The following is a 72,089-nucleotide window of genomic DNA, read 5'->3' on the forward strand; positions in this document are numbered from 1 at the left end:
GTTAAGAGGGTTATTTGACTCTGTAATCTAACTTCTTGAGTTCTTTGTATGTATTGGATATTAGTTCTCTACCAGATATAGGATTGGTAAAGATCTTTTCTTAATCTGTTGGTTGGCATTTTGTCCTAATGAGTGTCCTTTGCCTTATAGAAGCTTTGTAATTTTATGGGGTCACATTTGTCGATTCTTGATCTTAGATCATAAGCCATTCATGTTATGTTCAGGAAATCTTCTTTAGTGCCCAGGTGTTTGAAGATGTTCCCCACTTTTCTTCTATTAGTTTGAATGTATCTGGTTTTATTTGGAGGCCCTTGATGCACTTAGACTTGAGTTTTGTACAGGGCGATAAGAATGTATTTATTTTGCATTCTTCTACATGCTGACCTTCAGTTGAACCAGCACCATTTGCTGAAAAATGCTATCATTTTCCACTGAATGGTTTTATCTCCTTTTTCAAAGATCAAGTGATCATAGGTTGTGGGTTCATTTCTGCATCTTCAATTCTATTCCACTGATCTACCTGCCTGTCTCTGGACTGATACCATACAGCTTTTTATCACTATTGTTCTATAATATAGCTTGAGGTCAGGGATAGTGATTCCCCCAGAGGTTCCTTTATTGTTGAGGAAAGTTTTTCTATTCTAGGTTTTTTATTATTCCAGATGAATTTACAAATTGCTCTTTCTAACTCTATAAGAATTGAGTTGGAATTTTGATGGGGATTGCATTGAATCCGTAGATTGCCTTTGGCAAAATGGCCATTTTTACTATATCAATCCTGCCAATCCATGAGCATGGAAGATCTTTCCATCCTCTGAGATCTTCTTCAATTTCTTTCTTCAGGGACTCGAAGTTCCTGTCATGCAGAGCTTTCACTTGCCTGGTTACAGCCACATTGAGGTATGTTTTTATTATTTGTGACTATTGTGAAGGGTATCATTTCCCAAATTTCTTTCTCAGTCTGTTTATCCTTTCAGTAGAGGAAGGCTACTTATTTGTTTGAGTTAATTTTATATACAGTCACTTTAATGAAGTTGTTTATCAGGCTTAGTACTTCTCTGGTGGAACTTTCCTTGTTTCTCATTTTACTGCAGTATGTGGCAACCACTATTATTTTCTCTGTTCTGAGACAATGCTACAATTAATGTAGGATACAGATGTATCTTTGACATACTGACTTTTTCCCTTAATATACATCTAGTCTTATCTTGAATCATCTGGTACATAAGTTTAATTGTGGGATTTACATATTTTTCCATAATGGCTGTGCACATATGTAGTATACAGGGGTTCATTTTTGCTGGTATCATTGAGTTCTTTATGTATTTGAAAACTTACTCCTTGTTAGAAGCATAGTTAGTAAACCTTTTCATTATTCTGTATTGCTATTGAGTCTATCCTTAACTGATGGTATTTTCTTTAATTGATGTAATCTTGTTTATTTATATACATATTCTTTTCTATACTCTTGAATTCATATCCAGAGAACTTCCTCATACATCAGCAGCTTTGCAGGGAAGGGGGTCCCTTCTTTTTCTTCTTGTAATTTTTTGCTGTCATGCATTCTGTTCTATCTTAATAAACTTGGTGTTGATATTTATATATGATGAGAGGTAGTAAAATAATTTCATTCCTTGGAATTTGGATATCTGTATCTCTCAGCACCACCCATTGTAGACTGTTCTTCCTGTATAGCACTGTGGAAAACAAGTTGATCGTATATATCTATATTTATTTGGAAGCTTCTTTAAAATTTATTCGAGACAACTGTAGAATGAAAGTGACTAGAAAGAATTCCATGGGCATCACTCTTAAAAAATCATTTCAGGTGCCCTAGAAATATCTCTCTTGTCTCCTTGCACTCAACAGAATATAACACTTCATTCTACCTTTCTAGCTTCCTTTATTTTGTTCTCATAACATTTTTATATACATTTAAGAAGGTAATGCAATAGTAACATCATTTACTTGCTTCTTAGTTTTTTCCCCTGTATCCTATCTTGCCTAGGAGTTTAATTGTTACAATTTCCCTCTTTTACCTTGTTCTTTTCAAGGTACATAGGTGACCCAGAATTCCTCACCTTAAAGAAAATTGCTCGCTTGGCATATAATCTCCCAATTCTCGTTTTCCATTCTTAGAAAATAGGTAGAGTGAGTTGACTCCACAGGCTCTATTTAGCTCCCTTTGGTACTCAGCTTCCCAGAGCACCAACATGTGCTTCTTAGCTCTCAAAATTACATAGTCTCAATTTTTAAATTTTTATTCCCCAAGTCAATGAACACAGATTCTCTCATTTTTCTCTCTCTTTTTATTTTTGTTCTTTCCATTTTCACATAGGGCTTCTACTATTTTCTCAATGATACATGTTGGAGCGCATTGGGATTTGTTTTGCTTGTTCTTTTTTCTTTCCTTAGCACTAGGCATTTCTGCAGACAAGGCTTGTTAATATATTCATGTGCGAATAGCTCCTAAATTTGTTAGTCCCTTGAGCCACAGTACTCATATATTGAACAAATACTTGGCATATTTGATAAACATAAACCACTTAGTGTAAGAACACCCATTTTATCTTTGAGTGTTTCCTTCTCTGGTACTTGGAATTTTAGGGAAGAGTATCTTGACTCAAGGAAGAGCTTGGAATTCTTGCTCGATAACTTTAATTTAATCTTCATATACAATTCATTATCACATCCTAGAGATACCATCCTAAAGCTATAACCATGCACCATCTCCTTTGCCAACCCAATGTAAGTTAGAAAATGACTTATCTCCTCTCTCCAAATATAAAAGAATATTTTTATAACAAGTGTGCAACTTTTTATATATCCTCTATATTCCTAACTAGTTTACTTGCCCCAGAGGATCCAAATTGTTCTTCATAAGTAGTTATTTATTTTTGCTCCCTTATTTGTCACTTCCTCTGATTTTCCTCTCCAAGTTTAATGACTCGATGGCATCATAAAAATGTTTATATGAGTTGCTTTTGATCTTCATTGCTACTATCTCTTGATGAGCATTTCCACTGCCAACTGTCGTCTATTCTGCTCTTCTCACATGTCAGCATTGTCTTGGCCTAGAGAATTTTTTCATGTTTTAACATAAAACACAAATATGCTTCTACTCGAGAACTGCCTCTAAATTCAAGTTTCAATTTAAATGCATCTTCTGCCAATTTCTATCACTTTATTCTGTCTGTACTTCACTTCTTCCTTCCTCTTTTTGGACAGATTGACTAAGAAAGTGTGGCATGAATGTTTTGACCAAACAACTTTAGATAAGAAACTGCAATATATATAGACAAGTATAAAAATATTAGGAATGTTCATTTCACTTCACTGGTTGTATATTGAGAGAGATGGGAATACCTCTCTTTTACAATCTAAGTCTCGTATAGTTAAAAACTGTGTATTGTGCTCATTAACCACTATGCTTCAAGAGTTGTTCAAGATTAATAGGGCTCATTCACCATATCTACAGTGAGAAAAGCAGAATAGTGAGGGGTTGAAGCAACAATATAATTTTGTCAAACTTTAATTCAAATTTTTGATACTATAAAGGCATTACATTAAAAATTCCATTCAGAAAGGGAACACTTTTGCTTACAAATGGAGCTGTTTTTCAGTTTTGCATGAGTGAGTTCATGAATTATCATGACAGAAGAACATCAGAACATCATCAAATTTGGTACTCACTGGAAAGTCAAGTGTATTCTTACACGAGCAAAGGAATGCTCCAGTAACAGGAAAGATGAATTGGCTATTGAAAGTGAAGGCAAGCCAGCACAAATCAGTCTCCCAATGATATAATGGCCTCCTCAGAGACTTACTGATGAGTAAGATCACCCTCTCTAGCTCTTTCTGAGGCTGTTTCTCTGAGGTTGGTTCAACCCATCTGTTCTGGCTTAAACTCCTCTCCAAGGTGACTGATTCAATCTGGCTTCTCACAGCTTCTCACAATTGCTCTACTTGGCCTCAAACTACCTCTGGCAATGTGTTCTAATCTTTTTGCTCCTTTTTTTTTCCCAGAGCTGAGGACCAAACCCAGGGCCTTGCGCTTGCTAGGCAAGCGCTCTACCACTGAGCTAAATCCTTAACCCCCTTGTTCCTTCTTATTCTTCTTATCCTCTTCTTACCTGCACTGAATTACATGAACTCAACTCCATTGCATGGCATGCACCGTACTGACCTCCAATTGACTTAACTCAACTGACTGAATACAACTCACTGACGTGCACTCAAAGATCTCCTTGCCTCTGTGTCCTGGTACTAAAGTGTGTCTTGTATTCAGATGTGATACTCAAAATACGCATCAGTATATTCTGTAGACCAAGTCTTTGGATGTGATCCCTTGCCAGAGTAGCCATGAGGCTGGATTAAAATTCCTCATCAGGCCTGTTTTTCTTCAGTTGACTACATACATCACTGGGGAAGTGGCTCTCAAACACAAAACAACGCAGAGTTATCATCAGAACTATTCTAAATATGAGGTGAAAAACAGTCAAAGAGTTGTTCATGCTTTCCAAATAGGATGTGCTTTCTTATTATATTATGAACACAAATTTGTCAGCAGAAAGAAATAAAATATAACTTTAATCAGATGATTTAAGTTTTGTGAGTAGAATCTGCTTTGTAATGAAAGACTTCTTTTTTAAAAAAATTAGAACAATAATACTTCCATCTGAGAAACTAAACCTCAAGTGATATGAAGTGGCTAGTCTTAAGATGTGCTGCTTGTGGGAGAATGAAGAGTTTTAAAATCCATAGTTGCTTTTCATGATTGTAGATGGCAAACCATTCCTTCCCACTATCCTCTCCTTTTCTAGCACACTGCAATCAGTCAAAGCATGTTGTTTGTATTTAAATCAATACAAAATAAGCCCAGACTGTTCTACTTTCCAAGGATAAGTCATTAATTCCCTTTGCCAACTATTCAGCTGTTCACATTTTCCACACGGCAATAAAACAAATTTGATTTGAGGAAGTAAGTAAATGGTTCTCTGATTGAGCACTTGTCTTTAAACAAATCTTGTGAAGATAATTTTGACCACATATCAACCATAAAATATAGTAATTTCAACCTTAGGAAATAGGCTTTAATGACATAAGGGAAGTTTTGATTAGCTATCATGGAAGGCATAGCACCCAAATAGAAAGCATTAACAATGGATGATTTAGATGTTCTAGGATCTACTCATCAGTTAGTAACACCTGTAGGTAGAGTACTGAAGCTGATTGCTCTCTGTTAAGGGGCTCCCACAGTGTACATCTTTGTGGTTAAATCTTTTTCATTCCTAACCTGTTAAAATGTGATGGAAGTAACACTTTGCTCCACCTTGAAATTCTCAGTATACATTTTGGGGCTTAGTAATACTTGCTTTTGGCTTTTCAGGGCATCGTTCTGTCACTCAAAATCAACTGCTCTGGCAGTAGGAGAGTCAGGCATCTAGGGGGAAACTGAGCAAGTCACATACAAGTACTCTAGAGGATCTTCTAGTAAGGTCCCTATAAGCCAGGCTGTTACTGCAATGAAACCATCTGAGAGCTGAATCGAGCAACAAGCAAGTTGGAATAGCTTATGCAAGCTGATGGGAGAGACACGAGCAGTTTCCATGAACCACGGCTTCCTGAAACTCCTAAGATTGCTGTCTTCAGTCCCCGAATTTTGAGATATTTTGGTTATATCACAACAGACGCCAAGAAAACCTGCTTCTTGATTCCAGATGATTTTCTGCAAAAATCCCAGGGAACAGGACAGCTGCACAAGTGGTCGACTGTGTAGATATTACCCTGGCTGAAGGCAAGCAGGCTGAGCTATGTGATTGCTGCCCTTTTACCTTCAGTGTTTGTATATGTTAGACTATGAAATATGAAGACCACTTTCCACTTTGGAGTGAAAATGAAACTATTACAGAGTTTTGTGATATATTAAACTCCATATCCATTTTGCTAAAAGGTAGAAGGAAATGTGGTTCATGACCTTCAATTTATATTTCCTTTTGAAATGGAGAATAATAGTAATACTTCACTGCTGCCCCAGAGGAGCCATAATCACTAACCTTCTAAATGCAGCTTCTGCTGTGATTGCTATGCAACTTAAGGTATTTCATTACAAAAGAATTGCCACAGCTAGCATGGCCCATTTCTTTCTCATGATTAGACGATGCAGCATTTGAGATTTATTCTGGTTTAAAATTGGTAATAGTAATGCATTCATTGTTTACCGTTTTTGCAACCGTCGTGATGTAAGATAATGTGCCCTTCCTGGACAGTCATAATTTGTGCCATTCTCCTTGTCATATGTGCTGCATTTTCCATAAGTTCCACAGAAGAACTGGGTTCAGGAGAATCACATGAGTTCAGCTTAGTTTTTAGTAAGCTGCACTTAGGAATTTCTATCAAATCCAGTTTGGACCTACAGAGAGGTCTGCCATGGATTTCCATACATTACAAATGTACATATGCAGAAAAGCTTTGACATAACAATCACATTTGTTTGTTTAATTTTGATATATTGATCTGAATTTTATTGTGGTAAATACTAAATCATTTATCTAGCCCTGCCAAGAAACTGGCAGGAAGCTCTAGACGTCCTTCTTTATTTTAGATAATTTAATTAAAAATGTGTAAGATTTCTCAGATCTTTCTAGAATGTGCACATGTGCAGTCTCTTCTAGTGTTAGGATATAGAAAATATCAATATAAAGAAGGAAAAAAACATGAAGATGGAAAGATACTGATTAACTTGGTTATGTATGGGCTGTTCTAATTTTATCAACATCTATGTCTATGTCATTTCGCTTTCAAATCAGGGTAGCTGAATATTGTGTTACCAAAACCTTTGAAACATTCCCAGTTTACTGGAAGAAATGTGTAGTCATGGAGGATATTCAAAAATGTATCCCATCGGTTTTTATTTCCTACTGTTGAAAAAATGCAGTGTCGAATCTACAAAGAAATGATGACATTAGAATGGATCTTTAGGGTAAGTTTCACAATGGAATTAGTAATAAGGAAGGTATGGCTATTTTATCTCTTTGTATGTGTATGTGTACAAATGTGTGTGTGTGTGTATGTGTACAAATGTGTGTGTGTGTGTGTGTGTGTGTGTGTGTGTGTGTGTAAGCCTCATGTGTGTGCATGGCTGTGGTTCCCAGAAGAGTGTTGGATGTCCATGGAGTTAAAGATACTGGAGCTGACTGACACAGATGCTGAGAACGGAACCCTGCAAGAGCAAAAGGAATGTAAGCCTTTGCCGAGGAGTCATTCTCCAGCTCCTTGCTTAGGTTAAAGTCTACAGTTCCTCTTAGGTAGCAGACTGAGAGGCAATTATGTCTATAAATATATTATTTTCATGATAATGTAAAACCCTTCAAGACTGTCATAATTTTATTATATTTGAAATGCATAAATATATTTCCCAGGCTTCAGAAACACAGAATACAGAGAGTTGTATAAAGAAAGGCATTTTCATTCTCTGTGTCTATGAAGAGTACGTTCATTGAATGAGTCCACATAACAGAATTATAAGTGATTGATAGACTTCCGGGGAAAAACTGTGTGCTCAAACTACTTCTGTGCAACTCAATGAACAATAAAGATCAAAGCAGTTAAAAAAAATGACACAGTTCTCAGGAGGGAAAGAAGCAATGGGATAGTAGAGGATTATGGAGAAGAACAAAGACTATGAAGTAAAACAGCAAGAATTAAAAGAAGCCTCATTTACAAGGTGAATAGCCCTGGTGAAAACCCAAGGTTTTCCATATATGGTAAGTAAAGCTAAAACATTTGGTTTGCCTATGACTCTACTTCTCTGACAGGACAGCTTCAGAGACAAAAATCCACATTGGCATCCCCATATTTTTCATTGCTATAACTAGCTAGGTACTATTATTTTTCAATGTTTTCATTAATTCTTTGGGGATTCATACAGCATATTTAAAAAATCACCAACCACACTATTCTTATTATTACCCTCTCTATTCCTTCTCTTTCCACTCGACTTTGAGATTTCTAATTATGTTATGATTTTTTTCTTCTTTCCCAGTTGTGTCCGCTCAGTCCTAAATAGGACATAGAAACACACTTCAAGGCCCAGGGATTTTTTGTAAGAGTCGGGTGGGAACATTTTAAAAGCCAGAGATAGTTTGTAACACCAAGTTTTGCTTTCCAGACATAGCAGGGCAGGTGTACATATCACAGTGATTGTGATAGCATGATCAAACCAGACAAAAACTTCTGCGAAGAGTGCGGGAAGGTTGGCATCAAATGACAGAGTGTTTCTTGTCTGCACGCAGGCAGTAAACTGACTTGATCTTGGCCTTGGAGTTACTTACAATTTTATTATCCTGGACAGTAAATAAGGCTGACATTGGCTCAGATTTGAGAGGTTATCTCTCTCCAAATACTGTCCTTTATACCAGTAACGTTTGATAGACAATCTCAAGCACAGATGGTCAGTGACTCCATATACAAGGCATAGGTATCCCTTAGAAAATTGTCTCCCAAAAGAAATGACAAAAAGGGTCTTTAAGTAAGTATGATTAGTGAAAGAAAGTATGACTAGCTAGGCTAATAAAAATATATCCAGTATCATCACCTTCATACAAATATTATGAAGTAAAGTGACATTTGTATATATGTGTTTATGTATACATCCAGAAAGTAGCCATTCATTGTAGAATCGTGAAGTAGAAAGAGGCAAAAGGAAGTTTTGTCCTTTTGTGGTATGTATATAAACAATGAACATCTTTAATGGATCAACAAAAAGCTCTCGTAAGTGTTTGAATATGTCAAAACAAACTCACATGTTATAAAATGAGTATATGAGAAAACTCAATGAAATATTATTTAATATTAGTCATTCAGATTTTTCTGTGTACATATTCATGAAATTGGAGAGTCCTGGAATTTTCCTTGCTTTAAAATTCTTTGCATGACCAGTCTACAAGATGACATACGAGACTAAAGAGCCTGTTTGCTCTTCATAATTCAGTACCTTGTCTCTTACTTTGCTCTTAGGAGTATTTAGAAAAATTAATTTCTAATGAGCAAGAAGCCTAAAATTTAATAGTGTTAGAGTTTATAATTCATGATTACATTTCTGAATTGAAATTTATATTTGCCTAAGATAAATATCTTGGCTTCCTTTGTTTGCTCTTAGGATAGTTTGAAGTGTGTAAACCAACTGTTGGGAAATTCCACAGAAAGTCTATTCTTTGTGTTGGTAGTTGAAACCCAATGACATCAGGCTAGAAGATGGCAACTGTTCAGCATGCAGGTCCACATCTCCTTCTTTAATAAGAGACACACAGAACTGAAGAAAGGAAAAAAAAAACTTTGGCCAGGACAAAGCACAGAAGCCATCTTTCCTTTATCTGTATAAATTTTGATCACAGAGTAAGTACTGTGGCTGTTTACTCTTCCCACTCCTAGCAATGTGGTTCATTTCTTCCACGTTAGGGAAAGATTATCCTCTATCTACCAGTAAGATTTAAACTGCAGACAAAACTTATCTCAGATAGAAGCCTTCAGAATATTCAGTTCAGGCAAATGTTAAAGCAACTTATTTTTCTGCCAAACAGCACCTGGGATTACTTTCACTCTCAAAGTTGATGGTTCACATCTGGGACACTGATTGTAAGCAAAGTGACTTCAATTAGAGTTTCCTTATTAAGTAGTTTACTAACAGTTTCCTTATTCAGTAGTTAACCTGTCTGGCCTTTCCTTTTGAAATGCTTGGTTTTCAAAGGCATCATCCTCTCTGAAAAGGACAAGTTCTCCTGCAGGAAACTGCAGGATAACATATGCACACAGACACGGCATAAAACATATTTGGACTTTGATAGCTCTACAAATAAATCCCTTTGCATAATGAGCAGAAAATCTACTTAATGGAGCCCTTAATTTCCCAAGCTTCTTAAGTCCACATGCACCACAGTGCTCAGTGGAGTCTAACAGAAGGAGCAGAGGTTCTTCAACAGTAAGGGACCAAGGAGGAGAGCACCAAGAGTACTGGAGGTGTGTGGTGCACCTTTTGTTTCCATCTCTTTATTATATTCTTATCGAGTGTAATTTATACTTCTTGTTTTCACTTCAGTTCAGGATTTTGTGCAAAATTGTATACCTTCATCTTGTAAGGAAGGCCCAGTGGTTTTAAGTGAGGTAAACACTGGAGAACCAGTGAGAACTGGCTTATTTACTTTCTCTTTTTTAGTAAGTTTGCAAAACCAAAATATTGGAAATCTTTATTTCAGAAATGTTCTTTGTACTTTTTCTTTTTTCTTTTCTTTATACAACTATTGCCTCAGGGCTGGAAAGACAGGCCCAACCTTAATCTCAAAAAGTAAGCACGCAATCAACCCAAAGCAATAGCAAAAATGGGCACACCGATCTTTTAATTGTTTAGAAGATCAATGTATTACTTTATACGATATATTTATACTGCATCAGAAGAACAAATTAATACTTATGAAAAGATCTGATTGTAAATTTAAACCTGATTCATTTTCATTTTCAATCTGTTGAAAGGGTAAAACTTCATAGGTAGATCAAAGCTGGGGTTTACCCTAATAAAGTCTGGTATGTTTGTGTGTGTGTGTGTGTGTGTGTGTGTGTGTGTGTGTGTGTGTGTGTGTGTGTCCCTAAGCATGTAGAAGGTAAAGGGTACCTTTGGTCTGTCCTCAGGCATCATACATCTTTATTTTAAGAGACAAGGTGTGTCACTGACCTAGAATTTTTGAACTTTTGAAGTACAAAAGCCAATTTGCAAATGAGCCCCTGGAATCTGCCTGGAATTACCTGTATCTTCTATAACACCTGTACCTCCTGTACCACCTGTACCTCCTGTACCACCTGTACCACCTACCTCCTGTACCACCTGTACCTCCTGTACCACCTTTACCAGCTGTAACTCCTGTACCACCTGTACCTCCTGTATACCTGTACCTCCTGTAAAACCTTTACCAGCTGTAACTCCTGTACCATCTGTACCTCCTGTACAACCTGTACCTCCTGTACCACCTTTACCAGCTGTAACTCCTGTACCACCTGTACCTCCTGTATACCTGTACCTCTTGTAACACCTGTACTTCCTGTACCTCCTGTACCTCCTGTAACACCTGTACTTCCTGTATCTCCTGTACTACCTGTACCTCCTGTACCTCCTGTAACACCTTTACCAGCTGTACCTCCTATACCATCTGTACCTCCTGTACCACCTGTACCAGCTGTACCTCCTGTACCTCCTGTACCACATGTACCTCCATGTCCTCAGCATTTCCATGTGGATTCTGGAAGTCTAATCGCGTTTATAAGGAAAGCACTAGTTCAAGGTGCATGAACTAGTCTCTCACTCCAGACAATTTTAGATGCACTAAAGATCTTTCAACTTGTCTAATGCTAACATGAACTTGGCATCATTGGTGGGAGAGAGCAATTCTGTTTCTACATCTAGTTCAGACTGGCAACTACCTATTGCATAGTATCTGGCAGGGCCAGTCTTTGTTGGTATCCCAGGCTGGTCTTGGATTTATGTTACTTCTACTTGAGTCTTCCAAGTGGTGGGGTTATGGGCATGTGATAACACACATATAGGTATTTGCTTGTATGTACATGAGAGATTTATTTAATAGCCTTTTCCATTGAACATATGATTTGTAGTTACATTCTCTTCATATACTCTGTATAGTAGATTATAAAATCTTTTGATTTTCTTTATTCACTGGTTATAATAGCTCATTTGCCAATTTGACTATAGCTACTTTCTCTGTAAGAGGGAAAAAAGCTTAATTTACAGGGTTGATTCTTCTAAGTTTTTCCCATGAGCATCCTTAAACATTTGAACATAAAATTTTTGGCTGGCCAAGTTAGACATTTATGTCACTAATTGCAAAACTGAGATTACGTTAAGTGCTTTAATGTTGTTTCAGTGAAATAAAAAGAATTTTACCAAGTTTGGCTTATTATGTTAATTCAGGAGTACTTTACCTATATTAGGAAGTTCATTTCTCTGGCACATATGTTCCTCATTCAGTTCTAACAAGATGTTGGCCAAGCCAGTGGACTCTGTACTGATGTTTTATGAGGCTTAAACACCAAGATGATCTCTACCAAAAATTAATAGAAATTTTGAATTTTTATCACCAAGAATTTCTGAGTGCTGAAACCAGATTATCGGAGTTCTGAGATATTAAGCACTGATGTTACTCTTAGAATTTTTGTTCTGAAGAGGAGAGCAAGTAGGAAACCCATGCTTGTAATGCTGTTAGCATTAACTGGAGTGCACTGTGAGCATTAAAGAAGTGATACTGAAGAGCGGAACTTCAAATGTTTTTCACACGCTATTTTTAGAAAGTATTTCCCTCTCAGAGATGAAAGACCTGAGACATGAAGAAGATGATAAAACTCTCTGTAGTGCACTTAGCTCTCTTGTGAACACATTCTGCAAAGCCACCTACATATGCATTTTCCTTTCGAGTCCTTCGCCCATGTTTTGAGGAGTCCAAGGTCCCAGGGAGCAAGGCAGTGGAGGACTGAAAGGCTTCCTGTTCGCACATTCTCTATGACCATGTGATTCACACACTGATCGATCACCTTCTGTAACTTGGAGAATGCAGGAGATGTGCTGAGTTGAAAACCTACGTGCCTGATGATGCAACGGTGGGAACATTTAGTTAATTCGCTTTGGCACATACTGCCATTGCTTCTTTATTTATGCTGAACGAAGGAAAATGAACTTAAGATCTACAAAAATAGCTTAAGTGTCATACAACACCTAAATAATAAAATGGACTAGCTGATTCCTATTCTGCTCAGGTAGACTAAAATTATACTTAACTCTTGGGAAAGAATTGTATTGCCTATATATTTTTCCAGCATACTCAGGAAGCAAGTTAGACTCACAGGAATCTGAAACTGTTGGCTGATATGTTTTTATATTAATTTATAAGATTTATTAAATGCCTTAGGCACTGACATTATTAAGGAAAGTAAAAAGTACTAAAATAAAACTTTCCTGTTAAGAGAGAGCAAAGAAATAACTCTTAAAAGTACAATTTGGAATCTCTACTTATTAGATCAATAAAACAAGTGGAACATAAACAGTGGTATATATTCATTAATTGTATAGACAAACTAATGGCTGCCATTTATATTAAAATTCAATTTAAAGATAACACACTTTGTTCTTGTGCTAAGCACAGTAGGTTTATTAAACTATAAATTATTCTAATAGTATTTACTGCTTTTGTAATGTTTTGAGAGTCTATGCATAGTTAAAGATTTTGATATTTAATTGTATTCTATGTCAAGCACCTTGAAAATCTACACTGAAACTTAACTTCCTAGGCATTTAGCACAAGATATAAAGAACACATACCTTTCAGAAATACCAGTTGACACCTATGGAAACTTAGTCGATTTTTTTTTCCCCTCCATGATCTCCTTGGATTTCTGTTGCTTTTCTTGTGATGTTATACCAAGATCCAATTATTAAAGAGAGAGTTCTAAACTTCCACTGTGTTTTCACCATAAATCATAATGTGTACCAAGGCAGAGAAAAAGATCAGTTCATAACAAGGACTTTTGTTTTATTTAATAAATACGAATATTCTGTGATCATACTTTCTTGTGACTCCATGTCTTAAACTGTTGACAGAATTAGGATTAGATATAAAGTTTGAACTTTTCTGCTCCAAGATGATTCTTTCAAGTCAATTAAAAATCATTTTTTTTTTGGATCTGGATATGTGATATTAAAATGAGTTGTCTAAATAAAAGAGCATATAAGTAAATAACAACTTTTGAACTCCTGGTACTTTTTAATGTTTCTACTATAACTAGGTTAAATTCAAATGACATATTTATGATGGACAGCATATGGATTCTTTGCCATAGAAAAGAAATATCACTGTTCTCCTTAAAGAATTTTAACATAATATTTGAGAATAGGTTTAAAATACTTACAATGAAATTTGTATCAGTAAGTGCTCCTAATGTGTATACAACCCTTCGCCAGCATTGACAGCTGTTAGAACATGCCACTGATCTGAGTTTGAACTTTCCTGACATTCAGAGATTCTCAAAACTCATTGCCAGGCCAATATCAATGTGATGTGTTAACTATGGAAACACTTTCTCTCACCTGAGTCTTAATCAGTCATACTCTACCTGGAAGGACCAAGTAAAGTGCTTTTTAATAAGCACTCTAGGGGATTCTACTGTACGTACGAGTCTGCAAACCATTGCTCATTAGAAGAGGTTTGAGTTATAATATTGAAGAAGGATATGGTAGAGAGCCTCAGCAGATCCATGAGGCAGATTCTCCTTTCCAGACAACAAAGGGTAGGTTCACTTTCTTCATCACTGGGACTTGGGATAAGAGTCACAGGTAGATATATTTATGACTGTCAGCAGTGACATTTTCCAGTAAACATCTGTCAGTAAAATTTAAGTCATTTGGAGAACTAAAATTTATTTCATATTTTAAATATTTCAGTGTTAACACTGACTGTAAAAGAAATACCCAATAGGGCAATACTTTGTAAGTAGGACTTATATAAGCATGCTGCTCTTAAGTCTCAATTAATTCTTCCATTACATTAAGGATAAATACACAGTTTGCAAAATATTAATTAAAATATTAAGACTATCAAGCTAGTATGCTTCTGGAGTTCTCTGGACCAAAGTAGGGGTGCATTATATCAACCTGCATATTTTGGATTACCCTTTTAAAAGTGAAATAGAAAGTATTTTCTATCCACTTATTTCTAAGTAAAGGACCTGTCCTTGTCTTTGGCATACATTATATTTGTTATAGTATTTTTATTGAAATAAAATAAAACATCATACATCATGACATACATCAGAAATATCTTTAAATAATCACTTAAAATAAACCAGAAAAGACTAATGAATTGACACACTGTGTTAGTCAAAGAGAGCAGAGTTGTTTTTTGTAAAAACTTGTAAGTATCATAAATATCAGAGCTTTCTAGTACTTTTTCTGTTTATGTACACATGAGCATCCATATCATTGTGCTTTTAAAGTGGGGGTGCATAAAAGGCAAGTAGTTCTTTCCAGAGTGAGATGAACCATATGTCTGAGTTAATTAGTTCTCTTCCTTTCTGAAATGTTTTCCTAACTCCTTCGTCACATTCTCCCCTTCTCCCACTCCTTCACAGTCATCACATAGCCGAAGAAACACATTCTAGTGAAATCTAGCGTAAATGACACTTAAAAATATTACTCCAGGAAAAGTATTCAGCCTAACTGTTTACAAAATTGCTATCATGTCATTTTGATTAAAGAAAATGAATAAAATTTTTGCTTGTATTTTTACTGTTTTTTTTTGAGACACTGTAAAGCATACAAGGGTGGTCTTGAATATTCACTATGTAGTTTGGGATACACCTGAACTTCTGATCTTCCTGTTTCCTTTCTATGTACCAAGATCATAGGGCATTCATGATGAGATCATTCTCAGGACTATATACATGTTAGACATGAACTTCACCAAATGTTCTAAGTACTCAACCCCAATAAAAAATCTTAGCACTGTGACAATTACATTGGACACCACTACACTTTCTCAAATTACTGTTGTTGAAATTATGCAAATCTCACCTGGGGTTTCAACCCTGCCTTAGGTTATTGAGTTCCCAGATTTAAAAAAAAAAAAAAAAAACATGGTGGGAAAGGGGAAATCCTACCTCTCTGCTGACTCCTATTGGAACCTGGGTTCCTTTTCTGGGACACCATCTAGCTTTTTCCCCTTTGTCTATTGTCTGTCCTTGGTGCACCAAGCTGTCCATGTATGTCAGTTTATGTCTGTGGTTTTTGTTTCTCTTGCTTAAATGTTTTATGTTTCATGTTCAAAAGAGAAAATGGTAAAAACTTTATCTGCTGGTCGTTCACACCTTGATTTGGTTTTAACTCGTTTCAAAAAAGGAACAAATGAATAAAAAACAGTTTCATCAGTCCTTGGAGCCCTGTACCTGTAGCCAGGAGTCTAGGTCAGCTGGAGAAGCTGCCCGGGGGGCTGAGCGTCTGCACAAGCTGATCTTAAAGGCGCCAGCAGCTCCTCAGCTTCTTTGGTACAAGAGCTGATGGCTGTTTCTTTTAGAAAAATCTTTGACTGTGATTATTAGACTCAACAGGTGACAAGGTGCTTCTCTTAAAATCACAGCTAGAAAACTAAAAATGGTGCTTGGTGTAAATATTAAAGATATGTGTAGCTACTTCAATTTTGTTTCTCATTGGTTTTAAATGTATAAATATGCTCTACATGCCTTGGTCATGGATTATTGGCTTTTAAGTTATTGGATATGGTTGAAAAGGTGTAACATTGGTAACATAAAGTTGACATAAACCTGATAATTTGGATGAAGTCATTCTAGACAACATGTGACATGGGCCAACCTAGGGAAACAGGTCTAAATTGAGGTAATATTTTTATGGATTTTTTATCCTAGAAACCAGGCTTCTAAAAGAATTTAGGACAATGTCTCTTTGTTGAGGTACTGGAGACTACACCATCGTGCGTTCACGTGTAGGAATTGGCAGTCAAACCTTGTAGCATGAAGGATAGACTCAGTGTTTTGGAGACTAGATTTTAGAGGTAGACTAGATTTGGAGGTTGAGTTTTGCTTTCCAAAGTTGTGGTTTACCCTAAAGTTATCTCTATTTTGATACTAATTCTACTGCCCCAAGGACAGTACTCAGAACTCAGGTGACTTTCCAAAGTTGTGGCTGTGCTCTGGTGTTACAAGGAGAACTGAAAGATTGTGATTAAAGATTGCCAGTGTTACATTGACTAACTCAAACTTATTTGTAATTAAGAAAAAATCAAACAGGTAGAGATTGTTACAGGATTTATGAAGGATTGATGAGGTTTTGTAACTTGTTAGAGCATTATATAGCCTGTTTGCTTACTCCAACTGCCATTTCAAGATAGATTTAGAGGATTGATTTTGAGTTTTCATTTCGTGAGCTTGCTTATAATTTTAGAGAGCCCATAAAGTGATATCATTAGGAATGGCTAACAGCCTTATATTATGTAATTTTGTTGCTTCTTCAATGTAAGAAGTTAGAACTTTAAATCCTTCAGTGTATATGAAAATTTTTACTACAAACCTTTGCTCTCAAAATGAGCCTTAATATTTGGGGAGTAGCTGTTACACTAGTCCAGAAAAGAATATTTAAAACTAATTTTAAGCTTCTAAGGATATGTTAGTTGGCTAAGTACCTCACCTTACCAGAGGTCTTAACTTTGTTATCCTCATTGGAGATAAAGCTTCAGTTGTGTAAATACAGAATTGTAGGCTAGAGTCATGGAAGTATTTTAAAAAGAAACCTGGTAAAACAACAATTCCAAACAACAATCAAATTGGTTATTACAAAATACGGATATGTGGCCTATTATTTATACAAATTTTTCAGGCAAAGTTGATAATTTTACTCTTTACATGCTTTTGTATTTACTGTAAATTTGTACATGCAACCCATAGAAAATGCGCTTACTGTATCTATAGGTGGTTCATCTAATGAAAAGGCTACATGTATGATTGGATCACTTGTTTATTCCCTGCTTCAACACAGACTATTAAATGGCTGTAACCATTGTTTTTAAAATGTTAAAAAAATCAACCTTTCAATTCATATACTGATAGCCAATGTGTGGCTTATGGTTTACAGTTGATTAAAAAGTTTTCTTTTTTTTAGATACTACTAACCCTTAAATTTTACAATTAGTTAATGCCTTATTGGAGACAAGTTTTCTACATAAAATCAGTGAGTAAAATCTAGACCTTGTTTACAGGATTTGACATTTCTAATTAATGCTTAAAACTTGTGAGGTTCTAGAGAGATGGCTTAGTGGTTAAGAGCACTAAGTACTGTTCCTTTATGGGACATTTAAGAACTCAAACTAGATGGCCTGGACCCCTTTACAAGGGAGGACAATGATACTAGACAGTTTATATCTTAATAAATAAAGAGGGGGAGTTATCCCTGTATGCTATACAATTATTTAATTATACTCCTTTTATTTCAATTTTAAAATTTGGATGTCAAAGAACACTCTGAGTTTATGGCACCCTACAACTAGGCATACTTCTGCCTAGGTGAAATAGAGAGATCCACATATTGGCATGATCCTGTCCAGATATTTTATATGGGGAAGAGGGAATGTTTGTGTTTTTTCTACAGGATGTTACAAGAGTATGCCAGCTGCCAGAAGTGGTTGGTGAGACTTGCTGATCCTGGTTGCATGAAGATTCAGCTCTCGTGGTTCGGGTCCCTGGAGTCATTCCTCTGCCCTGAGAGGAAGATGGAAGATTCCCCCTCATCTTTTGTCATCACAGAGATTTTGGCATTGCTGCCGTCAGTGTTACCACTGCGTTGTCCCATCCCACCGTGGCCTACGCTCAGACCCTCTGTGCACTGCTGCTTTCTGGAGAAGACTGGACTCCAGCTGTTACCCCTGCCCCCCTCATTTCCCTGGTGACTCTTGCTGCCTTGACTGGTGTTGTCATTTTACAGTCTGTAGCTTCACAGGAATGCCACCTGCGTGAAGCTGCTGTGGACTGGGGAACTCTGCCCTGGTTGTGCAGATCTGAGACATGGTTCCATTGCCTGCTGGTTGTTCCAGAGAAGAATGACCGATCCTAAACTGTCCTGGGAAAGACCTTGTTACTTTCACTGCTATTGTAGCAGCCATTACTACTACAGCCATTGTGTCTGCAGTGTCTAGAGTTACCCTTCCCAATCTATTGTTAGGCAAGCACAGTGGGTAAACTTTCTGGAGTAGTTGCTGACAATTGGGATTTCTAAATTTTATTACAGGAGCGGCTTGACTATGGCCCTTGGTGGTAGCAGCTGAGGAGAACCAGATGAGGTGCCCACTACTTATCGGGAGTGGCTCTGTTTGGTGCAGCCCTATGCTGTGGATTAGTGTTCATGCTATGGTTGGTTTGCAAACTCAGATCTCAACAGAACATGACAAGGTCGTTATCACTCAAACACTTGTGGCCATTGAATAAGGGGCCTCCCCTGGAATTTGGTTATCTATGCTCAGGAATTAGTCGGTATCTGAGTTCTCTGCTCTTGCACCCCATGGATTTGTGGATCCATTACACTGGGATGAGAGAGACTCAATGATTCTTTGATCAGCCCTTCTACATCGCTGAGGTTTCCTCATTGCACGCGATAGGGTGATCATGATTTCCCCACTAACTCATTTTCTGGCTGGCCTCTTTTATAGAGTTCGCCCTAGGTCATTTAACAGTTACTGTCACATAGCACTGCGGTATGCAGAGACTGGCAACTTTCCTCATGCACAGACCAATCTAAGACATGGGGCCCAGTGGCGATAGGGTTACCCTTCGACGGATAAGGCTGTGACATAGAGGAACGACCTAAGACAGGAGCCACAGCAGATGGACGTAACTACAGGGACCTAGACCATCCTCATGTTAGTAAAACAATAAGGGGGAGATGTGGAGAGCCGCAATAACATTCACCACCACAAGATGGCGCTGGCTTCCACTTTCATGCCCCGCGTGGAAAACCAGGATAGCTTTTGCCATTACAAGATGGGCGCTGGCCTCCGATGTGTCAATCGACTTCCCTTTCAGGAAGTTAACTGTACAATGCATGTGCAAAAAAAGTGGCTTCATGCCAGGTCTTTTGCCCACTCTGGGGCATGCCTATGAGATCATGGGTAAGCGACCAATCAGGTGTGGATGCGCCGCTCTAGGGTGTGTATAAGCCGCGCCATACTGGCGCCCTGGGCCCTCTCTTTAAGATACAATAAAAACGTTTTGCTGTAGAAGAATTGGTGTGTCCCCGCATGTTCTTGCTGGCGAGATAGCGCGGGACAGTGTTGAACCAGTCAGAGTTCAGAACAAGCTAGAAAGGATGGGTTTATTCAGCAGTGAGTCTCCAAGATGACAATTACATATGTTGAAAAAAAGTTAATTTGACATGACTGCATTCCCTTTTCAAAGAAAAGGTAAGACTAAATCACCAGGCATTCTTAAACATCTTAGTAATTATCTGCTACTATAAATGATTGATCTGATATTAATGCTAATTATTAGGAAAAGCACAACAGCACGTTTGCATGACTTCAATATTTGATAGTAACAGTCAGAACACAATTATTTTACTACCAGAAGATTTAAATTTAGTTTAAATAATGGTAGGATATTGCTCATTACTATGTGTGTTTACATATTCAAATAAATAAGTGACTTTCTGCAATTAGACTGGTATTCATTTGGTAAACAGAATTGGCTCTGTTGGATTCATCCAAGTGAAGCAGTTGAAGATTGCATGGCATTGTAAATCTCCTTACCAAAGGTTTCCAGTGACAGGAAATGTTGAAATTGTATTCTAGTTACATTCTGTCAATCCTCTCTTCTGTTTTGTTCCTCTAGTCTTGAGGGAATGCTACTACAAATGCCCTGTCCTTCAGGTGAGTCCTTGAGTCCAGTTATCATTTATTCTCAGCCTTTGAGTAGCCATGCTGGAAATCTCTGCATGCTGGGAACAGGTTTTGCCCACTCTACCTCACAAATGATCACACACTATTTCAGCAAGGCAAAATGTTTTATTTCTGCAGAAAGGGTGTGTAGCCATGAAAGTCAACCAGGCAAGCATACCCACTGGGTTTTTATTTCTAAATCAAGTGTTCCCATTTCACTATTTTCTTAGCTGACTGTCTCTCACTTGCATTCTTATGTGATTGGCTCATGTAAAGTGGTACAGTTGAAAAACAGGACAGAGTTTTGGTGGACCTGGAACACACATTCTAATTTTAAGAAGTGCTGAGCCTAGAGGAATTTAAATTTCTGTCAAACATCTTATTTACAAACATTTTTCACACTGCAAAAAAACATTCATTTTTAAAATGAAGTTTTATATTATTTAAACTTTTGTTTAAAAAAAGAATTTGTGAGGAAAGCCACATTCAACCACTGCTGCTAATTGTAATAAGAATTTTCTGAGTTCAAAGCTGAGAGAAGTATTTGACTCTGACTATCGACATAGGCATACTAAGGTAGTTTAGGACCATATAAAGTTAGCTGCACAAGGTCCACTACCCAGGGGACAGATAGCATGTAGGATAGTGTCCAAGCTACATGCTTTGAACTGGGTTTATAGTCCTTGCCTGGCTTTATAGGATTGGCCTGAATTCCCTCCTGAATCACGGAAATATACATCAGTAATTAAAAAATTAGCCTCAGTATGTTTGTAATCTTGTATTAAGTAATTCAGGATTTGAAGGGTTGACAATATAAAGATGTATCATTAATTAAATGCAGTTGGTTTAAAAGAAATATGACTTCCAGACAGAATCAAATAATTTTTGAGAAGAAGCTGGTTTGCCTGAATGCTGTCTTGCCCCAGGTTTGAGGTATCCTCTGGAGGTTTTAGAGTTATCTTGAGTAGGTGATGAAATCTCCATCGGACCATTACCCCTGTCAGTCTCCCAGCCTCAGGGTTCAACAAACATAAGATCCACTACCTAGGGGACAGGTATCATAGAGCAGGGGAGAATCTTTACACCTGAAGCCTGAGAATCACTCAAGCTGAGCAGGCCAGTGGGAGCTGGCATGACCTAGGAAGCTCTGCCACACTTGTCATTTATAAGCACCTATAACTACAGTTTACTATCCATTTACTCCAAAGGACAACACCATATGGGAGACAGCCCAGCTGTCTTTCCTCCATGCCTCTGACTCTGCCTGGCATCTTCACATCAGTGTGGCTCATGTGTCCCAAAGGGAAAAAAACACAAACCAATCAATAACCAAAAACCCCTTTACATTTAATAGGACATGAAAGGGACTAAATAGTTCGGGAGCTGGATTAATTGCATTTTGAAACATTGCCATGAGTCATGTGTATAACGACTACATTACATATTATTGCTCTGCCCCTACGTGAAGGGATCACATTTAATCTAGATTGTTATCACCAAAATTCTATGCTCATTCCTTTAAGTTTACATTTATATAAATTATGTATTTTCAGACTAGATAACATAATAACACACATAGAACCAAGTAAATGAGTAATTGCAAAATATAAATTCATGAAAACATTTTTAAAAATATTTAGGCATGACTAATGGAATTAAGCATCTCATTATACAAACAGAAATAAAGTAAAACATAAACTGTAGTGAGATATTTTTGCAGACTCTTAATGTTTCAGTCAAATACTGTACATTAATATAAATTTGTCTTAGTAAGAGCTCTGAAATATTAGAAGTATAAATCTTAATCAACAACAATACCATTCTTACTTAAAAATGAATATCTCAGGTGAATGATTTATGTCTCTGTCTTTCTACATTGGCAACTATCTTGGGATTTAAATCAGAACCAGTTTCAAAACTCTTTCTACTCTGGTAATCATGCTGGCCTATGTCTCATGTTAGTAAATATTTTGCTAACTGTATGTTGCCTCTCCGAACACTATGAGAGGACAATACAGACATATCAATGCTTCTTCTCCTGTGTAATTCACAGTGTACTAATGTGATCATTACTCAAATGAATATTGAATTACAAAATGGCAAGTTCACAAAAATGAGAAAAAATGCCTTAAATCATGTTCTAGTAGGATATGATAATAATTTGGAAGAGGGCAGATTATCCTGATGCTGTGACCTTTAGAAAGCTGAAGTGATAGAAGATTATTTGACTGTAGGTGGAAGATGAGGCTGTAATGAGGGAAGAGGATATGTGAAGATGGTATGTTTGGAAAGAACATGGCCAAGTGTAAGTAATGTGTCACCAGAATGTAATATAAAGTGGTCTGAAAATAACTTCCTGAAGAATTGAGTGGGAGGAGACAGAGACAAAGTGAGGTGACTTAAAACATTGTCACAGTTACTCACTGGTAGGAGGCAGCAGCTTCAACAAAGGGTTAGAGTCATTCCTGTGAAAATAAACTAACCACTCAGGAAACCCTAACCGTAGTATTGACAGTCCTACAGAAAGTTGTTTCTCATTTCTGGATGTCACAGTGAGGTGACCAGTGAGTAGTACCAGATAATGCACAGTTAATTCTTTCCCTCTAATGACCAATTAAAATACATCATCTTGCTAAGAAAGTACCATTGCCACTTAAACACTTTTAATTTTTGTATTTTATTTTATTTTATTTTATTTTATTTTTTGAGATAGGCAAAGCTAAGCCACCTTCAAACCACTTTGGTGGTTTCAAGTACTGAGATTCTAGGTATGGGCCATTCTGTATAGCTTCCTGTAAGCTTTATTGTAAAGTCATGAATGAATACTGGATTTTAACGTCTATCTTTTAAGCATCTATAGAAATATTTAAAATTCTTTTTCTAATATAATCAGTAGACTAACTTAAAAGGTATCATTTTTATTATTATAAAATTATAGCTAATGTAAAAAAATCAAAAGAAAGAAAACCTCAGAAGTCAGATGTTTTCTGTGTTGAATTTTTTTGTTACTAGATTTAATTTGGATATTGAAAAGTAATTTTATGCATTTCATTTCACTAATGGTATCATGCTGTATTTGGTTTATTAATTGTTGCCTTGTATTCAATATAGTATTAATATCAAAAGCTGTCACTTTTGTTTACCAGACAAAAATGGGATAGAGGCGTGTTAGGGTTAGCCTACTATGTGGAGAGAGAGAGCAAGTCTCCATAGAAACCTTCACGGCATGTTTCTTGTTCGCAAGAAGTAGGTCACATAGCTACCTTAGGTGCAAAAAAAAACTGGGAGTATGGTTTAAGGGGAAGAATGTGCACACACAAGGGAAGAGACACTGTGATTACAGATATCTGACACAGGCACATTCTTAGGATGCCAAAAACAATCTGTAATTTTTCCAAATGTTTCCTTGTTTCTGCAACTACAAATTTTAAAATAAACATATGAAAGAGGAATTGGAGGAAGACTAAGGCTGGAAAATTAAATGGAAATGCAGGAGGGATGGGAAGGTAGATAGGAAGGGGAGGAAATGCAGGAGGGATGGGAAGGTAAATAGGAAGGAGAGGAAATGCAGAAGGGATGGGAAGGTAGATAGGAAGGTAGATAGGAAGGGGAGGAAATGCAGGAGGGATGGGAAGGTAGATAGGAAGGGGAGGAAATGCAGGAGGGATGGGAAGGTAGATAGGAAGGGGAGGAAATACAGGAGGGATGGGAAAGTAGAGAGGAAGGGGAGGAAATAGGAAGGGAGGAAATGCAGGAGGGATGGGAAGGTAGATAGGAAGGGGAGGAAATGCAGGAGGGATGGGAAGGTAAATAGGAAGGGGAGGAAATGCAGGAGGGATGGGAAGGTAGATAGGAAGGGGAGGAAATACAGGAGGGATGGGAAGGTAGATAGGAAGGGGAGGAAATGCAGGAGGGATGGGAAGGTAGATAGGAAGGGGAGGAAATGCAGGAGGGATGGGAAGGTAGATAGGAAGGGGAGGAAATGCAGGAGGGATGGGAAGGTAGATAGGAAGGGGAGGAAATGCAGGAGGGATGGGAAGGTAGATAGGAAGGGGAGGAATGGGAAGGTAGATGCAGGAGGGATGGGAAGGTAGATAGGAAATGCAGGGGGATGGGAGGTAATACAGGAGGGATGGGAAGGTAAATAGGAAGGGGAGGAAATGCAGGAGGGATGGGAAGGTAATGGGAAGGGAGGAAATGCAGGAGGGATGGGAAGGTGAATGGAAGGGAGGAAATGCAGGAGGATGGGAAGGTAAATAGGAAGGGAGGAAATGCAGGAGGGATGGGAAGGTAGATAGGAAGGGAGGAAATACAGGAGGATGGGAAGGTAAATAGGAAGGGAGGAAATGCAGGAGGGATGGGAAGGTAGATAGGAAGGGGAGGAACTGCAGGAGGGATGCAGGAGGGATGGAAAGGTAGATAGGAAGGGGAGGAAATACAGGAGGGATGGGAAGGTAAATAGGAAGGGGAGGAAATGCAGGAGGGATGGGAAGGTAAATAGGAAGGGGAGGAAATGCAGGAGGGATGGGAAGGTAGATAGGAAGTGGAGAGTCAGCTCATGATGCAAGGAAGAGCAGTACAGAAATCTATTAGTTTATAAAGTAACTAAAATATTTAATTAACCCTTGAGTGGATGTACTATATATGAATGGCTAATGCTCCTCATAGAGTCCACTGTTCATTAAAAGAAACCCAGTGCTTGGTGTCAGGTAGTCTTTTGTATGTTGCTGGAGTGGGAGTCTGTGGAGGTTCCCAAAGCAATGGGCTTTAATACATTGCTGTTGGTCACCAAATAGACCTAAGGGTAACCACCTTTGCTTAAGACACCATGCAATTGAAAGGTAGCATAAATAAATCAAGAACCAACCTAGCAATCTCAGCTGTACTCACTAGGAGTGAAAGAAACTCATACATAGTCATAGGTAAGAAAGAAAAATAATTATCAAGTTGATGAAAATTTAACTGGACCTGAACATGAACAAATTTCAAGTCTCCCAGAGCAAGACTTGCAAATGACAATCAAATTCTGGGTGTACAGTGCAGGTTGAAAAGAGAGATGCAATTTATTTGTGCATAAAATGATAAGTATTTAGATTGGAGGTATACATTATACTGGCTTAGAACCCTGGCAGTAGTAGGTTATTCTTTAGGCTCCATTACCTCTCTAGACATGGGTAGTTACCTAAATTTATAGGGCAAAGCACAGATGTCCTCGTATTAAGTAGGTCTTAAGTTTAATTGGGTAGCTGTTAGTTACCCTTAAGTTATACGTACCAATCTTGTCATACTGGTTATGGTTGTGGCACATAGAATTTTTAGCTGGATAGGACTTTTGATTGTTTTTCCATTTGGAGTTTGATAGCTCCTTGCAGTATCTTGAAAGCAAGTCCCAGTAGAGGAAGATTTAAGATCAACAACAACAAGCACAAGAACAATGATGACAACAACAAATATAATGGCTAATTATTAAAAAACAAAAGCTACCTAATCTAAATTATAGAAGCACATGTAATTTTTATTCCTGAAGTATTTCTCACATTCAGTTAAAATGTTTAAGAATAATGCGACAAGGATTTTATTGTTTTCCATTTCTTAGTCAACTCTTCAGAACGCTGCAAGCGATTTGATGAAAATAAGATAATGGACTCCTATTAACATTTTAATTAATGCCATTATTATACAAGTACCATTATTTTACAAATGTAAAGTACAAGTACTCTGAACATTGGAGAAAAATATCAGAGGTGGTGAAAGGCATACCAAGCAAGCTATTTCACAATTTTATTGCTTGTAATGATGCCATTTAGAGCTCAGTATTGCGTGTGCTCCTGATCAGTATGGAAGTCAACTGATTTTCATGACAGAGCTGCTCAGCTAGTTGGCATGCTTCCTCTCTCAGAGTACTTTATTTAGTGGTGTAGTGTGGATTTGAAGTGGGGGATGAGTACAAATCACTTTCAATATTCTAAACCAGCAATCTTGTCAGTCACTGTCAAGGGTATATTTGAGGGAAAATACTGTTGTTCAAGTAATAAAAGCAATTTGCTTATGAACTTCTAGTAAAAGGACACCTAATGTAAAGAGGCGAACTCTGTACCCTGTTGAGGTGTTTAGAATGTTGAACCGTGCAGTCATTTGTGACACTATCATACTAGTATTCATTTTCTGTGTGAAAATAATATAATTCAATTTACGCATTATGAATATTTATGGGGCCTCATTTCAAGTTGTTAAATACAAATATTTTCTAGAGTTCACTGTTCAGGATGAATGGTCTACATAGACCCCACAAAGAACAGCATGAAAATGGAGTCATCTGTGCCAACATTTTGTTTAGCAAACAGAAACATCAGAATATGGAGACTGAGAAAAGCCAATTTTCCCAAATGAGCATATTTCAGTTATGATAATGAAGTTCTTTTGTCCTAACCCCATGTCTTAGTGAGGATTTCATTGCTGTGAAGACACACCATGACCAAGGCAACTCTCACAAAGGAAAACATAAATGGGGCTGGCTTATAGTTTCAAAGGCTTAGTCCATAATCATCATGACTGGAAGCATAGTGTAGTACAGGCAGACGTGATGCTGGAAAAGGAGCTGAGAGTTCTATATCTTGATCCACAAGCCCCAGGAGGCTCTGTTTCACAGTGGGTCAAGTTTAAGCGTATAGAACCCCCAAGGTTGCCCTGATAGCGACACACTTCTTCCAACAAAGCCATACCTACTCCCACTGTGGCACTTCTCATGGGCAAAGCCTTCTAACACATGAGCCTATGAGGGCCATTCCTATTCAAACCATTAAACCCAACACACGAAGTAATTAAATGGACCTAATATTAACCAGAATTTTTCTAGTGTTTTGAAATTCTATCTTCCAAGCCATGAGGAGAAAGCCCTTATAAGAAAATTACTTCACATTTTATCTAAAGTAACACACAACATAGATATGTTTTGGGTAGCACAGGCTGTCCCTATATATTGTAAATGTCCAAAGTTAAGCCAATACCCAAAACGAGCAACTTAAAATTTGTTCTCTTTGTCTTTTTAGCTTCTTTTTAAATACAATCTTCTAATTTTTTATTTCTTTTTCTCTCTTTTTGTTGTGTCGCGCGCCCAATGTCCCGCCAGCAAGAATGACGCGCGGAACAGGATTCTTCTGCGAACAAGCCTTTATACAGCTCTTCTTAGTGTTACAGCTCTCTTAGTGTTACAGCTCTCTTGAACAGGGACCCCGAGCAGCAAAGTCGCTCGACTTATATACACAACAGTATGCTAATTATCTCTCAAGGATTGGTGGGGCATGGATCACCCCACTACTTGTCCTCCAGGGATTGGCGGAGAATGAATCACCCCATTAGCATAGTACCGCCCCTCATTAGCATATTAACGGTCAACTGACACCTGGTGCAAAAACCGCACATGTGCAGTACCGTTGTTCACCACTGGAGGGCGCCCTACATCTCATTATCGTATGGCCGCCCTAGCAAGGGGACAAGCCTGCACATGCGCAGTAAGTTGTCTACATCCAGACAAGGCTGGATGTCGGCGCCATCTTTGTTTCGCCGCGCCGCTCTCTACATTATTGGATGTTTTATTTATTTACATTTCAAATATTATCCCTTTTCCTGATTTTCTCCCTCAAACTCCATATCCTATCTCCCATTCCCCTGCTTCTATGAGGGTGCTCCCTACCTCACCCACCCACCAACCCACTCCTGTCTCACCTCTCTGGCATTCCCATACACTGGGACATGGAGCCTTCACAGGACAAAGGGCCTCCCCTCCCATTGATGCCAGATAAGGCCATCCTCTGCTACATAAGCAGCTGGAGCCATGAGTCCCCCCATGTATACTCTAGTTGGTGGTTTAGACGCTAGGAGCTCTGGAGTGTCTGGTTGGTTGATATTGTTATTCCTATGTGGTTAGAAACCCCTTCAATTCATTCAGTCCTTCCCCTAACTCTTCAATTGGGATCCCTGTGCTCAGTCTGATGGTTATTGGCAAGCATCCTAATCTGCATCACTAAGGCTCTGACAGAGCCTCTCAGGGGACAGCTATATCAGGTTCCCTGTCAGCACGTACTTCTTGGCATCAGCAATAGTATCTGGGTTTGGTGTCTGTATATGGGATGAATCCCAGGAGAGGCAGTCTCTGTATGGCCTTTCCTTCAGTCTCTGCTCTTCTCTTTGTCCCAGTATTCCCTTTAGACAGGAGCAATTGTGGGTTACAATTTTGGAGATGAGTGGGTGGCCCATCTTTCAACTGGGGGTTGTGTCTAACCTCTGGATATGGTCTCTACAGGTTCTCCCCACTCTTTATTGAATATTTCAGCTAATGTAATCCCTGTTGGGCCCTGGGATACTCTTCCTTTCCTAGCATCAGGGACGTTCTGGTAGCTATCCTGGGTTCCCCATCCCCCTTTGCTACAAAACTCTGTTGAATTTCCTGATTCACTACCATCTCCCCCCATACCTGATCCTGTCCCCTTTCTCCCCACTCCCTGCTCTATTTCTTCCAAGTCCCTCCAATCCTCTACCTATTGTGATCATTTTGTTCCCCCTTCTAAGTAGGACTGAGGAACCTACACATTAGTGTTATCTTTATTCTTCTTAGGTTTCATATGGTCTGTGAGTTGTTTTCCTAACTTCTTTTGAGCTAATATCCACTTATCAGTGAGTACATACCATGTGTGTTTTTCTGTGACCGGGTTACCTCACTCAGGATAATATTTTCTAGTTCCATGCATATGCCTGAGAATTTTATGAAGTCATTGTTTTTAATAGTTGAGTACTCCATAGTGCAAATGTACCATACTTACTGTATGCATTCCTCTTTTGAAGGACATCTGGTTTTTTTCCAGCTTCTGGTTATTATCAATAAATTTGCTATGATCATAGTAGAGCATGTGTCCTTGTTATATGTAGGAGCATCTTATGGGTCTATGCCCAGGAGTGGTATGGCTGGGTCTTCAGGTAGTACTATGTCCAATTTTCTGAGGAACTGCCAGACTGATTTGCAGAGTGGTTGCACCAGCTTGCAATTCAAGCTGTAATGGAGGAGTGTTCCTCTTTCTCCTCACCTCTCCAGCATCTGCTGTCACCTGAGTTTTTGATATTAGCCATTCTGACTGGTGTGAAGTAGAATCACAGGGTTGTTTTGATTTTCATTTCCTTGATGACTAAGGATATTGAGCATTTTTTTAGGTACTTCTTGAAGGTCATTCAATATTCTTCAGTTGAGAATTTTTTTTATCTCTGTGCCCTATTTTTTAATTTGGTTACTTGGTTCTCTGGAGTCTAACTTCTTGAGTTCTTGGTTTATTTTGGATATTACCTTTGTACAATATGTAGGATTGGTAAAGATCTTTTCCCAATCTATTGGGTGCCATTTTGTCCTATTGATAGTGTCCTTTGCCTTACAGAAGGTTTTCAATTTTATTAGGTCCAATTTGTCAATTATTGATCTTAGAGCCTGAGCCATTGGTGTTATATTCAGGAAAATTTCCCATGTGCCCAAGTGTTCGATGATTTTCCCCATTTTCTCTTGTATTACTTTTGGTGCATCTGATATTATGTGGAGGTCCTAGGTCCCTTTGGTCTTGAGCTTTGTACAAGAGGATAAGAATAGGTCGATTTGCATTCTTCTACATGCTGACCTCTAGTTGAACTAGTACCTTTTGTTGATAATGCTGCCTTTTCAGCCTTCATTCTTTGTGCAGTGAGGGGCTCCCTGCCTCTTTGGGAGGCAATGTAGTAAACACTGCTTCCTGCTCCAGACGCCTAAGGGCTTTCGTCCCAGTGATGCCAAAGTGAGGAAAGAGAGCGGAGTGGAAGACAGGGAAGAACCCAAGTCCGAGCCAGAGACCAAGAAGAATAAGGGTGCAGCAAAGAAAACTGAGAAGGAAGTCGCAGGAGAGGGCCCTGTCCTGTATGAGGACTCTCCAATCTGAAAACCTCACCCAGTGGCAAATATACCACACTCAAGATATGCTCCTGGAATGTGGATGGGCTTCGAGCCTGGATTAAAAAGAAAGGTTTGGATTGAGTAAAGGAAGAAGCACCAGTTATCTTGTGCCTCCAAGAGACCAAATGCTCAGAGAACAAACTCCCGGCTGAACTGCAAGAGCTGCCTGGACTCACCCATCAGTACTGGTCAGCTCCATCAGACAAAGAAGGATATAGTAGTGTGGGCCTACTTTCCCGCCAGTACCCACTCAAAGTTTCATATGGCATTGGTGAGGAAGAACATGATCAAGAAGGCCGGGTGATTGTGTCTGAATTTGAGTCCTTTGTCTTGGTAACCGCCTATGTTCCCAAGGCAGTCAGGGGTCTGGTAAGACTGGAGTACCGAGTACCGACAGTGTTGGGATGAAGCCTTTTGAAAGTTTCTAAAGGACTTGGCTTCCCGGAAACCTCTTGTGCTGTGTGGGGATCTCAATGTGGCTCATGAAGAAATAGACCTTTGTAACCCCAAAGGAAACAAAAAGAATGCTGGTTTTACTCCCCAGGAGTGCCAAGGCTTTGGGGAATTGCTATAGGTTGTACCACTGTCTGACAACTTCCGGCATCTCTACCCCAACACTGCCTACGCTTATACTTTCCGGACTTACATGATGAATGCCCGGTCTAAGAATGTTGGTTGGCGCCTTGATTACTTTTTGTTGTCCCACTCTCTTTTACCTGCACTGTGTGACAGCAAGATCCGGTCCAAGGCTCTTGGCAGTGACCACTGTCCCACTGTGAGACTCTCCTCGAGTAGCTTTATGCCTGGGAAATAGCCTCCTCTCCCCAAGAGGAGACCAGTGTGTTATCTCTTCTTCAGGTGTTTGGTTTGTATGTACTCCCCTCTAAACCAAACTTCTGGTTTCCTTTAAACAATCCAAGTGAAATAAAAGAAGAAAATGCTGTCTTTTTTTTTTTTTTTTTCCAGCATTTGGCTTTTTTTTTTTTTTTTTTTTTTTTTTGGTCAGAGATCAAATGAACACGGGTGTGTGGGTCATTTCTGGTCTTCAGTTCCATTTCATTGATCTACTTGTCTGTATCTGTACTAATACCATGCAGTTTTGATCATTATTGGTTTGTAGTACAGTTTGAGGTCAGGGATGGTGATTCTCTAGAAGTTCTTAAATTGATGAGAATAGTTTTCGCTATCCTTGTTTTTTTGTTATTCCAAATGAATTTGCAAATTGTTCTTTCTAATTCTATGAGGAATTGAGTTGGAATTTTGATGGGGACTGCATTGAATCTGTAGATTGTCTTTGGCAAGATGGCCCTTTTTACTATATTAATCCTTCCAATCCAGGAACATGGAAGATCTTTCCATCTTCTGAAGTCTTCAGTTTCTTTTTTCAGAGTCTTGAAGTTCTTGTCCTTCAGATCTTTCACTTACTTGCTTAGGGTCACATCGAGGTATTTTATATTAGTTGTGACTATTTTGATGGATGTCATTCTGTAATTTCTTTTTCAGCCTGGTTTTCCTTTGAGTAGAGGGAGCCTACTGATTTTTTTAAACTAATTTCATATTAAACTACATTGCTGACATTCTTTGTTAGCTGTAAAAGTTCTCTTGTAGAATTTTTGAGGTCATTTGAGTATATTATGTCATCTGCAAGTAGTGATATTGAGTTTTTCCTTTCCAGTTTTTATCCTGTTGACTTTTTTTTTTTTTTTTGTCTATGGTTTAATTGTAATTGTGGCTTCATAGAAGGAATTAGGTAGTGCTCCTTCTGTTTCTATTTTGTGTCATGGTATGAAGAGTATTGGTATTAGGTCTTCTTTGAATACTGCACTAAATCCATCTGGTCCATGGCGTTTTTTGTTTGTTTGTTTGTTTGTTTGTTTGGGAGACTTTTAATGACTGCGTCTATTTCTTTAGGGGTTGTAAGACTGTTTACGTGGTTTATCTGATTCTGAATTAACTTTGGAATCTGCTATTTGTCTAGAAAATTATCTATTTCATCCAGATTTACCAGTTTTGATGAGCGTAGCCTCTTGTCAGAGGATTTGATGGTTTTGGATTTATTTGGTTTCTGTTTTTATGCCTTCCTTTTCATTTCTGATTGTGTTAAATTGGATACTTTCTCTGTGCCCTTTGGTTATTCTAGCTAAGGTTATTTTGTTGATTATCCCAAAGAACCAGTTTCTAGTTTTGTTATTCTTTGTATAGTCCTTTTTTTTTCCTACTTGGTTGATTTTAGTCCTGAATTTGATTATTTCCTGCCTTCTACTCAAGTGGGTATATTTAGTTCTTTGTTCTAGAACTTTCAGATGTTGTCTTAAGCTGTTAGTGTGTCCTCTCTCCAATTTCTTTTTGGAAGCACTCAGAGCTATGTGTTTTCCTCTAAGCACTGCTTTCACTGTGTCCCATATGTTTGGGTATGTTGTGCCTTTATTTTCATTTAATTCTAAAAAAGCCTTTAATTTCTTTATTTCTTCCCTGACCACATTATTATTGAATAGAAAGCTGTTCACTTTCCATGTGTATCTGGACTTTCTGTTGTTTTGTTGTTGTTGAAGACCATCCTTACTTAGTCTGTGGTGATTTGATATGATACATGAGATTATTTCAATCTTTTTGTATCTCTTGAGACCTGTTTTGTGACCAGTTATATGTTAAATTTTTGAGAAGGTACCACGAGGTGCTGAGAAGAAGTTATATTCTTTCATTTTAGGATGGAATGTTCTATAGGTATCTGTTAAATCTATTTGGTTCATAACTTCTGATACTTTGAGTGTGTCTCTAGTTTCTGAGTCCATGATTTGTCTATTGGTGATTGTGAGGTGTTGCATTCTCTTACTATTATTGTTTGAGGTTCAATATGTGCTTTGAACTTTAGTGAAGTTTCTTTTGTGAATGTGTATGTCCTTTTATTTAGAGCCTAGGTGTTCAGAATTCAGAGTTCATCTTGGTAGATTTTTCCTGTGATGACTATGAAGTGTCCTTCCTCATCGTTTTTGATTACTTTTGGGAAGTTGATTTTTATTAGATATTAGAATGACTGCTCCAACTTTTTATGGGTGACCATTTGCTTGGAAAAGATTTTCCAACCTTTTATTCTGAGGCAGTGTCTGTCTTTGTCACTGAAGTAGGTTTCCTCTATGTAGCAAAATGCTGGGTCCTATTTAAGTATTCATTCTGTGAGTATATGTCATTTTTGTGGGGGCGGGGGTTGATTCCATTGATGTTAAGAGACAATAAAGATTGGTAATCTTTTCCTTCCTTGTTAGAGGTGAAATAATGTTTGTGTGGCTATCTTCTTTGGGGTTCTTTAAAGAAGATTATAATTTGCTTTTTCTTGGGTGTATTTTTGTTCCTTGTGATGGAGTTTTCCATTTATTATCTTTGTGTGACTGGTTTTGTGGAAAGATAGTGTGTAAATTTGATTTTGCCATTGGATATCTTGGTTTCTCCATGTATGGTAATTGGGAGTTTTGCTGTGTAGAGTAGCCTGGGCTGGTATTTTTATTCTCTTAGGGTGTGTGTGACATCTGCACAGGATCTTTTGACTTTTAGAGTCTCTGCTAAGAAGTTACTTGCCCTTTTCCCTTTCTGCTTTTAATACTCTTTCTTTGTTCTACACATTTGGTATTTTGATTATTATGTGACTAGGGGAATTTTTTTCTGGCCAATCTATTTGGGGTACTGTAGGCTTCTTGTATGTTTATGGCCATCTGTTTCTTTAAGTTAGGTAATTTTTTTTCTATAATTTTGTTGAAAATTTATTGGCTCTTTGAGTTGGGAATCTTCACTCTCTTCTATGTCTATTAGACTTTTTTTTTTTTTTGGTGTTTTCATTGTGTCCTGGACTTCATGGATGTTTTGGGTTAGGAGCTTTGTACATTTTGTATTTTCTTTGACTGTTGTGTCAATGTTTTCTATGGTATCTTCTACAGTTGAGATTCTTTCTTCTAGTCCTTGTGTTCAGTTGGTAATGCTTGCATCTGTGACTCCTGATCTCCTTCCTAGGTTTTCTATTTCTGGGTATTCTTCTTTTGTGATTTATTTATTGTTTTTATTTCCATTTTTAAATCATGGACGGTTTTGTTTAATTCCTTTTTCTGTTTGTGCTTTCCTCTATTTCTTTAGGGATTTATGTGTTTCCCCTTTAAGGTCTTCTATCTCTTTACCTTTGTTCTTCTGTATTTCTTTAAGGGGGTTATTTAAATCCTCTATCATCATCACGAGATGTAATTTTAAATCAGAATCTTCTTTTCCAGTGTTTTTGGGTATCTAGGGCTTGCTGTGTTCAAAGAACTAGGTTCTGATGATGCCAAGTAGCCTTGTCTTTTGTTGCTGATGTTCTTGTGTTTGCCTCTTGAGATCTTCTTTTCACTGGCCTTGCTCTATCTGACTGTAGCTTGTCCCTCCTGTGAGCCTGTGAGCGTGCAATCATCGGTGTGTCAGACTCCTGGCAAACCAGGTTTCTCCACGAAGCAGACATAAACCTGAAGAGTCATGTTACCAGCTACTCTAGAGGTCATGTGTCCTGTTGGCTTCTGGTGGTTCCCACTTGGTCCGGATATTGGAGCAACTGTAATAGTCTCACCTATGATCACTACTGTGTTAGCAGTCCTGGGAGACCAGATCTCTCCAGGTGGGATTTATGTATATCTTAGTTGTTCTTGATATAAAACCAGTCTACTTTGCTTCTCACACCTCAGTACTTATTCTGCTTTCAGTTTGAAATGCAGCCAAAAATAAGGATAATTCTTTAATTGCAACTTTGCCTCTTAACAAATTCAAAGAAACATATTTAAAATTATAAGTATTTTATTAAAGCAAATATTAATAAAATGCAAATAGAAAATAAAATACTAAAATTTATAGCAAATTTCTTCATAAATATTTTACATTATAGAGTCAAATCTAGAAAATTGTGTTATTTTGTAAAAATAGTTTACTCTTGGTACATATGTTCTATTCTATACAGTCTGACTTAGAAAAATAAGGTCTTTAAGTAAATGAAATTAAAAATATTGCTTGTTATAATGACAAGTAGCTGAAATTCCAGCTACTTAATCTACATAAAAGTTACACGGCAGCTTAAGCCTAGTTGTTTAAGAGCAGCCCAAACAAGCCAGGCCATTGGACAAGCAGGCTTTTATATCATCTGGTGTTACATGTTTTTTCTAACTTTAATGTTTTAAAAATGTACCTATTAAATTTTGAAGTTTGAAGAGCAGAAGTCTTTGAATATTTAAATAAAATATGAAACTGAAATTTTAGAGGACTTTTTTGTAGGCAAAAATTTCAGGTTTGAATCAGGATTGATGAATGGCTAATGGAGTGCCATACAAAGGATTGAGCACATACTGAATAAAAACCATTAGCACTGTACTGGCTAGCTGTATGTCAACTTGACACAGGCCACAGTCATATGGGAGGACAGAACCACAATAGAGAAAATAGTATCCAACTATAAGGCATATTCTTAATCAGTGTTTGATGGGGGACAGGCCAGCCCATTGTAGGTGGTTTTGATAGTTTGAGGTGTAGCCTTATTGTATAGGTGTCTCACTGTGGGCATGGGATTTAGTACCCTTGTCCTAGTCGCTTGGAAGTCAGTCTTCTCTTTGCCTTTGGAACAAGATGTAGAACTCAGGTTCTCCTACACAGTTCCTGCCTGGACACTGCCATTCTCCTGCCTTCATTGTAATGGACTGAACCTCTGAACCCATAAGGCAGCCCCAGTTAAATGTTTTTATAAGAGTTGCCTTAGTCCTGGTGTCTCTTTACAGCAATAAAACCTTACCTACATCAGTGATTCTTTATCTGGGCTGATAGTCCTAGGTTCTATATCAAAGCAGGTTGAGCAAGCCATGAGGTGAAAACCAGTAAGCAGTACTCCTCGAGGTCCTTTGAATCAGCTTCTGACTGCAGGATGTTGCCCAGTTTGTGTTCCTCTCTTGACTTCCTTCAGAGATAAAGAGGAATATGGAAATATGGGTGAAATATGGCTGTGAGTGTGTGTATACATGTGCTCATAAATGTGCACATATTTGCCACTTGTACAAGTGACTGCAAAGGCCAGAAGAGAGTATCTGGTCATCTGTCCTGGAGTTACAGGTGGTTGTGACACACCAGGCATGGGTTCTGTGAACATAACTGAAGGGTTTAGGGAGACCAGCATGTATATTTAACATCTGAACCCTCTCTCCAACTTCCCCTTTCTTTTTAAGATAATGTTTCAGATTAAAGATACTAAGTTATACTGAGGAGGCATGGTCACTTATGCAACTTACTTACACATGCAGGGAGGCTAGCATAGTATGTGGCACATTTCAAATAATGACTTTGTTTATTAATGCATATTTCAAATAAGTATAATTTAAAAAAATGTAGTCATTTTTCCTGAAGGAATTCCAGAATTATGAGTTACCCATTATCTTCAGGCAGAAATGACATACATTTTATTAAAAATTATTTCAACTAATTGATTTTATAATTTGCCAGTGTTTGCTTTTAGGTGGTTATGTAGGTGTGCATGGTAAGATACCATGCCCATAGCATGTAGCACTGTCCAGAAACATGACAATCTCACAAGAAATTTTGATTTTTTTGGAAATCAGACACACTAACTTATTATAATTCAGCATTATTGTATGATAGCTTCAAGAGGACATATTGAATTTTTCAGGCAAATGGATGGAACTAGCAAATACCATGCTGAGTGAGGTAACTCAGACTCAAAAGGACATACATGGTATTTACTCACTGATAAGTGGATATTTGCCAAAAAATAAAGAATACCTAGGATACAGTCCACAGAATTTAAGAACTTTAACAAGGAGAAAGACCAAGGATGCCTCAATCCCATTTAGTAAGGGGAAGAACACAATGTTGGGAGGCAAAGGGAGAAAGCACAAGAGAGGGGCGGGGAAAAGGAGGAACAGGGTCACAGGTCATTTATTGAGGGGGGAAGGAAAGAAACCCAGAGGGCCAGCAGAATTAATGGAAATATACAGCCTCAGAAAGTGGGAGGTGGGCGACACTCTAGAAAGTACCAGAGTTCTGGGAGCTGAGAGACACTCAGGACTCAATGGGAGTGGTCTTAGATGAAATGCCCAACAGTGGGGTGAGGGAACTCATATCTAATGAAGTTCCCAGGGCCTCAAGAGGAGGAATGGCGTTACAACCCACCGTCAAAATTTCTGACCCAGAACTGTTTTGTGCTGTCCTGCAGGGACAAAAATGGAGAAGATACTGAGAGAAAGGTAATCCGGTGACCGGGCAACTGGGTATCCACTTAATGGGAAGGCATCAAGGTCTGACACTATTACTAATGCAATGATGTACTTACAGAGAGGAGCCTAATGTGGCTATCCTTTGAGAGGCCCAGGCAGCAGCTGACTGTGACAGACACAGATACTTACACCCAACCACTCCGTATGATTAGATTAAGGGAAGGAGAAAAGAAGCAGAAGATGAGGGCCACCACATAGGAAGATCAGCCTCAGATAACCCAGACCCTTGGGAAGTCCCAGACACTGAGCCATCAACCAGACAGCATACACAAGCTGATCTGAGGCCTGTACACATACATAAGAGGACTGCCTGGTCTGGCCTCAGTGAGAGAAGATATACCTTATTCTTGAAAGACATGAGGTCCCAGGGAGGCGGGAGACATGGTAGTGGGGAAACATCTTCTCTGAAACAGAGGGAATGAGGAATGAGATTAGGAAATGGGGGGGGTACAATGACTGGATTGTAAATTAAAATAAAATGAAGAAAATAAAAGAAAAATAATCCACCCCCACAGAAACCAGTCCCAGACCTTTACATAAATGATAATAAATGTGATAAATTTCTTACAGCTGGAGACATTATCCTTATTATTCCACGCAGCTAGCACATCTGCCTTATTCCCCTAGGGAGATAATAGTTTTATTTCCAAAAGAATTTACTGAGAAAGTATCTTTGATCGCTTGGCACATCAGATTGCAAGATGGGCAGATACATCTCTTGGGAGTTGCTTGTCAACACTGACTTCCTTTAAGAAGCGTCTCTCCTGAAGTCCTTGTTTTTAAGAGTTGAGTAGTAATCCATTGCTTAAATATACAATATTTTCTGTTTCCTATCTTCTGTTGAAGGACAACTGGGTTGTTTCCAGCTTCTCACTATTATAAATAAGGCTGCTGTAAACATAGTGGAGGTCGTGTCCTTGTTATATGTTTAAGCATCATTTGTTTGTATGCCCAGGAGTAGTATAGCTGGGTCCTAGGTAGTACTATGTCAAATTTTCTGTGGAACTGCCAGATTGTTTTTCCAACTTGTTTTACCAGCTTGTAATCCCACCAACAATGGAGGAATGTTCCAATTTCTCCACATCCTTGCCAGCATCTGCTGTTGCCTGCATTTTTGATCTTAGACAGTCTGATTGATGTGATTCCCTGATGACTAAGGATCTTGAACATTTCTTTAAGTGCTTCTCAGCCATTCGAGATTCCTCAGTTGAGAATTCTTTGTTCAGCTTTGTACCCCATTTTTAATAGGGTTATTTGGTTCTCTGAAATCTAACCTTTTGAGATCTTTTTAATAGGGTTATTTGGACTGTTGGTCTCTAACGTCTTGAGTTCTTTGTGTATTTTGGATATTAGCCCTCTAGCAGTTGTAAGGTTAGTAAAGATCTTTCTCTAATCTCTGAGTTGCCATTTTGTCCTAATGACAGTGTCCTTTGCTTTATAGAAGCTTTTAAATTTGATGAGTTCCCACTCATCAATTGTTGATCTTAGAGTATTTGAGATACATAGGTGGCCCCATCCCTCAACTGGGGGCCAAGCCTATCAACTGCAGGTGGTCTGTAGAGGTTCTATCTCCCATTTCTTTTGTATTTCAGCTAAAGTCATCACCATTGGGTACTGTAAGCCTCTAGTTTCCGTGGAGTCTTAGACTTTCTAGTGGCTATCCCCAGTTTCTCATTTCCCACTGATACATGTTTCTATTCAATTTCCTGACGCTCTGTAATTCTCTCTTATTCCTTCCAATACTTGATCCTGCCCCCCTTTTCCCTCCCCCTCTTCTTTCCCTCCAAGTTTCCTGACTCCCTTTATCTCCTGTGATTGTTTTTCCTCCATTCTATGTAGGAGTGGAGCATCTACATTTTGGTTTTTCTTCTTCCTAAGCTTCATATGGCTTATGGGTTGTATCGTAGGTATTCTGAGCTTTGGGCTAATATCCACTTATCAATGAGTCCATACTACGTGTGTTCTTTTGTGTCTGGGTTACTTCACTCAGGATATTTTCAAATTCCATCCATTTGCCTGGGAACTTCATGAAAAACTGAAGGAGGTGAAGAGGATTGCAACCCCCTAGGAAGAACAATTTCAACTAAGCCCAGAGAGAGAGGTGGCTTCAGATACATATGTGGCAGAGAATGGCTTTATTTGACATCAGTGGGAGGGGAGGGCCTTGGTCCTATGGATACCTGATGCCCCAGTGAAAGGGAATGTTAGGGTGGTGAGGTGGGAATGGGTAGTTGGATGGAGGCAAAGGGGAGGGCAGATAGAGGAGATGGGATTGGGGGTTTGTGTGTGTGTGTGTGGGGGGGGTAACCAGGAAATAGGATGTTATTTGAAATATAAATGAATAAAATGATTAATAAAAAAGAATAAGAATTATCTTTCCCTCAGGACCCTTCCCATTCTTGATGATTGTTCCCAAGGATGATTTTACCCAAGTGATCACTACCCTTCTTATGCTGAAAGAACATAAGGTCTCAGAGATAAAACAAAACCCCACAATACTCCCAATATTAATAGTTTTTCTTACCAATTAAGAAGATATTTTTGTATGCATATTACTTTATTCCCTCCCTCCCATTCTACCCCCTGCCCCATGGGTGTGGGTGTGGTGTGTGTGTGCCGCACTAGAGGATAATCATAGTTATTGTTCCTCAGGTCCCTAACTGATCTGATGATCTCTACATAGTTTAGGATGGATAGGCAGAGAATCCCAAGTTTCTACCAGTCTTCTTTTCCCCATATGAGGTTAACAAGCATGCACCACTATGCCCATTTTTTTTTCTTTTTACAAAATGTGGATTCTAGGGAATCAAAACCATATCCTAGTGTTTGTAAGGCAAGCATTCTACCTTGTGAGCCATTTCACCAGCCTTTTAATTAAAGCAATCAGGTATATTTGCTGTACATCAATACTGACTTATAAACTATCAGAAAAAAATGATTCTGTAGGACTGAGGTAATGGCCTAGCAGCCAAAAGCACTTGCTGTTCTTCCAGAAGACCTGGATATGTTTTACTGTATCCATAAAGATAGCTCATCGATGTCTATAATTCCATCTTCAGGGAATACCAAACCCTCTTGTAGCCTTCATGGACACATGGGCATATGCGAAGATACACAAACACACATGCGCGCGCGCACACACACACACACATAAATAAATAAATAAAAACCTTTTCAAAATAATGACAATGTGACCTTTTAAAATCTATTTTTTATCATTTGTATGTTCTTCTACATGTCTATATGTGTATACTTACATACTTATGTGTATACCATGTATTGGGAAGGTGTTCACACATGCACAAGCCACAACCATGTGTTGGAGGCTGGAGAACCTTTACAGTGTCGGTTCTCACTTATTTATTTTCTTGCAGGGGTAAACTCCAGGTCACAAGGCTTAGTTGGTCTTTGCCTGCGGAGCCATGGGGCAGCCCTCAGTCTCATTTCTAGAAGTCTTGGTCTGAAGACTGACCCTGCCATTTCAGATTCAAGAGCTTCCTGGAAACATTCAGAGATATAGAAATCATGAAATAAACACATACAGATGATTTTCTCTGTTCTAAGTACAATAAGTTATTAAGGAAGGAAAGGGAGTTTTATTCCTACAATTTATAACGTTAAAGAGAAAAGACTTAAATGTCAAAAAATCAATAAAATATTGGCACTCTGCTGGAACTATAGTGTTATAAATTACCATGTAAATAATTACTAATATTTTCTCAATATTTCTTGAACAACCTTTATGATGCTAAAGATTGAATCTAGGGCCACAGTTAAGTTAAACAAAAGGTTTTTCTGTAGCAAAAGAATCTTTAATAAGTGATTACCATAAAAAGATTTGCTTTCCAATAAAGAAACTAGCTACCAATATATCTCCTAGTACATTCTACTTTCTCAATTCAAAAAATCTACTCCATTAATGATAAATTGTATCATTTGTAACATGTCAATCATATCAATTGTAACATACAGTGTTTAAACAAGGAATTAAACTTACAATATTTTAAATATTGCCTAAACCGCAAATCTCTTCCTTTACAGAAAATCTACAAACTACATGATTTAGCAAAACATTTCTACCTTCAATAATAAAAGTACTTTCTCATATGTTTACAAACAAGCTTATGAAGATAAATATGATAAATAATAAATCAGTATTTAGATATCTTATAATTCAAATATTTGGAATGTAGCTCTTGTGTACAGTGTCAGGATGGCATTGATATTTCTCTAAGTGAATACCCATTATTTACGTATTTAATCCAATATAAAATTTAGGACACAAAATTCTCTTATATTCTGAATATAGTTGATTTTGTATACATATATCTATATGTGAATTATTATTTCACTCATCTTTGTTTATTCACTTGAACTGTCATATTGTTTGGTCATGTAATAATATTTTTTAAAAAATAAAGATAAGCTTTCTTTCCTAGTCTTCTGAAATATTAGCTATTTTACAGAACGATTTTCAACATAAAATTAAATTAATAGTATGAGAGCTACATATCCACAGGTGTACCAATAACTAGGGCAGGAATGAGAATACATAAGTTTTCTAGATTAATATAAATATACAGCCTTTAAAAATATAAGCACATGATTTTGGCCTCAGTATAGGTCCTTTTAAGGCAAGCTTGGACTACACTCAAGTCCCAGAATTCATAAAAAAATGGGCAGAGAGAGTCAATTTTACATTGTTTCCTCTGTCACCACATGCATTTTCTGCCATCTATGCTTTCTCCCCTGACCTGCCTCGCCTCTCCTTCTTTCTGTGACATGTAAGTGCATGCATGGGTACATACAAAACCATGCACACACACAAACACACACACTCATGTACATGCACATACTCTACTCTTTAAAAGATCTCTGTCTCTAGCTGTACTTTTGACAGTCAATCAAATACTTAAAAACATTTTAGAATGACTATTATAGCTGTTCATTTAGTTCTGTTATTTCAATTACAGTGTTTTCCTTTCCAGTGGTCTCTCCTCTTAGTCAATGATGCTATGTATGGGAAATATGTCAGTTTTCTTAGATTATTTTTCACATTATCAGATTCTTTTGCTTCTTTAGTACTTTATTTTTCCCACAAGATAATATTTTTTATTAAGGATTTGGAATTATTTTTGTTTGTTTTATTATCTTTAATATAATTTTTTACAGTCCAGTCATTATCCCCCTCCTGGTCTGCCCTCTGACTGTTCCTCATCCCATTCCTCCTAGCCCTTCTCCAAGAGGATGTTCCCAAGCCCCCTCTTCCCACCACACCTCCCCACTCCCTGAGGTCTCAAGTCTCTCTATGATGGTTAGTTGCATCTTCTCTCACTGAGGCCAGACCAGGCAGTTCTCTGCTATATATGTATCGGGGCCACATATCAACTGGTGTATGCTTCCTGGTTGGTGACTCAGTGTCTATCTTGGGGATCCAGGTTAGTTGAGACTGCTGGTCTTCCTGTGAGGTCACCCTCCTCCTCAATTTCTTCCAGATATTCCCTAATTCAACCACAGGGTTCCCCAGTTTCTGTCCATTGGTTGGGTATAAGTATCTGCACCTGACTCTTTCAGCTGCTTGTTGGGCCTCTCAGAGGACAGCCATGCTTGGCTTCTTTTGGTAAGAACATTATAGCATCAGTAATGGTGTCAGTCCTGGAGACTCCCCTTGAGTTGGATCTCAATTTGGGCTGATCACTGATGTTCCTATCCCTCAGTCTCTTCTCCATTTTTGTCTCTGCAGTACTTTTAGAAAGGAACAATTCTGAGTCAGAGTTTTTTGATTGTGGGAGGGCAACCCATCCCTTCACTTGATTCCCTGTCTTTCTACTGGGTATGGATTCAACATGGTCAATCTCCCCACAGTAAGATAGTGCATCTAAGGTTCTTCCCTTTGAGTTTTGAGAGTCTCTTACCTCTATGTTGAGAGGTTTAGTCCCTGAAACTAACAGGGTTCTGGTTGGTTGATATTGTTTCTTCCTATAGGGTTGCAAATCCCTTCAGTTCCGTCCGTCGTTTCTCTAATTTCTCCATTGGAACCCTGTGCTCATTCCAATGGTTGGCTGTGAGCATCCATCTCTGTATTTGTCAGACACTGGTAGAGCCTCTCAGGAGACAGCTATAACAGGCTCCTGTCAGCATGCACTTCTTGACATCCTCAATAGTGCCTGGGTTTGGTGTGTGTATATGGGATGGATCCCCAGGTGGGGCAGTCTCTGAATGACTTTTTCTTCAGTCCTCTGCTTCACAATATATCTCCATATTTCCTCCCTTGAGCATTTTGTTCCCCCTTTTAAGAAGGACTGAACATTCACACTTTGGTCTTCTTTCTTGAGTTTCATGTTTCTGTGAATTGTATCATGGGTATTCTTAGTTTTGGGGCTAATATCCATTTAATAGTGAGTGCATAACATGTGTCTTCTTTTCTGATTGTGCACTCAGGATTATATTTTCTAATTTCATCCATTTATCTAAGAATTTCATGAGGTCAATGTTTTTAATAGCTAAGTAGTACTCCATTGTGTAGATGTACCACGTTTTCTGTATCCATTCCTCTGTTGAAGGGCATCTGGGTTCTTTCCAGCTTCTTGCTATTATAAATAAGGCTGCGATGAACATAGTGGAGCACGTGTCTTTTTTATATGTTGGAGCATCTTTTGAGTATATGCCCAGGAGAGGTATAGCTGGGTCCTCAGACAGTACTATGTTCAATTTTCTGAGGAACCTCCAGACTGATTTCCAGAATGTTTGTACCAGCTTGCAATCCCACCAACAATGGAGGAGTGTCCCTCTTTCTCCAAATCCTCACCAGAGTCTGCTGTCACCTTAGTTTTTGATCTTAGCCATTCTGACTAGTATAACGTAGAATCTCAGGGTTGTTTTGATTTGCATTTTCCTAATAACAAAGAATGTTGAACATATATATATATATATATATATATATATATATATATATATATGGTATTAGCCCTCTATCGAATGGAGGATTGGTAAAGATTTTATTTTCTGATCTGTTTGTTGCCGTTTTGTTGCCAGTTTGTTGACAGTCTTCTTTGCCTTACAGAAGTTTTGCAATTTTATGACGTCTCATTTGTTGATTGTTGATCTTAGAGCATAAGTCATTGGTATTCTATTCAGAAAATTTCCCCCTGTGCCCATGTGTTCAAACCTCTTCCTGGCTTTCTTTTCTATTAGTTTCAGTGTATCTGGTTTTATGTGGAGGTCCTTGATTCACTTGAGCTTTTTATGACAAGATAAGAATGGATCGATTTGTTTTCTTCTACATGTTGACCTCCAGTTGAACCAGCACCATTTGTTGAAAATGATATCTTTTTTCCTCTGGATGGTTTGAGCTCCTTTGTCAAAGATCAAGTGACCATAAGTGTGTGTGTTAATATCTGGATCTTCAATTCTATTTCATTGGTCTAACTGCATGTCTGTGTACCAATACCACACAGTTTTTATCATGATTGTTCTGTTATACAGCTTGAGGTCAGGAATGCTGATTCCCCTGAGAATTTCTTTTATTGTTGAGAATAGTTTTTGCTATCCTGGAATTTTGTTATTCCAAATGAATTTCCAAACTGCTATTTCTAACTCTATGAAAAATTAAGTTAAAATTTTGATGGGAATTGCATTGAATGTATAGATTGCTTTTGGTAAGATGGCCAGTTTTATTATATTAATTCTGCCAATCTATGAGCATAGGATATCTTTCCTTCTTTTGAGATCTTCAATTTTTTCTTCAGGGACTTGAATTTCTTGTTATACAGATATTTCACTTCCTTGGTTAGAGTCATACTAAGGTATTTTATATTATTTGTGACTATTGTGAAGGGTGTTGTTTCCCTAATTTCTTTCTCAGCCTGTTTATTCTTTGAGTAGAGGAAGGCTACTAATTTGTTTGAGTTAGTTTTATATTCAGCCACTTTGCTGAAGTTGTTTATCAAATTTAGGAGTTCTCTGATAAAATGTTTGGGGTCACTTAAGTACTCTATCATATCATGTACAAATAGTGATATTTTGTACTTGAGCTTTGTGCATGGTGACAAATTGGGTCTATTTTCATTTTTCTAGTACAGACAGCCAGTTAGACTACAACCATTTATTAAAGATGCTTTTTTCCCCATTGTACAACTTTTTTATTTGTGTTTTAAATATCAAGTGTCCATAAGTGTGTGGTTTTATTTCTGTGTCTTCAATTCTGTTCCAGTCTGATCAACCTGTCTGTCTCTGTACCAAAACCATTTAATTTTCTTCACTATTGCTATGCAGGATAGCATGAGGTCAGGGATGATGATTTCCCCCAGAAGCCTTTTTACTGTTAAGAATTTTTTATGATATCCTGTTTTTGTGTTTTGTGGTTGTTTTTTTTTTTTGCTTCCTTTTGTTTTGTTGTGTTGTTGCTGCTGTTGTTCCAAATGAATTTGAGAATTGCCTTTTCCGTTTCTTTAAAGAATTGTGTTGGAAGTTTAATTAGGATTTCATTGAATTTTTAGATTGCTTTTGGTAGGATGGCCATTTTTATGCTGTTAATTCTATCAAGTCATGACCATGGAGAATCTCTCCATTTTCTAAGGTCTGAAATTTCTTTCATGAGAGTCTTGATGTTCTTGTCATGAGGATCTTCCACTTTCATTAGAGTTATCCCATTCTTATGGAAATAGTAGCAACAGTTGTTTCATTTCCATTTTGTCCCCAAAGTGTTGTCATCTTCTTAGTTTAGTTTTAAAAATACAATTATTTGTAAGGGAAAGATCACAGTATGAGGGACGTTAGTCTTTAAGTGTAGTAGGCCTTCCCCATAAAAGGGTTATTGATTTAGATCTTCACAGCAGAGTTTAATCAAGAGGCAGATTCACTCTTACTGTTTTCCATTGCATGGAATTAAAGTTGTTCAGGTGAGAATTTCTTTCTTTCTTTCCTTCTTTCTATGTTGTTTATTTTTTGTTAAGATATTTTGTTTTTTGTTTTACCTTTGTTTTCTCTTCATATTTTTTGTTAATTTTACTTTTAGTATTAAGAATAAAATCAATTCATAGTACCTGTTTTCATTTATACTGCCCATTATGAAATGTTTCTACAGTGTTGTTGTTCTAGAACCAGTTACTACATTAAAAAGAAAAAGCAGCAACTTCTCCTGCTGCCTTGCCTCTACCTCCATCAGACTGCAGTATCATACAGATACATTTCCCTTCTCCTATCCATCTTCTCTACTGGCTGAGGCCTCTGGGCCACAGAAGCTATCCTAAGCAGCCTGATATTCCAGAGGGCTTCCATTATCCTGCCACCTCTCCTTCACCATCATCAGACACCTGAACAGTACAGGTTAGCTTTTCTTTCTCACAACCATCTTCCCTGTTCTCTGAACTCTATAAGCATAGGCAAGCTCCTCTGAGTATCCTGCCATCCATTCTTCTTCTATCTCTCTGTCTAACTTCATCAGACATGAGGCTGCAGAACCATACAGAGCTGCAGGTCTTGAACCATATAGCCAAAGTATATACATCAGAGGTCTGCCACACCTGGACTATCGAGATTCACTCCCATCTTAATACCTACTAAAACAAGAACATCCAGGGACCAAAACCATCCATAGAGCTAAAGGCCTTCAAAAGAACATAATCAACAAGAGCGAGAGCAATATGATTTCTCCAAAGCATAGCTATTCTCCTAAAACAAGCCATGTATATCCTAATACTACCAAGACATAGGAAAATGACCTTAAATCCAATCTTACAAAGATAATAGAGTCATTTAAAAAGGAAAGAGATAAATCCTTTAAAGGAATATGGGAATAAAATCAAACAAATAGAGGTCTTTAGAGAGAAAACAAGTAAGTCCTTCAAAGAGACACAGGAACGTACAATTCAATAGGTGAAGAAAATGAATAAAAATTTTCAAGAACTGAAAATGGAAATAGAAGCAGAAAAAAACCCTCACAGACAGGAACACTGGAGATGGAAATCCTTGGGAAGACAGCAAGAACAACAGATATAAGCATCACCAACAGAATATAGGAGATGGAAGAGAGAATCTCAGGCAGAGAACATATAATAGAAGAAATTGATACATCACTCAAAGAAAATGTTAAAGCTTAAAAGTTCCTGACACAAAACATCCAGGAAATCTGGGAAACCATGGAAAGACATAACATGAATAATAGGAATAGAAGAAGTTGAAGAGTCCCAGTCAGTACCACGGCCCAGAATATATTCTCAACCAAATCATAGAAGAAAACTTACCCTACCTAAGGAAAGAGATGCCTATAAACATACAAGAAGCTTGTAGAACACCAGTTAGACTGGATCAGAAAAGAGGATTCTAGAAGGAAAACTCTAACATGAGGACAGTAAGTACACACACACACACACACACACACACACACACACAAAATTAATCATCTTACAACAAAATCAACAGGAGAGAAACACACATACACACACACACAGAGAGAGAGAGAGAGAGAGAGAGAGAGAGAGATAATGCCATGTACAACAACAAAAATAACAAGAACTAATAATCATCTGTCTATAATATCTCTCAATATCAACAGACTCAATCCCCAATTAAAAGACATAAACTAACAGACTGGACACCCAAGCAGGATCCACCATTTTGTTGCATACAGAAACAAACCTTAATGACAAAGACAACACATTACCTCAAAATAAAAGGCTGGAAACATGTCTTCTAAGCAAACGATCCCAAGAAACAAATGGCCATTGCCATTCTAATATCCAGTAAAATAGACTTTCAATCAAAATTTATCAAAAAAGATGGGGAAGGACACTTCATATTCACTAAAGGAAATATCTACCAAGACAATATCTCAATTCTGAAAATCAATGCCCCAAATGAAATGAAATGACATTCACATTTGTTAAAAAAAAAAGGCAAAGAAACATGGAACCCCAAGCAATAATAGTGGGAGACTTCAGCACCCCACTCTCACCAACTGACAGGAGTTCAAGACAAAAACTAAATCACAAAACTAACAGACATTATGAATCCAATGGACTGAACAGATATCTGTTGAATATTTTACCTAAACACAAATATAACCTTCTTTTCAACACCTCATATATTTTTCTCCAATATTTACAACACTGTCAGTTAAAAAAAACAAACCTCATCAGATTCAAGAAAATTGAAATCACACTTTGTTTCTGATCAGATCACTATGCATTGTATCTGGACTTCAATAACAACAGAAATAGTAGAAAGCTTACACATTCATGGAAACTGAGCAACTCTCTATTTAATTATCTCTGGTCAGAGAAGAAATAAAGAAATAAATTTCAGACTGTCTGGAGTGCAATGTAAATGAAGACACAACATACACACATTTATAGAACAAAATAAAAATAGTGCTAATAGGAAAGACTGTAAATGTTTACAAAAAGAAATTAGAAAGTATATTTGAAATCTCTAGAAAAAAAACACCAAAGAGGAGTTGAAGGCAGGAAATAATCAAAATCAGGGCTAAAGTCAATCGGTTAGAAAGAAAGAAAACAATCAAAATGTTCAATGAATCCAAGAGCTGGTTCTTTGAGAAAAATCAACAAAATAGTCAAACCTTTAGTCCAAACTAACCAAGAAACATCCAAATAAACAAAATCAAAAATGAAAAGCGATGTAATTTAACAATGGACACTGATGAAATTCAAAGAATCATTAGGTCATACTCCAAAAAACTGTAGTCCACAAAATTGGAAAATCTCAACTAAATAGACAATTTTTTAGAAAGATACCCCTTACTGGAGTTAAATCAGGATCAGGCAAACTAATTTCATTTGTCCCATAGCTCCTAAAGAGACAGAAACAGAAATAGTCATTAAAAGTCTGCTACCACCACCACCAAAACACACACACACACACACACACACACACACACACACACACACACACACACACAAACCCACCAAGGCCATATTTTCAAAGAAGAGCTAATCCCAATATTCCTCAATCTATTCCACAAAATAGAAACAGAAAGAATACTACCAAACTAATTCTATGGGGCCACAATTACCAGGTAATTGCGGTAATCCACACAAAGACTCAACAAGAAAGAGCTTCAGACTGATTTCTCTTATGAATATTGAAGTGAAAATATCCATTAAAATACTCACAAACTGAATTCAGAACCACATCAAAGATACCATCCATCAAGATCAAGTAGGCTTTATCCAAGGGATGCAGGGATTACTAAATATAGGAAAATACATCAACATAATCCACCATATAAACAAACTAAAAGAAAAAAATCGCATGATTCACTCATTAGATGCTGAAAAATCCTTTGATGAATTTCAAAACCCCTTCATATTAAAGGTATTCAGTGTATCCGTGATGAATACCTGGGCAAATACCTAAGGATAATCAAAACAATATACAGCAACCCAATAAACAACTTAAAACTGAATGAGAGAAAATTAAAGCAACATCATTAAAATAAGGGACAAGGTTGCATACTCTCTTCCTATCTATTCTATATAGTACTTGAAATTCTAACCAGAACAATAAGAAAACTAAAGGAGAACAGGGGAATACAAATTGAAAAGAAAGTATTCAAAATATCACTATTTGGAGATGATATGATATGTGTAATCAACCCCAAAAATACCACCAGAGAACTACAGCGGATAAACAACTCCAGCAAAGTAGCTGGATTCAAACTTAAAAGAAATCAGTAGCCCTCTTTATATAAAAGATAAATGGGATGAGAAAGAAATTAGGGAAACAACACCCTCTATAATAGCCATGAATAATATAAAATATCTTGGTATAATTGTAAGCAAGCAAATGAAAGATCTATAAGACAAGAACTTCTAGTCCCTGAAGAAAGAAACTGAAGAAAATATCAGAAGATGGAAATATCTCACATGTTCATAGAAAGGAATGATCACCCTAGTGAAAACGCCCATTTTACCAAAAGCAATCTAGAGATTCAAGGCAATTCCCATAAATTTCAATACAATTTTTATAGCCTTGAAACAGCAATTATCAACTGCATACGGAATAACAAAATATTCAGGATAGCCAAAATAATCCCAAACAATAAAAGAAATTCCACAAGACTCATCATCCCTTACCTCAAGCTGTACTACAGAGCAATAGTGATAGAATTTGCATGGTATTGGTACAGAAACAGACAAGTTGATAAATAGAATAGAATCAAAGACCCACAAATAAACTCACGTACCCATGGACACTTGAAGCCAAAAGTATACTGTGGAAAAATGAAAGCATCTTCAAATAAATGGTTAGCTGATGTAACTGAATGTCTACAGGTAGAAAAATGAAAATATATCCATACTTATCACCCTGCACAAAACTCAAGTCCCAGTGGATCAAGGACTTCAACATAAAACTGGATATACAAAATTTCATAGAAGAGACAGTGGGGCATACCCTTGAACTCATTGGTACAGGAGACAAATTCATGAACAGAATACCAGTAGCTCAGACTCGAAAATCAACAACTGATAAATGGGACCTTGTGAAACTGTAAAATGTCTATAAGGCAAGGAACACTGTTAACAGACCAAATTGGCAGCCTGGAGATTGGGAAAGTATCTTTACCAACTCAACATCTGATAGATGGCTAATATCCAAAATTTACAAAAAACACAAGAAGTTAAAGTCCAACATCCCAAATAACACAATTTAAAAATTGAGTACAGAGCTAAACAAAAAATTCTCAACAGAGGAATATAAAATGGTCCAGAGCACCTAATGAAATGTTCAAAATCCTTAGTCATGAGGGAAATGCAAATCAAAACAACTCTGAGGTCCCATCTTCTACACATCAGAAAGTGTAGGATAAAAATTCAAGAGGTAGCACATGCTGGTGAGAATGTGGAACAAGGGGAACACTCCTTCATTGCTGGTGGGAGTGCAAACTTTGCAAATCAACCTGGCATTTTCTCAGAAAATTTGTGAAGTTCTACCTCTAGCTATATAACTCCTAGGTATATACAAAAAAATGTGCCCCAACATCCCACAAGGACACTTGTTCAATTATGTTCATAGTAGTTTTATTCATAATAGCCAAAAACTGGAAACAACTTAGATGTTCCTCAATTGATGAATGGATAAAGAAAATGTGGTACACCTGTACAATGGAATACTATTCAGCTGTTAAAAACCAAGATATCGTCAATTTTGCAGGCAAATGGATGGAAGTTGAGAATATCATCCTGAGTGAGACAGGAGCATGTTGTCCTCTGGGAGGTTCCATGCAGGACCTGACTCAAACAGATAGACACACCCACAGCAAATCAGTGGAAGGAGCTTGGAGACTCTTATGGAAAAATAGAAAGAAGGATTGTGGGCCCTGAAGGGGATAACAAACCTACACGAGCGCCAACAGTGCCAAATAACCTTGGATCCTTGGGGCTTTCCTATTCTGGATCTCTTCAACCAAAAGAATATACATGGAAGAACCTAAGCCTCCCCTGCTTATATGTAACCGATGACCTTCATGTAGGAACTGAATAACTGGAATGAGGGCTATCCCAAAAGCTGTTGCTAATAGGTGGGATATATTCTACTAGCTAGACTGCCTTGTGTGGCCTTCATAGGAGAGAGATCACCTAGGCATGCAGAGACTTGAAGTGCCGGGGTGGTAGTGGGGGATACCCACGGGGCTCCCCTCTTTCAGAGAAGGGGAGGGAAGATGGGAGGAAGATTCTTGGAGGGAGGTGGGATGGGTGATGAGAGTGGGATATATGGTAAATAAGTAAAAAAATAATTAAATAAAAAGATAAGTAAAATTGACATATCTACCAAGGCAACCCACACCATAAATTACCAGTTTTTAATTCTACAGAAGCCAATCAACTTAGTGGCGATTTTGTCTCAACCTAGCTATACTAGAATGTGCCATATTTCCAACAGATAAAGTAAAAACATTGGGACTCTTTCTTCCCACGTTTTTGTTATTTTAACTTGAACCATAGAGAAGGGATCAATAAAACATGAGTTAATCTATTATTACACTGGAAATTACTTTTTCATTTAAAAGAATGTTTTCAGTTATTCACATAATTTATATCTACCGAGTCCGTATTTTAATAAAGCAACACAATGAAAACTTAAAAAGATCAAAAAGAAGCTGATATTGCTTTCCATAATAATTTTACAAATATTATTACTTCTAAACCTGACTTTAAACCTGACTTTAAAAAATAATTTGTGTGTGTTTTATTTACTTTAGTATTCTGAACATATAACTGAAGAATAATTGTTGATGCTGTGTTTGGATAACATGGCAGACTTTATACCATATAGCTATATAAATTTAAAATGAAGTTAAATATAGTTTAATAATGAATTATTGGGTTCCACCAGCCATATTTTCCTCAGCTCAATATCCACAGTTACCTCATATCTTCCATATGGGATTTCACAAACAGGTTTGATATTTATCTGTGCAAATTGCTTATTGGATAATGATGACTTATAAAATGGAAATAATAAGATTCCCTTACTTTTTACAAAATTTGGTGCACTCCTCAAATGTTGAAATAATATTTTGTAGGAAGTTGTATGAAGATAAATTAGTTGCGTGTTGTGTAGGGAATTGTTAATCTGATTTTAGCCAGTTTTTTAAAAGTTACAACCTTGATAGAAGTTATGAAGAACTTCAAAGTGGTAGAAAACACTAATGAAAAAGTATGGAAAGAGAAACCAGAGACAAAAGAAGCTGTTGATCTCTTGTATTGTGTCACTAGATTTCTGTTGGTTTCATATCACATTTGTTCATTCATATCACAGTTATTTATGAAGCTTCTGTGTAGCATTGTGAGAAAATGCTGTTCAGTAGGGATCAGATACAGTGATTAACACACACACACATACACACATACATACACACACACACACATACACACACACACACACACACACACACACACACACACACACACACACACACACATGTATCTTTGCACTCCTGAATGCTCTGCTGGGTTCACAAAACCACAACCTGTCAAAAATCCCTCATCAAACACAGTTCCCTCAAAACTCCAGAAAATGACCATTTAAAACCTCCCTCTCATGAGACTCAATTCTTTGGATGAGGGACATCTGGGATGCTTCTTGTTTCTGGCTGTTACAAATAAAGATTCTATGAACATAGGGAAACATATGACCTTGTGGTATGGTGAAGCATCTTTGTGTATCTACCTAAGAGCAGTATAGTTGCCAAGGATGGGTGCTGGATGCTGGGTGTTGGGTACTGGGTGCTGGGGACTGAAGGTATTCTCAAGGAAGTCCCAGAGACCCTGGAGGAGGGAGACTCCCAGAATTCAATGCAAGTGACCTTAGCAAAAATGCCTAATGGTGGGGATATGGAACCTGAACGACCTCCAGTAGTCAGAAAGCACCACTAGTGTAGAAATGGAGACACTAACCAATCTGCAAAACTTTTGACTCGATATTGTCCCTGTCTAAAAGAAATGCAAAGACAAAGATGGAGCAGACCATCCAAAGATGGAATGGCTGACCAGTTACCAGCCCAACTTGGGATCAGTCCCACAGGCGGGCACCACTGCATGATACTATTAATGATGCTTTGTTGTGCATGAAGACAAGAGCCTAGCATAGCAGCCCTCCGAGAGAGAAGCAGATAACCACAGAAAACATTGTATGGAGGTCAGGGATTCCTATGGAAGGGTTAGGGGAAGGCTTGAAGGCCCTCAAGGAAATAGCAACCTCACAGTAAGATCAACAGTGATAAATAAACTGGACTCCTGGGAGCTTGTAGAGATTGGACCTCCAACAAAAGAGGATACACAGGCTGAGCTGAAGCCCCTGCACATGTGTAGCAGAGGGCTGACAATTCTGGCCTCAGTGCGATAAGATGAGCCTAATTCTGCAGAGACTTGAGACACCGTGGTGGGAGGGTACAGGGAGAGTGTCCTCTCAAAGGCAAAGGGGAGGAGAGATGAAGCATGAACTCTGTGAGAGGGAACTAGGAGGGGAACAAAATTAATTTATTAATAAAAATCCAAACAACAAAATATACGAATATGAAAGGTGATCAAGAGAAACCCTGGAGTGTATGGGGAGTAGAGTTGATTAGAAAACTAATTAATACAGTCAGATAGACAATAGCTGATGGAGGCTCTGACTAGAAGTTGGGGAGCTGACAGGAGAGATACACATTGTGGTGAGGGTCCTGAAGAGAGAAATGGCCACATGACAGAGTATGAGTCTCTTCAAATACTTTCACAAGCCACTGTGAGAGCCAAAGTTACATTTGAAGTTTAATTACTGTGCCTAAGTGATTCATGATCCAAAAGCACCTCTACTCTATTAACCCCTTGCCTAAGGACAGATACGTGCTGAAAAGCTGGAGGCTACTGTGTATACAAGATAACAAGCAGCATGTTCTCAATTCCCTAAATAAGTTTATTTGATCCAATTGTAGAACAGGTGATTCACATAGGCAGGAAATATGTCAGGATGTATGCTCACCCCTGATTGGACCTGGTGAGAAGTATATAGCCTTACGGGTTTGCCTTTATAAGCCTTAGCAAAATGTGCTTCATCTCCATTTTTTTTCTAGGAACCCCAGAATGGTCCTAGCCAGAGTCACTTATACTGGCCAGTATTTAACTAAAGCTTGCTTTAAATTTGGCTCAAAATTATAGTAGTATTCTCATTTTAGTTCAGTGCAATTAACACCAGATCCTCTGATTCTCAGGGAAGAGACAGAGACAAGATAGGGAGAAAGATATGCAGCTACCAATACCCACCTTGATACAGGCTCACTTTCCATATGAGAGATACAGGCCTGGGAAGTCTGTTAGTGCTCAAAGATAATGCCACAGTAGGGGACTTGTCTGTATCTGTAAAAGGGCCAAAGTCAAATTCTAACATTTTATTCTTAAAAGGTAAACCCTCCCAATAAAAGTAAGCTAATCAAAGATAAAACGTTATTAGAACTGGAGAATTCCCATTTTAATGGACTAATCCAAACATCTATTTCAGAAAGGTAATATCTAGCCAAGAAATTAAAGAAAACAACCCCAGGTTTCTGGCATTGAACTAAACTGAAGAAACACTTTGAGATTTGGGAGAAATTAACTTAGAATGCTGTGCATGTTAGCACAAATAATGTGCTACTGACCTACATCTCCAGCCACTAAGACTATGTTTTCCAAGACTATATTTGTTGTTGTTGGCATTATACTAGACTTTGAAGCAGCCTTGAAAAAAACCAATAGCTATTGTGTATTTTTCCACACAATATCTTGTGGCATATCTTTATTGTGAAAAGGAGATTATCATAGCAACTAACTGAGCAAAACAATACAGTGGTAGCTATGGACACCCACAAGTACAAGGAAAAAAAAGGAACATCACAAAAACCACACTGAGAAACTACTCCTTTCTTCTTTTACACCCTGCATTCCATCTAAAAGTGATCCTGGAATAGAAGATGTCCTTGTCCCTCTCTCAGAGTTCTTTACCCCATGTCTCCTCCCCTTTGCCTCTGAGAGAGTGCTCCACCACTGTCTTATTAAGGGTTTGCTACCGTGAACAGACACCATGACCAAGATAACTCTTCTTTTTAATTTTATTTTTCTTGGAAACTATGTATTTACATTTCAAACATTATCTCCTTTTCCCCCTCTCCAATAGTGCCTTGCCCCTCCTCATGCTTATATGAGGATGCTTGCGTTCCAACCCACCCACTTCAACCTCAATGCACTGCCATTATACTATGTTGGGGAAACTAGCCCTCACAGGACCAAGGGCTTTCCCTCCTATTGATGCTGGACAATGTCATCCTCTGTTACATATGTGGCTGGAGACATGTGTCCCTCCATGTGTACTCATTGATTGGTAGTTTAGTCCCTGGGAGCTCCGGTGGGGATATCTGGATCATTGATATTGTTGTTCTTCAGCTCCTTCAGTCTTTTCTCTTACTCCTCCATTGGGGTCCCCTTGTTCAGTTCAATAGTTATCTGCAAACATTTTCATCTGTATCAGTAGGGCTCTGGCAGAGCCTCTCAGGAGACACCCAATCTGGCTCCTGTCAGCAAGAACTTCTTGGCATCAACAATAGTGACTGTGTTTGTTGACTGCATGTGGGATGGATCCTCAGGTGGGAAGTACTGGATGACCTTTTCTTCAGTCTCTGCTCCACCCATTGTCTCTGTATTTTGTTCTCCCGTCTAAGAAGGAACAAAGCATCCACATTTTGGTCTTCCTTCCTTCTTAAGCTTTATATGATCTGTGATATTTTTCTTAGATATTCCAAGCTTTTTGGATAATATCCACTTATCAGTGAGTGCATACCATTTGTATTCTTTTGCGAATGGGTTACCTCACTCAGGATGATATTTCTGGTTCCATTCATTTGCCTAAGAATTTCATGTAGTCATTGTTTTTAATAGCTGAGTAGTACTTCATTGTATAAATGTAACATATTTTCTGTATCCATCCCTCTGTTGAAGGACATCTGGGTTGTTTCCAGCTTCTGGCTATTATAAATAAGGCTGCTATGAATATAGTAGAACATTTGTCCTTGTTATATCTTGGAGCATCTTTTGGGTGTATGCTAAGCAATGGTATAGCTGGATCCTCAGGTAGCACTATGTCCAATTATTCTGAGGAACCAACAGATCTCAAGAGTAGTTGTTCTAGCTATCAATCCCACCAACAATGAAGGAGGATTCCTCTTTCTCAAAATCCTTGCCAGCATCTGTTGTCACCTAAGTTTTTATCTTAGTCATTCTGACTGGTATGCGGTAGAATCTCAGGGTTGTTTTGATTTGCATTTCTCTAATGACTAAGGATGTTGAATATTTCTTTAGGTGCTTCTCAGACATTTGATATTCCTCAGCTGAGAATTTTTTGTTTAGCTCTGTACCCTATTTTTAATAGGATTATTTGATTCTCTGGAGTCTTATGTCTTGAGTTCTTTGTATATATTAGATATTAGCCCTCTATCAGATATAGGATTGGTAAAGACCTTTTCACATTCTGTTGGTTGCCATTTTGTCCTATTGGCATGTCGTTTACCTTACAGAACTTTTGCAATTTTATGAGATCCCATTTGTTGATTCTTGATCTTAGAGCATAAGCCATTGGTGTTCTGTTCAGGAAAATTTCCCCTGTACCTATGTGTTCGAGGCTCTTACCCACTTTCTATTCTATTAGTTTCAGTGTATCTGATTTTATGTGGAGGTCTTTGATACACTTGGACTTGAGCTTTGTTCAAGAGGATAAGAATAGATCGATTTGCTTTCTTCTACATGCTGACCTCGTGCTGAACCAGCACCATTTGTTGAAAATGCTTTTTACCCCCACCCCACTGGATAGCTTTAGCTCCTTTTTCAAAGATCAAATGACCATAGATGTGTGGTTCATTTCTGGGTCTTCAATTCCATTCCATTGACCCGTCCCTGTACTGATACCATACAGTTTTTATCACTATTGCTCACATACAGCTTGAGGTCAGAGATGGAAGTTCTTTTATTTTTAAGATAATCACAGGATAGTTTGGCTATCCTGTGATTTTTGCTTTTTTCCAGACAAATTTGCAAATTGTTCTTTCTAATTCTATGAAGAATTGGGTTATGATTTTGATGGGGATCGCATTGAATCTGTAGATTGCTTTCAGCAGGATGGCCATTTTTCCTATCTTAATCCTGCCAATCCATGAGCGTAGGAAGTCTTTACATCTTCAGAGATCTTTGATTTCTTTCTTCAGAGACTTGAAGTTCTTGTCATACAGATCTTTCACTTGCTTGGTTAGAGTCACAGCAAGGTATTTTATATTATTTGAGGCTATTATGAAGGGTATCATTTCCCTATTTCTTTCTCAGCCTGTTTATCCTTTGAGTTGAGTTTTTTGAGCTACTGATTTGTTTTAGTTAATTTTATATCCAGCCACTTTACTTAAGTTGTAAGAGTACTCTGGTGGAGTTTTTGGGATCAGTTAAATATATTATCATATTGTCTGAAAACAGTGATAATTTGACTTCGTCCTTTTCAATTTTTATCCCTCAGACCTCTTTTTGTTATCTAATTCCTCTGGCTAGGATGTCAAGTACTATATTGAATATGGAGGGAGAGAGTGGGCAACCTTGTCTAGTCCCTGATTTTAGTGGAATTGCTTCAAGTTTCTCTCCATTCAGTTTGATGTTGGCTACTGGTTTGCTGTATATTGCTTTTACTATGTTTAGGTATGAGCCTTGAACTCCTGATCTTTCTAAGACTTTTACCCTAAAGGGGTATTTATCAAATGCTTTCTCAGCATCTAATGAAATGATCCTGTGTTTTATTCTTTGAGTTTATTTATGTGGTGGATTATGCTGATGGATTTCTATATATTGAACCATCCCTGCACCCCTGGAATGAAGCCTACTTGATCATGGTGGATGATCGTTTTGATGTGCTCTTGGATTCAGTTTGTGAGAATTTTATTGAGTATTTTTGTGCCGATATTGATAAGAGAAATTGGTCTGAAGTTTTATTTCTTTGTTGGGTCTTTGTGTGGTTTAGGTAAAAGCATAATAGTGGCTTCATAGAAGGAATTTGGTAGTGCTCTGTTTCTATTTTGTGGAACAGTTTGGATAATATTGGTATGAGGTCTTCAATGAAGGTCTGATAGAATTCTGCACTAAACCCTTCTGGTCCTGGGCTCTTTTTGTTTGGGAGACTTTAAATAACTGTTCCTATTTCTTTAGTAGTTCTGGTGTTGTTTAGATTGTTTATCTGATCTTGTTTTAACTTTGGTACCTGGTATTTGTCTAGAAAATTATCCATTTCCTCCAGATTTTCTAGTTTTGTTGAACATAGGCTTTTATAGAAGGATCTGATGTTATTTTTTAATTTCTTCATATTCTGTTATTATCCCTCCTTTTCATTTCTGATTTTGTTAATTTAGATACACTCTCTGTGCTCTCTGGTTAGTTTGCTAAGGGTTTATCTATCTTGTTGATCTTCTCAAAGAACCATCTCCTGGTTTTGTTTCTTTGTATAGTCCTTTTTGTTTCTACTTGGTTGATTTCAGCCCTGAGTTTGATTATTTCCTGCCTTCTGTTCCTCTTAGGTGGTTCCTTCTTTTTGTTCTAGATCTTTTAGATGTGTTATCAAGCTGCTAATGTATGCTCTCTCCTGTTTCTTTTTGGAGGAAGTCAGAGTTATGATTTTCCTTTTTAGTACTGCTTTCATTGTGTCCCGTAAGTTTGGGTATGCTGTGCCTTCATTTTCATTAAATTCTAAAATGCTCTTAATTTCTTTCCTTATTTCTTCCTTGACTAAGTTATCATTGAGTAGGGTGTTGTTCAATTTCCATTTATTTGTGGGCTTTGTGTTGTTTTTGTTGTTATTAAAGAACAGCCTTAGTCTGTGGTGATCTGATAGGAAGCAAGGGATTATTTCAAACTTCTTGTATCTAATGAAGTCTGTTTTGTGACCAATTACATGCTCAATTTTTGAGAAGGTATCATGATGTGCTGAGATAAATTTATGTTTGTTTGTTTACCTGGTAAACACATTTCGTTTATAACTTCTGTTACTTTCACTTTGTCTCTATTTAGTTTCTATTTCCGTGATCTTTCCATTGATGAGTATGGTGTGTTGAAGTCTCCTACTATTATTGTATGTGGTGCAATGTATGCTTTGAGGTTTAGTAAAGTTTCTTTTATGAATGTGGGTGCCCGTGCATTTGGAGCATAGATGAGTAGAATTGAGAGTACATCATGGTAGATTTTTCCTTTGATGTGTATGAAGTGTCCTACCTTACCTTTTTTGATAACTTTTGGTTGAAAGTCAATTTCATTAGATATTTGAATGACTATTCCAGCTTGTTTCTTTGGATCATTTGCTTGGAATAATTTTTCACAGCCTTTTACTCTGAGGTAGTGTCTCTCTTTGTCACTGAGGTGCATTTCCTGTATGCAACAAAATGCTGTGTCCTATTTAGATATCCAGTCTGTTAGTCTATGTCTTTTTATTGGGGAATTGAGAAGATTGTGTTAAGAGATATTAAAGATTAATAATTGTTTCCTGTTGTTTTTGGAATTATGTTTGTGTGGTTCTCTTGGGTTTGTCACAAGAAAATATCTTTCTTGCTTTTAATAGGGTGTATTTTCCCTCCTTGTGTTAGATTCCTCCACCTTTTATCCTTTGAAGGGCTGGATTTGTAGAAAGATATTGTGCAAATTTGGTATTGTCATGGAATATCTTGGTTTCTACATCTATGTTAATTAATAGTTTTGCTGAATATAGTAGCCTTTGCTGGCATTTGTGTTCTCTTAGGGTGTAACATCTGTCCTTCATCTTCTAGCTTTTTTAGTCTCTTTTGAGAAATCTGGTGTAATTCTGAATAGTCTGCCTTTGTATGTTACTTGACTTTTTCCCTTACTGCTTTTAATATTCTCTATGTGTGTGTTGTGTGTGTTGTGTGTGTGTGTGTGTGTGTGTGTGTGTGTGTGTGTGTGTGTGTGTGTGTATTTGGTGTTTTGACTGTTGTGTCACAGTAGAAATTTCTTTTCTGGCCCAATCTGTTTGGAGTTCTGTAGGCTACTTGTATGTTCAAGAGCATTCATTTCTTTAGGTTAGGGAAGATTTCTTCTAACATTTTTTTTTGAAGATATTTACTGGCCCTTCAAGTTAGGAATCTTTGCTCTCTTTTATCTCTATTATTCTTAGGTTTGATCTTCTAATTGTGTTCTGGATTTCCTGGATTTTGGGGTTGGGAGGTTTTTGCTTTTTGCAATTTCTTTGACTAGATTGTCAATGTTTACTATGGTATCTTCTGTACCTGAGATTCTCTCTTCTGTCTAATGTATTGTATTCGTGATACTTGTGTCTATGACTCCTGATCTCTTTCCTAGGTTTTCTATCTCCAGGGTTGTCTCCCTTTGTGATTTCTTTATTGTTTCTATTTCCATTTTTATCTCCTAGATGGTTTTGTTCAATTCCTTCACCTGTTTGGTTGTGTTTTCCTGTAATTTTTAAAGAAATTTTTGTGTTTCCTCTTTAAGGACTTCTACTTATTTACCTGTGTTGTACTCTATTTCTTTGCTAATTTATGTCCTTCTAAAAGTCCTCAATCATCATCAGATGTGATTTTTTAATGGATATTTTTTAAATTTCCATTTCAAATGTTATTTTCTTTCAAGGTTTCCCCACCATCAACCCTCTATCCCATCCCCTCCCATTCTTCTATAAGAGTGTTCCCCGTCACCAACCACCCTCCTTCTGCCCCCCCACCCCACAATTTAAATCCAAATCTTGCTTTTCTGGTGTGTTAGGATATACAGTATTTGCTGTGGTATCAGGACTGGGTTCTGATGATGTTAAATAGTCTTGTTTTCTGTTGCTTAGGTTCTTGTGCTGTCCTCTTGCCATTTAGTTATCTCTGATGTGATTTGGTCTTGATTTCTCTGACTGGAGCTTGTTCCTCTGTGAACCTGTGAGCCTGTGAGCCTGTGATCTTAGGAGTGATAGAGCTACTGACAGGCCAGCTCTCTGTTGGCAGGTTTTGGGTCTGAAAGCTGTGGGACACCAGTGGGATAGCTCTGTGCACAAATAGAGACCGAAAGGGTCCAGTGGTAGGCAGCCCTGTGACTTCCGTTCCCTCTATCCTCCCAGTTGGTCTCTCGTTGGACAATCAATGGAGAGAAAGTGGAGTCCCACCCGTGATCTGTGGGCTTAAGAGGGAGAGTGCTTGTGACAAACCAGTTCTCTGCAGGCAGGTTTTATGTGAGAGAACTGTCCCACAGCTCCACCTATGAACACAGATGGAGACTGGAAAGCAGCAACTCTTACAAGAAGGAGATTTGATTAGGGTCAGCTTACAGGTTCAGAGGTTCAGTCCTTTATCAAGGTGGGAGCATGGCAGTGTCCACACAGGCATTTTGTAGGAAGATCTGAGAATTCTACATCTTCATCTGAAGGCTGCCAGCAGACTACTGGCTTCCAGTGAGCTAAGATGAGGGTGTTAAATCCCACACCCACAAAGAGACACTTCCTCCAACAGGGTGCTAATTGTTCCACTCCCTGGACCAAGCATATTTAAACCATCACAGAAGATGTGGGAGTTTAACTGAAAAGGGAGTACATGATACAGCTGCCAAGAAGTCATTAGCTATGATTGGGTCGGACCTTGGAATTTGTGTAAATAAGCTCTCTTACAGTTGTCTAGTGAACTCAAGCTGGACTTTGATTAATTTGCCTCTTTGTTCTGCCATGGGTACCTTGTCAGGGTGAAAGAGATGTCTGCTCACATTCGTTTAGAAAAAGTCACAAAACTGATCACAATCAGCTAGGTATAGCTGTATACTTGTAGTATATACTTGTAGGAATGTTTCCTGAACTCTCTTGACCAATCCCTCCCAGCGGGGGAGAATCATGAATAATACTGTAAAGGCAAATCAATTTCTTTAGCTAAAATGAATTATTTCCAAAATAGAGTTCATGTTTAAGAAAGAATGTTAAAAGTACCTTGTTACTCATTTGTCACCTATTGAGATTAGGCTACATTCAAATCAGAATTTTTTTTTTCAGGCTATGTCTTTTCCAGAAAGACTCCATTTTTAAGCCTCTTTTTACTCGTGAGCTTCTGTGTAGAGAAGTGAACACTGTCTGCGAAACCCATGCCACATAGTCTGACTACTGACTGATTGCTAGTAGAACACAGGTTGCCATTAGATAAACGAATTGGGACTGTAGGAACACGTGGGTATATTAAAACTTTTATCAGGGAAACCATATCCAAGAACTTATCCAATAAACCAGGCCAAGGAAAGGGTGTAATTTCTTCACCTGGACTATATGAAGTGATGGGTATCTCTTGGCACCCGCTCTGCCATGGTACGGAGAGCTGGGCATAGGCCTGCAAGGTTTAAGAAAAAAAAATGTTACCTGAATGCCAAATCTTTTACTGAGATTCACAGAATATATACCCCAAGTTCATTAAATGGAGAAATCCAGGAAGCACAGTGGAAAAACAGGCTTATGCCCTCAGGAACAAAGAAATAGGAACAAAGAACAGGAACCGATTTAGAAGTGTTACTGCCCAGGTGTATCACACAGGTGTATGGCCCAGGGCAAATGGAAAGGACAGGGTGTTCCTTTGTTAGGAACAAAAGGCTTCCACATGCATCAGCAAGGCTCAGCAGGGGTCAAACACTGACAGGGACCAGGAGGGTATTTATCACTGAGATAAAAAAGTCCCCACAAATACCTGGAGTGTCTCCATGAATCATGGACAAACCTCAGAGATCTCCAGACTGTTTGTGGTTAGTTGGATAGTTTCCCCCCCAGAACCACCACTGTTAATATGGTCTACGCAGCTACCTTCTGCCTAGCCACTTCCTTCTCCATCTAGACCTGAATTTTTCTTGCTCCAGATAGGTTCCGTTCTCTAGCCTGTGCAACGGACACATCTTCACTCTTAACCCTGACTCTCTAGGTTCACCAGCATATCCTTCTTTGAATCTGCTTTTGGGTTTATTTCATCAGTAAAGATTATTTTACCACCTTCCTCTGAAACACCTCAGACTCTACTATATACATTATATACTCCTCACTTTGTATTTAGTCTATAAGTTGCACATATGCATAAATAAATTTACTATGAGCAATGTGATGTGTGGTTTGACTGTTCATATTAGTAATTAAGATTAGAATAAAGGAATCTGAATTTTCCTCAGCTAGATTTCCAAGACAGACTGGATTTTCTGGCAAAGGCCTGCTATTGAAACTTATATTTTATGAATTCATTGTTATTCAACAACTTCTGACACTGTGGAAAGACACAAACAGCTAGTTCTGGTGAAGCACACTCATAATTATCACTCTGGAAGCAATGACTTTCTGACACTTTTCATTTCTAAGTCACATCATTTTTTCTTTTCTTTTTTAAATTTTAATTTACTTTACACTCCTATCACTGCCCCTTCACTGCAGGTTCCCCACTTACATAGTAACTCTCCCTCAAGCTCACTCCTCTTCTTTTCTGAAAGGGTAGAGCCCACCACCTGGCCAGGTATTTCCCGTTCTGGCACATTAAGTCTCTGCAGAGATAGTCACATCCATTGCCACTGAGATCAGAAAAGGGAGCCCAGTTAGGGGAATATATTGCACAGGCAGGCAACAGCTTATGGGGTAGCACCAACTCTAGTTGTTGGGGTATCCACCTTAAGACTGAGCTATACATCGACTACATATATGGTAGGTTGGGGCCAAGGTCCAGCTCTTTGGTTGGTGGTTCAGCTTCTGGAGCAACCAAGGATCCAGATTAGTTGATTCTGTTGGTCTTACTTTGGACTTTCTGTCCACTTTGGGACCAACTCTACCATAAAAGTCCCCAAACTCCATTCAATGTTAGGCTGTGGGTCTCTGCACCTGTTTCAATCAGCTCGGTGGGTCGTCTCAGAGGACAGCTATGCTAGGCTCCAGTCTGCAAGCATAATATAGTATCTTTAATATTATCAGGGATTGGTGCTTTCCCAGGACCCCACAAGTGGGTTTCAAGTTGAGCCAGTTATTGGTTGGCTATTCCCTCAGTTTCTGCTCCATCCCTTGTCCCTGCATTTATTGTACACAGGATAAATTTGGGAAGGATGTTTTGTGGATTAGATGGTGTCCCTATCACTTCAATGAAATTCCTGCCTGGCTACAGTTGGTGTCCTCTTCAGGTTCCATAGCCACACGGCAATGAATCTCTGCTAGTGTTACCCCCATTGATTACTGGAAGCTTTTCCCATCCAAGGTCTCTGGTATGTCTTTGAAGTGCCCCCACACCCCAGACCAAACACACTCTGCAGATTTCCATGTATTCTCCTAGTCTCTGTCCCTCTTGCCTGTTTCTCCCTACACCCTATCCTGAACCTTCTCAATTCACCTTCCAGTCCCCTCTCCCACCCAGATCCCTCCACCCAACTGCATCCTAGGACTGTTTTATTTCTAGTTCTAAGTGAGATTCAAGTATCCTCACTTGGGCCTTCCTTCTTGTTCTTTGGGTCTGTGGACTGTAGCATGGGTATCCTGTATTTTATGGCTAACATTCACTTATAAGTGAGTACATAGCATGCATGTCCTTGGGGTCTGTGCTACTTCACTCAGTATGATATTCTCAAGTTCCATTCATTTGCCTGCAAAATAAATGATGTATCTTTTTTTAAAATAACTAACTAGTATTCAGTTATGTAGGTATACCACATTTTCACCATTCTTCAGTTGAGAAACATCTAGGCTGTTTGTAGTTTCTGGCTATTGCTAATAAAGCTGCTATAAACATAGTTGACCAAGAGCCCCTCTGTTATAGTAAGACATTTTTGGGGTATATTCTCAGTAGTGGTATATCTAGGTCTTGAGGTAGAACAATTCCCAGTTTTCTAAGAAATAACCAAACTGATTTCCAAAGTGATTGTGCAAGCAATGGAGGAGTGATCCCCTTGTTCTAAATCCTTGCCAGCCTGTGCTATCAACTTGAGCTTTTAATCTTAGCTATTCTGACCTGTGCAAGATGGAATCTCATGGTTGTTTTCATTTGCACCTTGATGACTAAGGACTTTGACCATTTCTTTGAGTGCTTTTTCAGCTATTGGAGAGTCCTCTGCTGAGAATTCTGTTTATTTCTGTGCCTCATTTTTTTGATTGGTTTATTTGGGTTATTGTTGTCTAGCGTATTGAGTTCTTTATATATTTTGCATATTAGAGATGGTAAGGATTCTTTCTCAATCTGAAGGCTATTTTTTTGACAGTGTCCTTACATTGCATTACAGAAGCTTTTCACTTTCATAAAGTACCACTTATTAATTGTTGATCTTAGAGCCTGAGCCATTCGTGTTCTATTCAGAAAGTAGTCTCCTGTACTAATAAGTTCAAAGCTATTGACCACTTTCTGGTCTATTAGATTTAGTGTATCTCATTTTATGTTGAGGTCTTTGATTCACTTGGACTTGAGTTTTGTGCAAGGTGATAAATGTGGGTCTATATCCATTTTCTACATGAAGACATTCAATTAGCCCAGCGACATTTATTGACAATGCTTTCTTTTTTCCATTGTATAGTTTTGCCTTCTTTGTCAAAATCAAGTGCCCATGGGTATGTGGTTTTAATTCAGAATCTTCCATTCAATTCCATTGACCAACCTATACCAGCAGTGTTTATTACTATTGCCCTGTAGTATTGTTTGAAGTTAGGGATACCAATACTTCAAGAAGTTCTTTTATTATCCACTATTGTTTTAGCACTCCTGGGATTTTTGTTTTTCCATATGAAGTTGAGAATTCTTCTTTCAATGTCTGTAAATAATTGTTTTGAATCTTTGGTGAGAATTGCATTGAATCTGGAGATTGCTTTTGGTAAGAGGGCATTTTCACCATGTTAATCCCACTTATCTGTGAACATGGGAAATCTTTCCATCTTCTGATTTCTTCCTTATTTTCTTTCTTCACAGATTTGAAGTTCTTGTCATATAGGTCTTTTAGTTGCTTGGTTAGAGTTACATCAAGGTGTTATACAACTTTTAGCTATTTTTTTCTTTTAAAGCCAAGTTATGTTTTATTTCTGAGTAGTGAATTAATAATTGATAAATATAGTAAGTTTGGATATATAAAATGGAAATAAAGAGTAATATATATTAACTAAATGGAATAAATCAAATGATAAAATGTGAAATAAAAAATTTATACATATATTTATGTATTTATTAGGTGTATGTTTATGTGTGTGTGTGTGTATGTGTGTGTGTGTGTGTACACATGTGTATCTCATATTGACCTGGTTAGTTTATTTTCAACTTGACCAAAGTAAGGGTCATCTAGGAAGAAGGAATTTCAGTTGATAAAATGGCTTTATCAGATTACTCCATGATCTACATTTGTAGAGCATTTTCTTTCTTAATGATTAGAAAGAGGACATCCCACTTCAGAGTGTGCCATTAATGACCAAGTCTTCCTGATCCCTAAGAAGGCAAGTCATGAACACTAAGCCATCTAGCATCATGTCTCGATGGTTTCTGCTACATTTTCTACCCTGATCTCTATCTCTGTTTTTCATTCATGCTAAACTTAATTTATAAGATGAAAAGTAAAACTGTTTCCTTCTCTATACTGCTTTTATTATGGTGACTTTTAACCATAGCCAAATAAAGCAATTAGGGCACATGGAGTAGGTGTGGAGGTCAGAAGACATCTTCTAGGAGTCAGTTTTCTTTTTTTACCATACTGTTCCAGTGGATTCAACTCCGGTCTTCAGACTTAGTAACAGGTACTGTTACCATTCAGCTATCTCTCCAGCCCTGAAATATAAAATATATTTGTATTGACTCCATTCTACCAACAAAATTAACTATTTTTACAATTATTTCAGAAAATGATAAAATGACAAATAATCTTTTTTGATTTCTTTGTATCACTATGTTGAATCCTAAATATGCTGAAATCAAAACAGTAATAATTTTCATGCATCTTATAATTAATATTTTTGAAAAGTTTGCATGAATAAAAATAAGTTTTTTATTAGTTTTTTCCAAGTAAACATAAAATAAAGAGCAGATAAGTGATTCATTATTCAAAAGCTTTGGGCAGTAATGAAAAATAATGTTAAATGTTCATACAGAGTAATCTAAAAGAATATAATTTTGCATGTAGTGGTGGTGATAAAGCAGCAGAAGTTGCTATGACAAAAATATAAGAAGTTGTAAAACTGAAAGCTACTTGCAAATATGACAATTCTATCATGTTCTAGAAGACTGGAAGTGAATGTCTTATTCTACATGAAGGTAATTCCTCATTTTAAATGAGGCTCATAGATGAAAATAAATTATTTAAACTATAATTAGTTAAAATTTCAGTGTGAATTAGTTCAGGCAAAAACCCAGCCATCTGTAAGAGCACATATTTTAGGGTCTTCTTATAATCTATTTGCTTAAATTTGAGTCAATTTGCACTAGATGCTGGTTGGTTAATTTCTTAGGAAATGCTAATCAGAACTATAACTACAAAATAAAGTTTTTAAATATACAAACTGAAATAACTACTACTTTCAATATTTACCATTAGAATAGTTAAACCTACAGGAGTAACAAAATCTATTTCCATTCTACTCTATATTTTTGTCCAAAGTTCTCTTTATTCCTAAGTCACATATCTATAAAGGAATGAGAAACAGGACTTTCAGTCTCACCCGCTATGTTGCTTCAGTTTTGAGCCCAGCTCTCTATGGGACCTTTGCTCACAGCTCCCTTTAGCTTGTATGTTTGCTTTCCTTCTACTAGAAACTGGTCCATTGGTATCCTTCCACTAGAACACTACTGTATTAGTTATGTTTCTTGTTGCTGTGTTAAACTTGATCAAAGCAACTCATAGACTGGCTTTATTTGGCTTACCATCCAAGGGTAGATATTTCATCGTGGAGGAAAAGGTATAGTGACTGAATGGGGTAACTGATCACATTGCAAAGGGAGTCAGGAAGCAGATCCAGAAGCTGAAATTGGACTGAGTCATATGTTAAGACCTGTCCTCAGAGACCCACAGGTTCTGGCAAGACTTCAGTTTCTAAGGTCTGATGACCTTCCCAAATAGCACCATTAACTGATATTCAAACACATATGGCTCTGTATAACACTTCACATTCATACCACAATTCTTCCTTCTAAGTATGGTCTTTTCTGACCACAAGGAGTCCCTTTACTAATATTATACTGTTTAAGTTTTTTATACTTATTAGTTTGGTGCGGTATTAGTGATTTGATCCAGGGCTAGGCAAATGGTCTACAGGAGAATATATCCCCAGCCATTTTGGTGAATTTCACTTTCATGACAAATTCTTGCTTAGTTGTCTAAGTTGGCCCTAAACTTGTAAACCCCTTGCTTTGTTCTTCACTGTGGTAGAGTTTCAGGCAATGCATGGGGAAATCCTTTTTGAGTTATCTAATGATACTGCAGGTCTGTTGACAGATAGCCATTAGAATACTCAGCACAATCAAATCCTTGTATGTAAGTCCTCTCCAATGTATTAAAAAGTGACATTTCTAAAGGTCTTAGGACCTTACTCAAATTTGTTTGGAGTTCTGTGGCCCTTTTTGGGTGTCCTACATGTCTGTAACATTCCTCAGTATTCCATCATTAGGAAAAGGCCCAAGGGAGTAGTTTATGGCCTATCCTGGAGGGAAATGCCAAGTTGTATCTCCTTAAAGTCACATAGGCACCAACCTTTGTTCCTCTGAATCTATGTAAATTCTCAAAATAAACACCTTTGGGTTTGATACAGTCCTTTTTCTAAATAATGATCAGGGAAACGATGTGATATCCTTGACTAATAATACTGTCATTGAACTACCTTCCAAAACTGTAGCTACCGTCAACATTTCCAGGAGAGTATCTGCAGGATGCTGAAGGGGTACTGTTACATTCTTATTGTTGGTATTCTGGTGACAATAATATTTGCTACTATGTACAATAATTTCTCTTAAGGATATATCCTCAGAAGCCAAGCCTTCCTGTAGCTTCATGGTCACAGACTGAGATAAAGATTTCATACAATTAGCTGCCAGAACTTCTATTCATTTCTCTAGGTTTCTGCCACTTGATTCACGCTTCTTTTCTGACCAAAAGTAAAACAAGATGTAATCGCCTGAAAGAAAGCAGGAAATAACTTTACAGTACAAGTAAAGGAAACAAACATTGCAAAGCCAGCTGAACTGGTATTTTCTGTTATTCTGGTTATGTTGTTTGACCAGACCAACTAGAATGGTCCTCTAGCTAATTATGATAGTGACCTATGTCTTTAATGGGTTGTGATGAATACAAAGCTGGTTGAGTGTCACATGGTTTCCTTGTAGATAAGCAATGGAGAGAATATTCAAGTGCTTTGGTCTTCACAGACAATCTTTTCAAAAAAATTCTGTAATGAACATAAGAAACAATGAAAATAATTCATTTTGAAAATATAGAAACTCCTAACATTAGGTTACAAAATAACTATTAACTAGGCCTGAGCAGATCTAAATTAGTGGAGAATGAGCTTTCAGATAATGGTTTTCTAAGAAGAGGTTTTCTGGATTTAAAAATATGTCCACAATTTTTAAAAAAGTGTTAAGATTACAAATTTTTCTTCTTTGGAGAAGAAAGTAAACACATGTATGTAGTTAAACGTTATGCTGTATTTCTAATTCCCCAACATAATATGTTATTAATTCTTTGGGAATTTTATACATTGCACCCCAATCACACTCACTTATTATTCCTCCCAGGTCCTCCTCCTACTCTTGTGCCCCCCTAGCAAAAAGAAAAGAAAAACATATACCAAGTCCAATCTGTGTTGCCCATATAACTCATTGGAGCATAGTCAAATGGCCAGTATTCATCTCTTTAAAAATATTCTTCCCCAATCTACCCCCCACCAGAGACCATCAAATGTGAAGAGCTGCCCATCAGCAACTTTATCAAAAAATTTAAGAACATTCTTCAATAACTTCCTGTGTATAATATTCTTTTTAGGTGGTGGAGGAGGAACAGTAGAAGAAGTCACAGAAGGCTTCCATGTCTCTCATTTACAACTTTGAGTCTGTAGTTATAGGTAACATTGCCAAAGAGCTTCCTTACCCTTAACAGCTGACAGCATGGATCATGCCCATACACATGGTTGCTGGAGGCAGCATGGAACATGAACTGTTGGCATCCTTTTAAAATTGGATTCTTATACCTGTACTTCCCTTCCAAACCTTATTCCATTCTAATTACTTCACATTGCCCCCCCACCCCCCAACATGAGGTAGGAGAGAAAGAAAGTTAGAGGGGGAAAGGAGCTGTAGCCCTGTTAGGCTACTTCTTACTGATTAGGGTAATTTGGTTCCTTGGGGCAAGTCCAATCTTTTTTGTCAGGATATCTAGTGGTCCAGCAAAACAGCAATTCAGCATTTCAACAATTAGGCAATAGCAAATCTAGCAGTGGTGGGAAGCTGCAGCTGCCACAGGTCCTCTCAGGGATCTCCCATTTATATAGGTCTCCAGAGTTCCTAGAATTAAACTATCTGCAGCCGGCAAAAATCATGCCCCGACAGAGCACACGACAATCGTAGCTAACGACTGTGGACAAACTGAAGCAGCTCCATATCCCACCCCTGGGATTAAAACAAAACACATTCATATAACATAACTGGGCTTTTAAGTAATGCAGAACTCTCACCATTATGAGCCTCAATATGGTCTCTGGCTACAGCATGGAACACAGACACGAACATGGCTTGTGGCTGCACCATGAGTCAACATGGCCTTCAGTGGGATCTTGGATCGTGGACATAAACATGATCTCCAATGGAAGTATGGACCACAGATGTCAACCTGGTAGTTTGTGGCAATCCTGATCACAGATATC

At 37.8% G+C, this 72,089-nt stretch overlaps 1 pseudogene; it reads left to right on the forward strand.

The window, feature by feature from the left end:
• Positions 1-19,527: 19,527 nt before the first annotated feature.
• LOC116904487 lies at positions 19,528-31,261 on the forward strand (annotated as a pseudogene).
• The last annotated feature ends 40,828 nt before the right edge of the window (positions 31,262-72,089 follow it).

The sequence above is a fragment of the Rattus rattus genome, chromosome 6 (genome assembly GCF_011064425.1).
Source record: "Rattus rattus isolate New Zealand chromosome 6, Rrattus_CSIRO_v1, whole genome shotgun sequence".
Classification (NCBI taxonomy): Eukaryota; Metazoa; Chordata; class Mammalia; order Rodentia; family Muridae; genus Rattus; species Rattus rattus.